The sequence below is a fragment of the Triticum urartu genome, chromosome 5A (genome assembly GCF_056163025.1).
Source record: "Triticum urartu cultivar PI428250 chromosome 5A, HENAU_Tu73, whole genome shotgun sequence".
Classification (NCBI taxonomy): Eukaryota; Viridiplantae; Streptophyta; class Magnoliopsida; order Poales; family Poaceae; genus Triticum; species Triticum urartu.
The window spans coordinates 657554923-657627011 of NC_141877.1; the positions used below are offsets into that span (position 1 = coordinate 657554923).

Sequence of the window (72089 nt, forward strand, 5' to 3'; positions counted from 1 at the left end):
ATTTTACCATGTAATTTCTTCTCTTTTATCGATGGAGGAGGTGGTCAGAAGATTCAATTATTCTTAAACTCCTCCACTTCTTCTGCAAAAGTTTGGTGATTTTTCCAAGGGGGCCGATCAGAGGATCTACTCAACTGAGGTATATCTCACAATCTTAATGTGAAGTTTAATGTGTTTTATAGCTATCCAAAATATGTTGATGAACTGGTTCTTATTATCTTACCTAAATAGCTTGAGCTCGAGCTAAGACGTATTTGTTCTTGCTTGCTTTTTCTGTTGCTGATATTCAGGCCTAACCTCACCGAACTTTGCCACATCTTACATTGTGAGAAATAGCAAAATAAGTATTGTATTAAACATTAGTAAGTCAGTCTACAATGGTTGTGTAACATCCCATCATTCAGTTTGCCAGATACTAAATTTATGTTTTTGCAATCAAAAGTATTCTTCTGATTCCCCATAAGCCTCAACTCATCACGGAAGCATGTTCAGAGTTCGTTTGCGATTCACTTCACCACTTCTTTATGCAACTCTATCCAGCGGTGACGTGTTGGTGGTTGGCCCCTTTCGCCGCCGTACCCATCTTGTCGTTCATGTCACTTGATGATGTAAACCTGGTGTCTTTTAATCCTTTTCCATAAACCAGGCCCTCGGGAGTTTATTGCAAGCCTAGTTCCACCATACTATAATGCAAGGCTGGTTTTTATTTCTTCATTTATTCTTTTTGGTGAGCAGGCGAGCTAATTTGACCATTCCTCTATCTGTTTCATCAACTAGATGCTTTAAAGGATTTGAATGGAGTTTATTGTGCGAACCCTGCTGCCATGTCCCCAACTTCATGCAGTGGGCTTGACTGGATCTTGTGGTTTTCTTGCCAGAGACTCCCTGCGCCACCATGGTTTTATGTGTACTACCTCTGCAGTGGAAACTTCTGCTACAATGTGCATCGACACCAAAGCCATGTTCCCTATCACGCTATGGTGCTTAGCATCATCATGTATTTCCATTCGGTGTAGTTGAGGGCTCCCAAAGTTTGTGTTTCCAAATGGTACGTCATTTTTCTCTTATTTGTATTGTTTCACATAGTTTTCAACTACAGGGATAAAGAGCTATAGAAATTTATGTAATTTAGCTCCGGTAAATGATGCTAAACTGTAATGTCTTAAAAATATGCTTCCTAGCCAGGGCCGGCCCTGAGGGGGGGCGAGAGGGGCGGCCGCCCCGGGCCCCTGACTACGAAGGGGCCCCCAATACGTACTGCTATGTAGAAGCTTAACCTGCACGCGCGCTAGAAAAAAGATGATGCTGTCGGGACTGGCCCAAGTGGTAATACGAGCAACTATCATCGTAACGAAGAAGCCGAGTAACTAGCGATGATTCTGTTTCCGAAAAAAAAAACGATGATTCTGTTTCTGAAAATTTAGCGATCTTTTGGTTTGATAGGACTCTAGGCAGCCAGGCAGGTGCAACGCATTCCCTCAGAAAATGTAGGTGCGACGCATGATGCATCAGATCAGGCTTCTTTTCATCTTTCTTTGCTCCTCTATCGTGGCAGCGCCTTGGCTGATCGGTGATCGGTCTGGTCGCCGCTACCTCGAAATCCTCTCTGAACGTGTGACAACGGTAGCAGCGGCAAGGCCAAGCCTACGATCTAGCTCCGCTTTCTATGCGTGGCATAAGCAGCAACAGCGACGTTCGTGATCGACCGCGAAGCAAACTAGGGTTTTGTGACAACCAGGTATACAAATTTGCAGCTTCAAAAAAAAGGTATACAAATTTACAATGCTTATCTGCTTGGTCTTCGGCATTCTCTGCAGATTGCACGATAGGTTTGGAAAAAAAATACTCTCTCCGTTTTAAATATAATTAAGTCTTTTTAGGTATTTCAATAGGGACTATATACGAACTAGAAAACACGTAAGATATCACAACATGTTTTTTTACATGAATTTTTATCACTGGCTACTATCGTTATCTAATACCATCGGTGAGGCTACATGGTTGATCTGGTTGCATTGTGAGATCTATACCTCATAGATATTATTTGGAAAGGCTCTATCAAGTATTTATGATTTTTTTACAGTTTGCCCATTCAGTTAGAGTACTCCCGATTACCATTTATAACAGGAGCACTTCAAAACCATTGATATCACCATCATAGTTTTAAATAGCAGACTATGCCAAATAGTGTCGGGTTCTCCAAATCAGCTAGAGCGAGGCTATAACCGGCTATTTAATAACTTCACCGAACAACAATTACATGAACACCATTTGACAGCACCCTTCTCAAACCGCTATAGCAAAGCTATAACTGGTTATTTAAAACTCTAATCTTGGTTGATAACTCTTCACGGATGCCATACTCTACATACTAAGGGCCCCTAGTTCTAGTTTCGCCCCGGGCCCCCAAAATCTCAGGACCGGCCCTGTTCCTAGCCACTCACATGACTACGTGGTATTTACTTTCAGGAATCTGGATAGACTAAGACTGATGGTAAGATTTGATGGTTATCCAAGTAGTTACCTAATACTCCCTCCGTTCCGAATTACTTGTCGCAGATATGGATGTATCTAGATGTATTTTAGTTCTAGATACATCCATTTCTGCGACGAGTAATTTGGAACGGAGGGAGTAGTACTTAGTATTAGCTCTTCCCCGATCATATCATATACAGGTAGTCTATAGTTCTATATCCAAGATGGTTGCTGCACCCTTTTGGCCAGTATGGTATGTAAGGTCAGGTTGCATTAGTCTATGTTAGGATAAACTGGCTAACATATCAGTGATGTAAAGTCGCTTCATGTGTACTTTATGTAACCTCGGACACGTGTACAACCTATCACATGTCCATGTTGTTCTTTCCACCTGAGAGCTCTCTCAAGTACAAATAAACAGGAAACTATATGCTGAAAAGTGTGGTGATATATTCAGTTACTAAATTTACTGAATTTGTGATCCCAATATTGCCAGCAGAATAGTGAAATGACAGGGATTGCTCTATAGCAAATTTGCAGTGTCCTTGAACTTTGTGATGTTTCCTAGGGCAACTGGTCTGGTCCAAACTAATAAATGCATGGGTTTTCATGTTATGTTCCATGTAAGAAGTTGATCTATGTTTCTTATGTATTTGCCTTTATCTCTCTTGTTCATTGCATTGTTGCTTGCTGATGTTCTTACATTATTTTCTGATCGCTTTATTACCGGGTTGAGAATGACCGCACCCGCAGGGGTGCGGCAAGCCGCACTTCTTACCTGTTGTACAGTCAACAGAGGAGCGCCGGAGAGAGAATCCATTGAATGCAGAAGCCTGAAGGAGTCCATATAGTGCAAGCTGGTCAAGCGTGAGGTTAGTAGCATGCAAACTACTAACTAGCTATTGTGATTAGGGATACCTGTCAGTTAACTCCTTGTTCGTGCAAGCTAACCTAATTGATTACTTAGTAGCTACACAATGGTATGTTTTAACTTTAGAATGAGAGTAATCACTAGAGGATTGGATTCATGGTTGCAATATTTAATTTTTATTAATTTGCTTTTATATATTATGAACTTCGTTTCTTTATATGCCAAAACAAAATCGCCAATTTGGAAACCTCTGTCAGTGTTAAATAATTAGGCATATAATAAGGTGAAAAGAGTGGTAACAATAAGATTACTGCTTGATGTACAGAGTTCAGGTTATCACACCATATGATGTGAAATCGCCGTTGGGACTGTTCGCGGTGCATAGAACTTCCATGGCAGCACGGGCGATTCCAAGGCCCACTTGAGCTCCTCCTGCTGATGTCAGACGGTGAGGTTTCTCAACCTGCACTCTATTAGCCATGTAAGATTGCTTTGCTAGAGATCATTTATTTCTTGCCATCCATTCGTTATAAACTTGATTCTTCATCACGAATGGATCCTTAATTATGTGTGTCATGTTGTTTCCCTGAAAACGGACGATCGAGTCACATTTCTTATTTTCTGTTGTGAGTTGAGGAGCTTGCGGTTTTAAAAGTATGTCTCAGTTGTAAGAATGTGGAAATGATGGACAGGTAGCAATTTTTTTATATTTTCTGTTTATATCCAATATTAAGTAGTTATTAACTCCATGGCACAGGACTGTACTTTTTGTAGATGCAGTAGCTTTTGATTTCCATTTAGTTATGGCTTTATCTCCGCTTTTACATACTGATTAGGATTTCCATTTAGTCAGGGTCACAAAGTCTTTGTGCCAGGATTCTTCCCTTTGTAAATGTGAAAGCGGCTTGTACGATCTATTCACAGACTTGCTCTGCTGCTTTGTAGCCCAACTGATTATGTACTCTTGATCGTCCTTATGGCATATGTCAACTCCATTGTGAATCGTCTCTTTATCTTAAGGCTGTACTCGCTATGCTAGAATGATAGATGATATAGTAAATACATCTTTTCTTTTTACAAGGCTCATATCGTAAGGAATGTCGTGTACTGTAAACCAAGTTCAGTACGTTGTCTATTAAATATATTCTTGTTTCTTCTTCAAAATGTGATGCTCCAGTTCAGATAATCAGTAGTGCATATTTTGGCTGATATTTCTACTACAAAGCACTTGGTGGTGATGGATAAGTGTCGGACGGGTTGGGTTTCTTGTTTGAAGAGACTTGCATTGTTGACTATTATAGCTTTTTTTGTGTAACTTAACAAGTGGTAACATATTTTTAAAATATTACTATAATTTTGAAATTTGTTCACATGTTTCAAAAATGTTCGTTCACTTTTAGAAGTGTCCGCACATCTATGTCCCGCTCCTATCATATTCTTCACTGCATGTTATCCATTATGATTGCAGATAGTATTAAACTTGGGTTAATACTGACTTAGCATTACCTGTTTTGAAAACGTTGGGACCAACACCCTCACGCCAGGGCGCGGACCCGATCTAGTGTTATCATAATAGGGCGTAGCTCAGCTGGCTGGCGTGCATCGGATTTTTGAGCGAGGAGTTGGTTTCGAACCTCCACCCACGCCAGGTCGGACCCACAGGACAGAAAGAAATGCACGGTGATGAAGCTGCGCTAGGGTGCGTGCATGCTTTTTTATATACTAGTGGCAGGGGCGCGCCCGTGGCGCGCCTCCTTTGCGGTTTTGTGCGCACCAATCTAGCTAATGCATTTGTGAACGTGTGTATGCAGTCCAGAAAAAAAGCCAGTTGTTTAAAAAGAGTATACTTAATGAAGTGCAGAAGCAAAGTGTTCAGTCGTCAAAGCATATAGCATGCTAATATATCTATATTAACCGAGAGGTGACATCTTACAAGGTTGATGCCAGAGCACAGCATCGATTGAAATCAAAGTCTAATATGCTCCAAAAGGCGGGTGACCTCCAAAACAGACACATACCTTGTTGAGCATCACACATCTTGGGCTCACATAGCTAGAAAAAAAATCCTCTTCTATTGAACATTGCCTAAAATTATCTCAACTTCTCTACTCTAATCTCCCTGATTCATCTCCATAGCATCAGTTAGTTCAACACTTCCTTGCCCACCTCTCTATTCTTCACACAGCCACCCTGACCATAGTTGCTCGACCTGCCACCCACCTCCCTTCACCTGTAGTTCTGTACCCAGGGCTCCTCTGCATCTCGCCGCCCTAGCCTAAGAGCATTTAAAAATGTTGTTTGGGTTAAAAAAATTGTAATGATATGGCGAAAATGATCCAATGATTGTAAGTAGTGCCTTATATCATCATTGTTATAAGATAAGCATTCCAGTACTATATACCATTCTTATTAAATATTGCAAGAGGATCATTATAACTCAAACTCAGGTTCCGATTTGATGTAATAATCAGATTTCAGAAAAGTGAGTAGGAAAACGTACATCAATTTGTAACTCGGCCAAGCCGATATGGTACTTTGGGATATTGCTGCAATGATAGATGGCGAGTAGATAAGCATTGTGTAATGAACCAACATGAGCTCAGCATAAAAGAAGGACATGTTCTCCACCTGCATTGCATTAAACAGAACCAAATAAGATTTCATCGAGTGATGGTAATCCAGATATCCGACAATAGGACATTTTAGTAGCTAGCCAGCTCATATTTATTACAACGAAATATGTATCTGACATCTGTGTGGCAGATTGCAAAACTGCCACACGCATCGAAAGGCGTTCAATCCAAATCCAATGAGGCGTTCCCTTCCCCACCTTCTTCTCCGGTGGCCAACGCGCCTCCCCGCCACACGCCTCAAACCTCGACCCCGCCGCTCGCCTCACACCCCCGGCTCCGGCGCAGCACGCCTTCCCTTCCCTTCTCACCTAGCCGGCTAGCCCCTGGCACCTCCACCTCCTTTCCCAGCCGCAAGGGCCTCCAGGTTCCGGATTCCGGCGAGATCCGCAGCCACCTAAAGCCATCAGTCGTTGCCTTGCTTCCTGGTCAAAAGGAGAAGGGAGCCGAGATCCGCTACCCCCGCTGCTTGTTGTGGATGGCCCCGACCCTGCTTCTTGTCGTAGATGGATCCTGCTGCAACCTCACCGGCCGTCATCGCAGAGATGTCGTGGCAGACGATGCCACCACGCATCAGCCACACTTCCGGCCGCTCAGCAGAGGAGCTCCATCCCTCCCGTCTACATCTCCTCCACCTACGTTGTTGGTTGCCAATCGGCCGAGGTAACGTCCCCGTCTTCGGCTCCATTCCCATCCATGGCCGGAGCTTGCTGTGCCTCCTACGAGCAGATGCGCATGAGCCTGACAGCAGGGTAGTTGTACAGTTTCGATGTTGTTTACTACTGCTGGCAACCTTGCTGTGCTACTCTCCGTAGATTTTGTTGCCACTTTTTTGTATAATCATGTGACTCCAGGCCTCTTTTTCGAGTTTACAGTTTGCTCTGCTCTGATAGTACTACAACACGAGATTGTTGTTTGTTGCAAGAATTGTTGGATGGTGCCATGGCATTTGGGATTGGAAGAACTTTGTGCTTTTTTTTGTTTAGAAAAGGAAGCAACTTTGTGTGTTGGGCGGTGCAAAGTTCAGTATCTAGAGCATATAAACCGAGAGCCGGTCTTCTGCACTTTTACCTTGATTCAGATGCTAAGTGGCCTGAAGATTAGTTTAGAGCTAGGATGGCAATACAGACATGAGCGTAATACGTGGTTCATCAAAACTACCCAATAACTTACGTATAAACATCACAATAACTTTGACAAAGGAGGAAAAGTAGTTAAAAAACACACCTGGTAACTCATGTGAAAATAACACGATAATACACAAATCACATATCCGATAACTTACACACAAACATCCACGGTAACTTTGAGCAAAGGAAAAAATGTTGAAAAATATACCCCAATAAGTTATGTGAAAATAATACGGTAATGTATGAACCACATATCCGATATTTTGCGTACAAACACCGTGATGACTTTGACCTAAGGAAAAAAATATTGAAAAATATACTCCGATAACTTATATGAAAATAGCACGATAATATACGAACCTCATACCCGATAACTTGCGTACAAACACCGTGATAACTTTGACCAAAGGAAAAAAGTTGTTGAAAAATATACCCCGATAACTTATGTGAAAATAGCATGATAATATACGAACCTCGTACTCAATAACTTACGTACAAACACCGCGGTGAGTTTGACAAAAGGAAAAAACTTTTTTTTTGTGAGTGGGAAAAAACTTGTTGAAAAACATACCCCCAACACCTTATATTATCTGAAAATAACATGGCAATTTACAAACCGCATATTCGATATCTTACATACAAACACCACGGCGACTAAGACCAAAGGGGAAAAGGTTGTTGAAATACATAACCACTGGTAACTTATGTGAAAATAGCACGATAATATACAAAACGCATACCCGATAACTTACATACAAACACCGCGATACCTTTGAATAAGTAGGGAAAAAGGTGTCAAAAACATACCACCATTAACTTATGTGAAAAATAGCACGATAATATATGAACCACATACACGATAACTTATGTACAAATACCATGATAACTTTGACCAACAAAAAAATGTTGTTAAAATACATAACCTCGATAACTTATGTGAAAATAATACGGTAATATACAAACTGCATAGCCGATAACTTATGTACAAACACTACGATAACTTTTGACCAAGAGGAGAAAACGTTATTGAAAAACATAACCCCGGTAACTTATATGGAAATACCAGGATAACTTGCATACCACATACGTGGTAACTTATATATCACAAGAGGGAAAAAATTGTTGAAATTCATACTCGACAACTACTATGTAAATAATATGATAATATACGGACCTCATATCTGATAACTTAAGTACAAACATTATGGTGGTTTGCATCTAAAAAAGGACGGAAGGGGACGCCCGAGTTTGCGAACTATCTGAACCTGTGTAAAACGTCCAGGAATTAGTTCCAAATCCCAGACAAGTGAATCCGTCGGTTTGAATTTTCAATTTCATTCGATCTGATCTCAGGAATGTACAAGTAGTCTGCAAGCTGAAAGAAATCAATGACGTGGCGCAGCCCAGGCAGTTGTTGTTGCTAAATTAATTGTTGGAGGTTGTTGGTTCGATTCCCCTCCCATCACATTTTTCGCGTTTTTCAAACTGCAAACGTGTGTGTGTAGAATCAGGACGGGCCCGCTCCAGCGGGGGATCCGGATGGCCCACAAAATTGGGAGAAGCGAGGGGTTCGTGTGGGGGGATCGGGATGGCCTAGAAAATCGGGAGAAGGGGATGGGTTTCGTGCGGAATGAGGGGGTATGCTGGTTTTTGCAATCTGGCACACGGTTGCCAGTTATCACAGTCCTTATTACAAATATCTTAAAAAATTAATACTCCCTTATGTGAATTTAATTCAACATATTTAGAATCAGGACGGGCCCGCTCCAGCGGGGGATCCGGATGGCCCACAAAATTGGGAGAAGCGAGGGGTTCGTGCGGGGGGATCGGGATGGCCTAGAAAATCGGGAGAAGGGGATGGGTTTTGTGCGGAATGAGGGGGTATGGTGGTTTTTGCAATCTGGCACACGGTTGCCAGTTATCACAGTCCTTATTACAAATATCTTAAAAAATTAATACTCCCTTATGTGAATTTAATTCAACATATTTATACAGCGTGTATTCAAATCGAGAAAGATAAATATGAATATGAGGCATGCCCACTTGATGAATATCTCGATCATCAGAAGTATTCCCACCTAAATGTCAATGCACTGGTCCACTATCTAAAGCACTGGTCCACTCCCGACAAGCATATGTAGGAAGATGAATATAATTGTTTTCTCGTATGACATTGATGTGTATTAAATGACAAACGTCATATTAGCTTAACTTTTCTAGTCAACATATAGTTCCGCAATTAGCAAATGATAAAAATTATTAGGAGTCCAGACCAGCAAAATCCAATTGATCTCTTCAGCAACTACTCTTTTCTGCCAAACAAATTTTTTGACAGATCATGTGATTACTCCACAATCTAAAATAAAGAAACACCTGAAGGTGATAACTACAAAGTAGATGAACCAAGAGTCACCACTTGCTCACGAAGAAAATTATTCAAGGGTATAAACTTGAACTACTAATGCAGGCTGCAAAATAGACGGGAAATCACATTTTCCTTGGAAGCGGCAAGTCGGCATCAGTTCAGATACAAAAAGACCCGATCCATCCATTGAAACATCTACTTCTTCAGTACGTGGGGCACTTATAAGAGCTTTTTTACAATACCCTGGTACTCCCTACGGAGAGAAAGGAGTATCACTTAAATCTAACCCTTCATTCGAAAGGGTACTTTAGACTTTTTGTCTCGCTGATATAAGTATAATAATTACAATTTTTATTTATCTCTATCTAATTCCCTCCTGAAGTCTCGCTCAAGCATCCGTCCAGCCTCCGTGATCAAGGAACGGCAATGGCTGCCTCCTTCCGCAGGCCCCGCTGCTGCGCTGCATGCATCTACCCCCGCCAACACGCATAGATGGAAACTTTTAATTGCAACCTTGGTTGCCGCTCGCCGGCAAGGTCTTTCGAATGATCGCTTGTTCTGAGTATTCCGCCAGATCGTACATATCTTTTCAGATCTAGTCGAGCGAGCAGTTGCATGTTTAAAATCAATTATTTATTAGTGTTCACCGCATTGCTTTTCTGTCGGTTGCAAAGGATGCCAAGAAGAACAGATGCATCGTGTGCTTCTGGCCGGAATCCCCGGGTAATCCGCGCAATGGATATCTATCCCTTCCCGTAATTAATGGAGATTACATATCATCCTCTCACGTACCCATAATTAGCGGTAAGTAAATAACAGCCTCACGTAATACAACATTAATTGTCAGTCTTGATTACCAATTTACCCTTCAGATCAGGGTACTCCCGAACTTTTGGTTGTAGTACTCCCAGGTATCATATTGGCGTACCAAATGCTCATGTCCGTCCGATTAAAGAAAATGGATGGCTCATATTGATTTGTGGGTACTGTAAAACAACTCACTTATAAATCTGTAGACCATAGCTGCTTCAACTTCAGAACATCAACTACCAACAGGGTAAAAAATTCAGTAGAAAAAGTTCATCTATAGGATGTGAAAATTTCAGAGAAAACATCAAGAGGATGTAAATCATTAGGATGCAACTACTCTCAGAAATTGAGGTGACACTTCCAATTATAATCATTTCAAAATTTCAAATAAATCAACATGAAGACTCCGGACTATAACTTAACATAAGCTGTGCTCACTTTCTGGTATATTTCATAATCAGCCAGACTACATATCTTAAAGTTGCCTTGGATCAACCAAAAGCCTTTTGGCATTCTGGATGTATGATGTTAGTCCACCAGTGCTACTTGAATTAAGTAGGCAAACCTGCACAATGAAAACTTTCACAGGAAAAGAACAATCTTATATTTACTTTCTTACTGACTTCGAACAGAATGCTACTAACAGACATGCTCGTGTGTGCCTTTGATATAAAAACTTGTGACAATAAAGAGCTATATATTTTTGGTAGCTCGTTAGTAAATATCCCTTGCAAATATGAGATTAATCCTCCATCCAACATGAGTAGTGAAATATTTCAAGGATACAGCCGAAGACACACCTGGTCACCCGAGAGTGCTCCTATGTCCTCATCGGTCAAAAACCCATTTGGTAGAAGACATCCCTAATAAGGTGTGAAGTACCTGGTCACATGATAACAAATTATTATTTACTTGTCACAACTGAACTATCATTAGCTGAAAAGAGTAAAAAGAAACGTGTATCTACTATCTCTATAAAAGAAAAAGAGGGCGGAGAACCAAGTCATCCTATCCATCCAAACCAGCAATCTGAAGGCTTACATTCCTTCAAAACATTAAACACGTTTTATATTTTAATTACCCACCAATGTCATTGGGTTACAATCCTCATCTACTACCACTATAAAAGGAAGAGAGAGGCAGATCCAAACAATCACATCCATCCATCGTCAAAATCTAATAGCTCTTAATTCTTCTGTGTTTAACGCTATCAACCACGGGTTAAGCCACGATCGATCGATGGCTAATCTGCCTCACGGTAAAAAAAAGAGAAAACCGTCCGCACGACCTCCTCCTTCTCCTCCCGCACGACCTCCTCCTCCTCCCGCAGCCGCGCCCTTCGCAGCAGCCTCGCGCCGAGCCACAGGAAGCCGCGCCCGTCACCGCCGCCTCGCGCCGCCGGAGCCACGGGAAGCCGCCGCGGATCGCCGGGAGCCTCCCCAGCCGCGGGAACCCGCCCCCGCCGCGGGAGCCGCCCGCCGCAGGTCGCCGCCCCGCCGGCGCGCCGTTCGCCGCCGCCATTCACCGCCCGTCGCGCCCCGCAGGAGCCGCCGCAGGTCGCCGTCGCGCCGTTCGCCGCCCGCCGCCCATACAAGATCCAGGCATCCAACCCTTTCTCCACGAACCCACTCCAGATTGCTCCATTCATTCCGTAAGGAGAAAAAATCGCCACTGATCGTCCCTTCCTTCTGGTTCAGCCGTCACCAGGTGTGTGTTAAGGGAGGATCGGACACGCGTGTGCCAGGGAGGATGCTGCCACCACGCTCTTCGAAGATGTGCGGAGTCGTCGTGCCTGTACGGTTGACACCTCTACCACCGTCGCTGCCTTCGAGGAGGATTCGTGCCTGCATCTTAATGTTCGCCAAGCCCATTACATCGCTGGTTCAGGACACACAACAAAACAAATCTGAACCTCAGCGACATATTTGCTGGTAAAGTCCTCTCCCTCTTATATCTCGGTAGGATGCATTCTTTAACGATTTATTTGCTGGGGTTTGTTAAGAAATTCCAAAGATTTCAAATTCTGTTTGGTTGTGTCATTCAATATCCCTGGGTGAACAAACTTGTGACTTTGGTTGTTGGTAGCTTAATTATTTGGTCTTCTATCTAATAGACAGATGTCGAGTATAAAATTTGAATCCAACTCTGATTGATAAGACTTGATTTTTTAATCCTGCTGATGAATGGCCTACTATTTCAACCTCTGATATATTGCTGAATTTATAACCTGTCAGATCAGGGTAGTTACAACCTATGAAATCTTCCTGAACGTTTGAACCTATGGGATTGGGGTAGCCAATTTTGTATCGTTGATACGATGGCTACATAAACAATTCAGCAAGCTACATCTGCTTCATCGGGTTGATGCTTCATGCATTCTCAGCATGTTTCCTTTCCCTTGAGTCGTCTTGCCACGGGTCGGTTTGTTCTTGCGCAGACAGATGTGTAGACCACATCTTGTAGATGGCTGATATGGATTATGCTCCACCCCTCCATGACTTCACTCGAGTTAATTCCCCGTGATGCGACTGACACAAAACTATCCTCGGTATCCACAAAGATCACCCTGGGTGATGGCCTTCCTAATATTTAGTTATTTTCATTTTTCTGATGCTTATGGCTATAAGTTAACTCCAAATAAGTTTTTTTTAAATATGGCACAAAATTGAAAATTCTGATTACATCATGGTGATATTTTTTCTTGTAGGGAGAGAAGGAGGATAAAAAGTGCTGGTCCTCTTCACAGGATAGGTACAGACTTGGCTAAGCGATTACTGCTGCTGCGGTTCATCTACAATGATTTTGGACATTGATTCTTGTTTTACCCTTATTATTACCATTTGCTAACTTAACCATTTCCATCTCTCATGTTAATTCTGAAGACCTTTTATGTATCATGTATCCAAGCAGGCTGCATGTGAGGTGAATCAAGGTAACTATATGATGTAGTGAAGTATAAACTCCTCTCCCTATAATATGCAGCCTTCAAACCATAGATTTGTGAATTTTATGCCAGCTGGGCCTCTTTCATTTTAATGCTTGAGTCCTAATATTTCATTTCTCCAAGCTTTTGAGTTCTAATATTGTTCTGTATTATGAGCTCTTGAACATTTGCCTGCACAACAATGATCTATAATAATTCCCTTCTAAGCCTAGAGATAGTTGTACACATCATTTATTCAATCCTAAATTACTCTATGCTCTGAATTACTCCCGTGGTGCATTTTATGTCCCCCTTACATCTATATCTATGTCTTCTTACTCATATACATGCTTTCCCATGTAATCATCCTTAACAATTGGCATGTTCAATCTGTAACTACTTATCAGGGTATTTTCTGATTTTTTTATGTTGCCGCTTACTGATCTTACGACATGGAGAGGAGAGGCCAAGTAGCAGCAAGCATGCAGCTGTGTCATGCAAACAAACTGATACTGCAGAAAGTCACTGATTGTACAAAACCAGAAAAACAAATTGCAGCGCAAGCATGCAAAGAGACAATTGCGCGAATCAAACACATATTCAAATAATAAGGCAGTGAGAGGCTTTATATTAGGCAGTGTACTGCAACAAGGTGCCTCCCTCCATCATCATTCCATTCTTCTCCTGTTTCCTATCTGTCAGCCGCACCTACAACCGGTGCCCAAATCTAGCTCGACAATTGACGGCGGCTACATCTGTTGTGGCCGGCAGCAAGGCAAGCCCTCCTTCTAAACCATGTATGTTGATTTCAAATAGTAGAACTAATTCATACTTTGGAGTTGTTTGTTAATCAGGCTTCCATGGACGTTGATTTCCATTAAACAATATTTTGCGAACTTCTTGTTCTCTGCAAATTTTGGATGCCGCCGGTCAGTGTGACGCCCAAATCCTGGTGGCAAGTCTTTTTCTAATTGAGAGAATTATTTAGGTGCTAATTCAAACAGCATGTCTATAGGTTCGTTGAAATTCCCTAGACAAGTTACTTTCTGAATTCTGACTCTGAGTAGCCGACTCATACTTATTTTTGCGCCTTCAGTTGATTTGCTTCAGTGTGTTTGGTCTTTCTATTCAGGATCCCGGTCTGGAAAACTAGATGGTGTATGGATTCAGAGATGAACACGACGAACGATAGAAGGTCGATTTGGATTATTCTTGGTCCATAACTTTCAATTATTCCACTGCCACACAACTGGTATTCCACTTATCCTTCCTTCCAATTTTTATTTGCAAATTTGTGATGTTTATGGTACCGTTTCAGTGGTTGATTGAAGTAGTGAGGATATTCTGACTATGATGAATTAACAAAAAATGTTTTTATGCTGAACCAATCAATTTTTTTATTAAAATCCTTGCAGTGCTTGTGCTGGCAGGGAGAGGAGGAGAAGTAAGGCGTTGTGGGCAGGGACTGGCTGTGGGTACAAGAAGGCCAGATATGAGATGGTGGAAAGGATGCACGCAGGAGAAGAGAACAGACTGCAACGGAAGGCAGTTTGAGATGTAGTAGTGGACGCCTCTTCCATGATATTCAGGTTGGTGTAAGACTGCTCGCCTTAGATGCAATTGACTGGACATTCGGAGCTAGCTCTAGACAGGATAATTTAGACTGATGAACTATTTTGTGGTAGCAATCTGCGTGTTCAGTGATGCCGCACACGTCCTCTCATCTCGTCACGAACGGCCTGGATGTGGCAGCTGCCGTCAACATCCCAACCGTCACCAGCACGACGTGTTGAATGACATTGGCATCGTCTCACTGGGGCAGCAGCTCAACACCGGCATTATTCTGGTAATGCAAGTCCCGCTCCATCTCCTCTGTTTGCAGTCATTGTTCCAATATTACTGGAGATAAAATCCATTCTAGCTATCGTTGCTGAAGATCATTTGGTGGTGTTCGATCCAGACTAAAAAATTATTTCATGTTGTTTTCAGTAATTATGATCAGCTCAGCCGTAAGATATAGAGAGATCAATCACATCCGATCTTCGATTTAATGTAAATTAGGTGATTTACTGAACCGCGGGTTGCCTGTTTCATGAACAGTACTGCCATTTTAAACAATCTAGGACCTACACTTGATGACGGCATTATTATTTATACAGCTGTACTGGGCCATTTGTTAGCAGCAGCCAATTATATGCCAATCTTTATAAAGTTGAAAGATTAAATTCCAGTGACAAAAAGCCTTGTCATACTGGCAGTTATTTTCCAATGAATGTCTGCATATCATTCACTTGTCTTGATGCCTGTCTATAATAAAGTTGGCATGTACCATTTGTTCAAAATAAAGCATGCTTGGTTTTTGGAGTTGCATCCATCAGCTAACCTTAGAGGAATTCATATATCCACCACGCCGGTGCTTGTTTTGCACAATCTTATACATTAGGACTTTATACTCCTTCACAAAAAACACCCTGGCAAAATATTCGTATGCTACTTTGCCTCATTTCATGAGTGTAGTTTTGGTCACGTATGTTGGAAATATATGCTTGTTCTGTGGTGATGAATCAGAATGGCAAATCTGAAAGGAAGTGATTATTTGTTCATGTGTGGATATAGTGATTCTGTTTGAACTTGAAGGATAAATATGATGGAGCCTTTTTTTTATTAAAGCTTGTTTTCCCTTGGAATTATTGTTGTAAATACTATATTTGCGGGTGTGCAGTTTGTGAGTCTCTATTCATGATATTTAGATAGATCGGATTCGTTCCTTTATAGCATACACGGACTTGAATTATTTTGTCATTGATGAATATGCATAATGTACTTTAATTTGTTGAGATTTCAAATGAGGTCGTAGGAATCAAAATGGAACTCTCATGTGGCTGATATCGGTTTTATATTATATTTTTAGATGAAATTTCTATATTTACTTATCTCAAGATATATTTGATTTCATTTTTGTCTCTTGAGATAAGGAGCGAGCAAACTGTTGATTTTGCAGAGAACAATTGTCACTGAATTGCTTTCAAGGCGGATGTTCCATAGACAAACAAGCATGCAATCAACACTGCATGATTTCAATTGGTTTCCAATGTATGTAGCATGTCTATCTGATTATTTTGCTTTTTGGTTTGTGCACTCATGGAACGAGAAAGAATTGAACCAACCAATTTGCAGGGTGAATATTTAATATTTCATTTTTTTATTCTACCTCATGAAAACTCTAAAGATAATGACCTGTGGTTCTCCTAAAGTATAGTTGTGAGATAAGAATTTTGGTGCATCTAATCAACTACACTGAGAATGAAGCCGCATACAACATGCACCCCTTATGTTGTACACGAATTGGTTAGTGTATTAAGACATACTAAGGTAATCAGGTGTCTTCACTCCATGCATATGATACTAAATTGTAGAGTTGCTTGAAAATCATTTAAATTATAGGTTGGTTGTCATAATTTTTAGTGTAATCATAATATCTTTAGAATTTGCATATCTGGTTGTAACATCAGTCGAGGCGTGCATTGCTTGTGCACGCTTACTATATTCCTTGTGTATGAAGCTGCAATTGAAATATGTATGCTATAGCATGTATGTGAGCTTACATTATTTGTTTTATAATTTCTGATTATGATTAGAAATAACATGTAGCCTGGAAAGAAGGAACGATATGAGCTAAAAGATGCAGAAAGAGAGGATTAGGCCAGCAGATTGTTATCAAGGAGAACATTGAGCTATGAGGGTGTTTTTTCGGGCAACACCGGCGATGGTCTCAGCAGCTATATGATGGTGAACTGTAGCTGTCGTAATATTCTGAGAAATATATTATGATTAATTTTTACTTACCTATCCGATTTTTTTCATTGCGATGATCTGATAGGCCCCGTATAGGTGTCTCGATTGTAATAGGTATTTTTCTGGGTTAAGAAGGAAGAATGTTTCGGGTGTTCATTAAGATTATTCTTGATTGGTGAACTGCGATGGCGGATTTAATTTCAATATGCTTTAGGAAAATCTGTTAAGTACATATTACATCAAGATTTAAATTCATAGCGTATGTGAGATGTATGGTAAACCATTGCTCATGTAAGATATTGCTATATGTAAACTAAAAATGTAAGTTTCATATATTTAAATATTATTTTCTAATGAATTTCTATCAAAACGTGCATTGCACATGCAAGCTTACTAGTACTGAAAAAGCATATACCTCAGTTCCAGTTTAAGCTAAACGTTCTTCTCTAGGCTCCTTTTCTCCATCAGGTGATAGGGTGTACTGCTGCAATCTATCTCATCCCCAGAATTTTCAAATATGCTAGGAACAAGTTCTAAACAAAACATTCAGAAAAAAAGATAGTTAGACAGGGACATGGCATCGTCCTTTCTAGTTTCTATAGACTCCAGTTTCAACAAACAAGCTGAGTAGCTTATAAAATTGCTATCTTTACATAGAATAATCACTGTCATACCAATAAAATAGGACAAACTATTAATTAAAAACAATAAGCGTCAGTACATCCTATCAGGAGGTGTACAGCCTACTTACTCGTCTGCTACTTCAGTACATACACCTTCTTCTGCAACAGCAGCTACATATTCTGACTCTTGTTTCTCAGATGGAGCAGCTTTGGTTGTTCTTGCCATGCATTGCCTACAAGCCGTTAAAAACAATTAGCCCAATGCAAACGAGCAGTAATATATGGATAAATGTGGGAGAACCCCTGTGTTCTTCCACATAAAAATTAAAGGAGAAACTTAATCGATCTATTCAACCAGAGAGAAATGCATGGAAAACTACATCTATTCATGAAACAAAAAGGCACCGTTACAGTAATGTTGTTGCTGTACATACTACTACACAGCAGTGAACAAAATCGACAGAGCAATTCATCCGATCCCAATCTCAGCCCTAACACCCCTCCATCTATTAGTTCCAGGAAACCTGGAAAGTAAAAGAAAAAAAATATCAGAGACATTTGACTCAACATGGAAAAGAAGGACTTGTATGAAAAAACAACAAAATTGAGTAAATACAAGTGCTATTACGGTCCATCTATCTCACTCCAAAAATGAGAAATAAAAGAGAACTTAGTTAATTAGTCCATCAAATTACAACTTCTTTCTTTTGAGTACTTTGGAGAACCGGATCTACCAGCAGCTAGTTAATTAGTATGTTGCTGATTGTTCCTTCCTAAGAAAGAACTGAAACTGTATGTACAGTATGTTTTTCTAGCATGGGGTCTTCTACCTTTTAGTATGATCTTATGATCTGTTTAGGGAGAGTGGTGTTGATCGCCTTCTTGTCAAACATGCATGGTCATCGAATTTGCTGTTCTGTGTGGATCAAGTTAACTGTGTGCTAATCTCTCAGCAAACCAAACCATGCATTTAATAAACTCACTGTGTTTCTTATTCTGAAATTATATTCAAGCTCATTATTCAGACAAATTGATGCTGGATTGCTGATAACAACATGCATGTACACGCATGTCAGCTGCTAGCTTATAATAGTTAATCCAGAGGACATGCATGCATACTTGCACAGATTTGTATGAGCGAGCATAAGTTCAAAACTTACAGTTTTGTAGAGAATCTATGAAAAATTATGTGACTATGAACACCTATTTTAAGTAGAAGCTAGCCCCGCGTTGCTGATTAATTATGGAGAAAATAGAAGAACAAGAAACACACATCGTAGTGGTGGGAGTTCCTTGTCCGGCAGCTGGGTGATGAAATGGTTGGCCTTCACCAGGCACCTAGTGCCGAAGCTGCCATTGCCCAGCAAGAGGGGAAACCGGATCGCCTTGCTTGATGCCGGAATCGTAGCCAGGCCCGTGGGAGACTTGGCTTGCGCGGGCACTAGCTCAGCCGGCAGTGGCTCCGAAGGGCTTGTCTGCGTTGGCTGCGGCGACGAGGGATGCATAAGCTCTTCCATCGCTTGGCGCAGCTCGGAAGCCATACGGCCCAACTTTGTAGATCACTGTATTTTAAATGGCACTAACAACTTCAGTTAAGTTCATCTCGTTTTAAAGTGCACAGCACAGCAGAATTTATTTCAAATTCATCTTCATACTGCCACATATAACAATCTTGCTCAAAATCTGTAAGAAGAAAAAGAAGAACCAACCGAACAATCTTGCTTGGGACCGCATACAAGAAAAAGCACAATAAACTGAAGTGGCAACAAAAACCGCTGCAAATCGTACCTAAAGACAGAGACAACCCACTGAGCAGATGAAACAGCGAACCAAATCTGACGATGAACCGATCATCGCGATTTCTAAAATAAGAAAAGAAAATTGAACGTACCACAGCGAGGAGACATAAGATCAAACACCTCATGAGCGTGAACAAACTGACACTGACAGGAATTGAAAATCAACACAGAAACATCCATGGATATGCATGAGCAGACCATGAAGCGCACCTTGACGACGATGAGAAGCGAAGAATAGAAAGCAGAGGAGGGGCCGGTTCCGCGCATCAAGAAATACAGAGATGATTGGGAACTCACCTCGGCCTGATGTCCTCTCCACGTCTCCCTCTGCTGTGGTTTGCGGCGGTTCACGTTCGCCAAGTTGAGCGCCAACAAGGAGGGAAGGATGGAGCGCAGGCCGCGGGTGGAGGAGATGGAGATCGGGGCGGGAGATGGAGGGCACGAGCACGGGGGAGGGCGGCGGCGGCAACCCTAACTGGAGGAGGCGCTGGCAGTCTGTTTGGTAAACACTTGGGCAAGGGCATGGGAGTTTGCACAAGGGTGTTTATGAAGGGATTAGGCATGGGACGTAGATTTTTACTCCCATTCCCTTGTTTGGCATATGATGGGAATTGACGTGGGATAAAACTCTCCTCACGAATTAACAGGGTACCCCCTGGAAAGAAATCGGTGGGAATTGGCTTCACCAACTCCCAGTCCCCTTCCCACTTAAACTCCCATTCCCTCTAATCAAACAGTGGATTTTTAATCTCTTTACCCCTCAACTCCCATTCCCCATCTCTAATTCCCCTGAACCAAACACGCTGTGGGTGGAAACGGAGAACAAGTGCTCGAGAAGTTTGCGTTTTGTTTTTCTTTTCTTTCTTGGATATACAGTGCGCCCCTCACGTCATTGGCTGCATTACACAGTACGCCTCCGCCCACGTGGCACGCTCCAGCAGACCCCTTTGATACACACCTTATTGTTTTGGATAGGTGAGCGCCTAAGCGAAAATAAACCGTTTCGACGGGTGCACAGGCTACCACGCGCGCGCCTGGTGCACGAATGCTCGAGGGATCAGGTTCGAATCCGCTGCCTTTCACAGCTCTCCACGTACTGTTTTGTTTGTTTCCAGTTTATTTCTTTGACCCACTGACAGACAGGGCCCACTGCAATATTAGCCACATCAGTCTTTGACTGGTCAACAGAGCTAGACTATTTGACTGGTCAACAGATTTCAATACGATGCTATATGGCGAGTCGGTGACCATATAATCACCGCTTCGCGTATACAGTGACCGTAATGAGCGTATTTCAAAGTTTAATGACTGTAATGTGCTTTCGCTTCAAATACAATGACCATGAGTGTATTTATATATAGATTGTTCTCTGCCTAGCTGCGAGTCGAGTGCCCATAATCTGGCATGTGTCGCAGTAATCAACACCGGACAAACATTCTCGCCTGCATTTATATTATTTCTGCGATCCAAACAGGCCCTTACATATATGGACGCACGCTACAAGATATAGTCACATCCACTTGCAGATATAGTCACAACTCAACAATAACCACACAAACTCATACTAGTAGGAGTACATGAATCTCTTCACGCTACAAGAGTGCTAAACACCATGTACTCGGCAACGGCAGATGCCATGATCAGGGGTGGAGCCAGGATAAAAAATGAGAGGGGGCAAAGAGGTATATAATTTATTTTTTCTACAAACATGTATACGTAACTAATGGCTAGATCATTTATAAAACCAACCACACAAATCATACATATAGTGTGTAAGAAGCAAAATCATATAGTTCCTTACAAGATAATGTCATCACACATGACTATGACAAGTTCATTGCCAAGATAAAAGTGAACTAACCACTTGAGGCACAATAACTTGATAAATATGAATATGTCGTTCCTTTTAGCTGGCACCTCCTAATTTCTTGCCTTCAAGCTGAGAACAAAAATCATGTTTAAATATAGAGTGAATGTAAACATTGACAGATAAAAATATAAGCTTGAACACATTCCCATTTCATCCCACGACACTTTTCGCATGGAAGAGTTTAACAAATAGCAACACGAGCAATATGCCTCGTCCTCTACCTCGATGTAGTCTAGCAAATTACGATGCAGATCATGCCATTTAGGATTGAAATACCGCTTACTCTTACCAATCCACCAGGGCATAAAGTTGGACGGACAAGATTGATAAAGCTTTCTGCTAATCTCCTCATTTTGATTGCTATTAAAACATGTAAGTCTCTTCCTTTTAGATGGATCCCAAGTAAGCTTGTTCAGATCGACTATTTTAAGCATACTTCCAGTTGTGGATTTTGCAAAGAAAATCTCAACTAGCTTTCCTGCCAATGTGAAGTAGTTGAATGTTAAATCAGTAGACGTACATGAAGGCAGAATATTACAACATTCCAGAGATTTTGTTCTACTCCCACGTGCTCAAACTTATTCATACGGAGTTGTTACATGAAGCTAGATTCAGTCAACCCAATTACCAATTTGTACGTTCTAAACATGGAATCAGAATAGACTAATAATATAGAAATTAGAAAGGAAAATATGACAACTTAACCTAGGGCTTGATGAGTGGCGGGCGTCTTTTTTTCCCTTAGGCACGGCGGCCTGGCCGGCCGGCCGGCGTGTGCGGTGCAGATAGAGGCTGTTCATCGGAGGGGCGGCGTGTTGGGCGTCAGGCGTCGGCGGCTTCAAGTCGTCACGGCGGCAGTCGCGCGAGATGCAGATTAGTCAGGAGCCACGGCAGCCGCCAGGGGACACACGAAGTCACGAACACGTACGTTTCTAGCGATTTGAGAAGTTTTTTCTTTAGCGGCTAGCTGTATTCTCTCTAGATGGGCTGCTCTGCTGCTGCCTTTCTCACGCATGGGCAGATGGGCTTTAGATGACAGAATAATAAAAAAGTGAGCGGGGGCAAATATCCTGGGCTGAGCGGGGGCAAGGCTCTATATCCTAGGCTGGGTACAAGTGGGCCAAAAAAACGAGTGGGGGCATTCGCGCCCACACCCTTCTACGTGGATTCGCCCCTGGCCCATGATTCCTATCATCACCCTCACTGCAACCCCTGCAGTTGCATCACCTTCCGCGGCCGTGGCCCCCGTGGTGATGAGACCCATCAGGAGAGAACCAACAACAAGCACGGCCACCGTGCCGCCAATGGCGGGCAGCACGGCTACGCCGACAATGATGCAGCCGACACTGAGGAATATCACCATCTCTACTTCTCTAGTAGGAATGAGAGGCCGCGGTTTATGGATGATTCGGCACGTTCCGTCCCCACTATCTCACCCAGGACCACCTGTATCACGCCGTTGATGACTGCAGCGAGTGCGGTGAGGAAGAGCCGGCGTGTGTTGGGTGTTCCAGAAGCCACGAGAAGGAGGCTGACTACGGCGCCGGTTGTCAAGCCGCGGGCGGCAGCAGAGAACTGACGTAGTCGTGTTTGAAGAAGCTTCCTCTGCTGCTCAAGGGATGCGTCCGCCCCAGCTTCCATTGAGCTGCATGCACCGACTTTGGAGCAGTTTAATAAACACCGATGCAACAAGAACAAGCAATATATCGAAAACACACCTGAGAGAATTGGGAAAGGCGGCCGCGCGCACAGGGAGGCAGGCAGAGAGCAGCGCGAGAACTCACTTCAGCAAATGGCCCCCTCTTGGATTATGCTCAAGCTCCGCCACTGGGGGTGGTGCTTCGGTACAAGAAATGTGATTGTCCTGCGAAATGCCGTGTTGCCGTCAAGACATGTGCACCTGTTACGGGATGAGTTAGAGATGGTTCAAACCACATGTGTAAGAAGCATTGTCCTTTAGAAGTTACACAAGTTCAGAAACCAGCACGTTCGGCAAACCTAACAATTGATCTATCCCTAAAACTTTCAGAGCTAACAATCCAGTCGGACCAGTCTATCATGCGAAACTCACAACAAGCCTTGTGTCTTCATTCAATACCTACTCACATGCGCCAATGATGTATCAAGTTGATTGCGTGAGTCGTGCACTTTGTCATTTCTATTGTCCATGCAGCTACGCCTGAATTCTCTGAAGGCATGCAATGAAACAACAGAACCCAGTTTTTTTTATCAACATTAATTAGTTCTTACGAAAAATGAAATTGAGGAAAACTGCACTCATGCTTCTATATTGGCTAAGCTCTTGTTTTGCCTCCCTGTATGAGAATAAGACAGCCTTAAATATATAGACTTTCTGTTACGGGTGCTCGATCGAACATTGGTGACGAATTGTCCATTTGAGCAAAAAATGTTAACAACTGATATGCTTTGCATTACCTTTTGGTTGACCAATGGCATGTGACTGATCACATCGATTGTGAACGCATTGCAGGCCATGACGATTTTCATGTTCTCGGGATTCTGTGCCTCTGCCAGCGTGACGATTTTATTCATGAAGGATATGAACTTCTGCGTGGAATACTCGCGGCTGGACTGCAGTCAGTTCACACTTTCAGTCACTCTGGCGTTCTTTACATGGTTGTTGCAAGCTTGCGTCTTCTTTCTCCGGGTTCCGGCTACTGGTTTCGTTCTTCTAGTGATCTCTCTCACGCTCTCATAAGCACCATCATGTCGTGCTGAATGTCCTCGGGCACGCATCATACATCACTTGTTACATAGGTTGTCTGTTTGATTGATAGCTCATCTTCAGTTTAGGTGTTGGTTATGAGCGCCTTGAGATGGAACAATTACGATTTACACGATGTGGGACCATTAATATGAAGTGTAATATATAGAGGTAAGTCACGATCAACCGTACCTGAAAAATTGCTCTGGTCATTATTATTTTACTGGTATTTCTCTGGTTATTGATACTGTGACTTGTCATGTGACTGCGCCATGGATTTTATATCTCTTCAAGAAAAATGTGTTAAATACATTTTCGGAAGGGAGTTCAGTTAGTCCTTGCCCTGCTCTGTTGCTTCAACCTTGATAGGCTAATAGCAAGCCACACAATTACATCGGTCACCATGCATAATCATAAATAGAAACTAGATATAATGAGACATACAAAGATAACTTGCGTAATAAGTAATGAGACGGCCGCAATGCACTCATATCGAAGTTCATGATTTAGGATTTTTCTTGAGAATCTTGCAAAAATATTATGCGTGAGCCAAACCTTGGCTCGACCGCTGTGTCATCTTACGGTACATATTTCCGCTACGTATGCAGCGTGCCAAGTACCAAATATTAACATCGGTCGGGCAAAATTTCATTCTCTTGGACAAAAAAGATGCACAAACACAGGAACTACTCTCCTCATCAGCTCCTCTTCGATGCGGCTCCATCTTATGATGATCTTCGGGTGTCTCTATTACTCTAGCACCGCGTTCACCACTCCTCACAAACTCGCTCCCCGGTCGACTCCTCACTTGATTAGATCTGACGGCAGACAAAGTGAATGAGACCAAACAATTTCTCAGCTGAATGAGTTTTAGCAAAACCAATTAAATATGACCGACCGACAAAATATTAATAGAGATACAAAAACTAAGAGCATCTCCACCCGTCCCCCCGCCGTGCCCCCCAGGACCACTTTCTTCACCCCGGCGCTAAAAAAATGAGCCAGTCGGACTCCCAAGATCTCGTTTTGCGCCAGATTTAGTCAAAAACACAGCCGGCGATCGCGGGCGAGACCCAGGAACCTGGGGGGCTGCTGGGAGGCACCGACACTATTCTTTTTCCTTGTCGGCCACTCTCCCCTCTTTCTCTCTCTCCTCTCTCCTCTTTTTCCACCGAACACAGCACATCGTGGAGATGGGTGAAGCGGGAGCGGCAGCCAGCCACCGCCGACGTGCTCGCCGCGGCCAGCCTCCTCCGCTCCGTCCCCCGCCCGCTCCTCGCGTTCAACGCTGGCGAGAAGACCTAGGCGCGCTGTCGTGCCGCCGCGAGCATGACCAGGACGGGCTGGACACGGCGATCCTGACGAGGCACGGGAAGGCGACGCGGGGACTTGAAGTGGCGGGGCACTGGGCATGGACGACTGGCGGAGACGACGAAATTCGAGGCAGAGGAGGCGCGGACGGCGTTGAAGGCTGGCAGGAGGGGAGTCCAGGCGGGGTCGGGGCAGAGGCGGCGTCCTCTGCCCGAACTGCTGCTGCTCGATGCAGCGGAAGCAGAGGAGCGGCGACGGCGAACTTGGCGTGGGCTCCCGGCGACTCCAGGCGACGAAGGACGATGAGGAGGAGGGCTTGAGGCAGGGGTTCGAGCTCCTGGTGCCATGGGAGCTGCAGCTCGCGGACATCATGGGTGGCCTCCTTGAAAGTGCGTTATATCGACTAGAGGGGGATGAATAGGCGATTTTTATGAAAGTCTTCAAAACGTGAAAGTTTCAAAGACAAACGATAGAAATAGACCTATTACCATGCAGCGGAAGGTAGACTACACTAGGCAAACCATAGTCAAGTATTCAATGAAGTGAAAGCACAATGACCTATAGCAGCTAGGTAGTAAGGATCAGGTAGGAAGATATTATGAAGCCAATCAGAACAAGCAGTCACTCAGTGAAGACAAAAGATAGTGCAATCATACAATGACTTCACAAGGACCAACAGTAAGTAAAGGGAAGGGAAGAATGAAACCAGTGACTCGTTGAAGTAAATGATTTGTTAGACCAGTTCTAGTTGCTGTGACAACTGTACGTCTGGTTAGGGCGGCTAGGTATTTAAATCTGAGGACACACAGTCCCGGACACTTAGTCCTGAACACGCAGCTTAGGACACCCAGTCCTCACCGTATTCCCCTTGAGCTAAGGTCACACAGACCTCGCCCAATCACTCTGGTAAGTCTTCAAGATAGACTCCCAAACCTTCACAGACTTCGTTCACCGGCGATCCACAATGACTCTTGGATGCTCAGAACGCGACGCCTAATCGGCTGGAGGATTCACAGTCCTCAAGTGTAATAAGTCTTCAGATCACACAGACAGGAAGACTTAAGTGATGCCTAACACTCTTTGGCTCTGGATGGTTAGGGCTTTATCCTCGCAAGGAATTCTTTCTCAAAGGCTTCGAGGTGGGTTGCTCTCAAACGACAAAAGCCGTACTCTAACTCTGAGCAGCCAACCGTTTATGGTTGTAGGGGGTGGGCTATTTATAGCCACTAGGCAACCCGACCTGATTTGTCCGAAATGACCCTGGGTCACTAAGGAACTGACACGTGTTCCAACGGTCAGATTTCAAACACACACGGCAACTTTACTTGGGCTACAAGCAAAGCTGACTTGTCCGACTCTGGACAAGATTCGCTCTCATAGTCTTCACTCGAAGACATAGGTTTTGGTTAAGCATCACTTCAGTCATTCTGACTGGTTCTTTTGGATCTCACTTAACAGTACGGTGGTTCCTATGACTCAACAAAGAATAAAAAGAACTACGGAAGATCTAAGTCTTCGAGCTCCATAGGCTTCATGCGATGTCTTTTCTTGTCATAGTCTTTAATGTGAATATCTTCACATACCACCTTTGACTTCAATGTCTTCATATATTTTTAGGGGTCATCTCTGGTAGAAAAACCAAATCAATGAGGGACTTCTACCTGTGTTATCCTGCAATTCTCACAAACACATTAGTCCCTCAACTAGGTTTGTCGTCAATACTCCAAAACCAACTAGGGGTGGCACTAGATGCACTTACAATCTCCCCCTTTTTGATGATTGATGGCAAACTAGTTGAAGTTTTCAACGGGGAATATAATATGTGAAATTGTAAAGGATAAGGAATTGTCTTCATAAGTTGCAAGGGCTCCCCCTGAAGATGTGCATATGAGTAATTTGCTTTTGGAATGCAAATGCTCATGGCAGGTTGTACTTGTGGAGATCCTCTTTAACTTATGATGACAATTCATTATGCATGTGAAGGTATGTGAAGATAATGACATGCATAATGGAAAATGGACGTCTGCAAAATGATCTAAGTGCGTAATTTATCGTCGCACATGCGGAATTTATCATCGCATCACAAAGTAGCAAATAAGTAGCAGACGACCATCGAGTTTAAGTGTTACGACTCAAAGAACCAAATGTATCAAAACAAGAGTTGTAAACACACTACTAGGAAAAGGGCTAAAGATAGGATTGACACTAATGGTGCACTAGAGAAGTGGTGCGCCACTACTATATACTAATGGCGCACCTGTTGGAGATACGCCATTAGTGTGGAATACACTAATGGCGCACCAGGCAGAAGGTGCGCCACTAGTAAAACAATTTTTTTTTCATTTTTTCAAACATTCTAATGGCGCATCAATGCAAAGTGCGCCATTAGTAGTTAACTACTAATGGCGCACTGGCGACAGAGTGCGCCAGTAAATTTTTTTTTTTACTTTTTGGCAAAAAAACTTTCTAATGGCGCACCGCCGCTCGGTGCGCCATTAGTACGCTTCCCCCCACTCCACCTATTCCCCTCCCTCCCTTCCTCCCCACTCAGTACGCCCCCTCCGCCCCAACCGTACGCCGCCGCCGCGCCTGCACGCCCCCTCCGTCCCCTCCGTCCCCTGCCGCCGCCGCCCCGACCCCCGCCCCCATGCCCCCACGCCCCCTCCGTCCCCTGCCGCCGCCGCCCCGACCCCCGCCCCCGCGTCCCCACGCCCCCTCCGTCCCCTGCCGCCGCCGCCCCGACCAGGAGGATGACGAGGAGAAGGAGGAGGAGACGACGACCGCCTCTACCTCAGCTCAGCCAGGCCACGCGACGCCGAGCGCCGCCTCCCTCGCCGTCCACCCTCCGCCCACGCCCGCGCCCTCGACGTCCTCCCGCCCAAGCCGAGACGCAGAGACAGGCGAGTGGAGGATCCCGCCGCGTGTCACTGGAGCTTCAACGCCCAGCCGCTGCCGGAGCTTCAACGTCGGCGTCTTCCTCCATTCCTCCATCCCCTCCCCAGGTGATTCCTCCCTTCTCCTCCACCCCCTCCCCTGCAAACCCTAGGGCCATGGCGGCATGTTATAATTTCTCTCCTGCATGCTTGTACTCACTAGCAACGGCTTACAAGTCTAATTACTTCTCTCTGTACAGTTTAGTATTATTGACTGATGCATAATTAGTGTGGATTAATCGAACAAATTCCTCTTGATTCCTGCTGGTCCTCACAACACAGAACATTAATATTGTCACTCTGCAAATTATCAGCTGAGCTTTTCTTTCTTCTGAATCATTGTGCCTAGTTTTTTTACATATAATAATTCATTCAGAACAGCCTCCGCTGTTCTTTCCAGATCAAATTTTTTGAGGTTGTTTGGTTTGAAAAATTGTCTTAACAATATGCTTGCTAATTTGAGGACAGTGTGAGGCTTCTGTTCTTTTTCTTGTTTAGTTATGACAACTGTAGTGTTGCTGAACATCTTTGATCAAATGAAGGTGATTGAATCCAAATTGTCAACAGTGAGAATTTAATATGGTATTGGTCACTGTTTGTAATGTGCAGCTGTGAAGTGGCTACCAGAAGGAAACACTTTCAGACCAAATAGTTAGGCAAAAGTTTTGTTTTAAGCATCTTTATTCCATTACCAGTTTAGTATAATATATCCAAGGCACAACATTACCAGTTTATAGTCATATTCTAGCAACTTACCGTTGTCCAAGCCATCAAAACCAAATAATGGGGTTGTTTGATCTGAAGAATTGTCAACAATAGGCTTGTAGTGTATTTGTTTATTTTGGGGTAGTTGTGTTTAGTGAACAAAACAGACTACATTCAGTGACCAAACTGAAAGCATGCACTGATTGTTGCAAGTATGTTTTCATGTTACCAGATTTTTCCGGTTGATGGTTGTGTTATTTCAATAGTCACAGTAGGATGATGTGATGATTGACTCATTTTACTTCTAACATTGCATATTTCATAGTCTACTTAGTCTGCTGCATCAGTGCCTAGTCTCACCTTGCTGTTAATGTGCCCTGATAATGATGTATTTTGTCATAAAAATATATAGTGGACTGCCATGATAATGACATGGTCCTGTGTTTGCAAGCTATCATAATCTTCAGTTTACTTGACTTTTGAGCCTGCTAGTAGTTTACTTCCACGAGTTGTTTTATTGACATGGCACATTTGCAATGGAGTTTTATATATCTTTAGCCACTGTTCATTAACAACAAGTCAGTTTTGTTTATAGTTGTGATCTTCTGAAATGACCCATTGGCGACTTCATTACGCGGGGATAATGATTTTGCAGGTACCCGAGAGGCCCTTGAGTTTGCCGGAATGTCGATTAACTTCCATTCCGGCAAATTCGGGTACTCCATATGTTTTATGATCTGTTGTAAGGGTACTAATTGGTCTCTTCTGCTGCTTATCAGAGATGGCGGGAAGCAGCCACCGCCGCTCTGCGACACCGCAGTACGAGTTGGATGCTTCCGAGTTCTTCACTATCATACTTGGGACTTCAGTATCATCCATGACGCAGGTATATAAAACGAGAGATCTCCCCTTCACCCATCTCATTATGATATCTGTTGTTTGCTACATCACTCATTGTCCCAAACTGCAAAGGCTGCCTGACAGTTTTACGAACATGCTGATGGGTGAAGATCCGCCAAATAATGTGAAGCTGCGACAGGCCGGCAACGGGTTTCACAGGCTGTGGGATGTGGAGTTGCTGATCAAGGAGGGCCACATGTACTTGTCTCGTGGGTGGGAGAAGTTCTACCATGCCTACGACCTGCGGCTGGGGTACTTCCTTCTCTTCAGGTACGACGACGACGCCACCATGCTCATCGTGAAGGTGTTCAACGCGACTATGTGTCGCATGCGCTACGCTGAAGATTATGATGCCGGTACGTTCTGCCTCTTCTTATTCCTCTACATTTGGCTTTGTCTCACATCGATTGTTAATAGTCATTGTTGCATTTGGACAGGTAATGGGAGCAGCAGCAGCGACAATGGCTACAGCCAAAGCAGCAACGACTATGGCTGTAGCGAAAGCAGCAGCGATTCTGGCTGTAGCGAAAACAGCAGCGATTCTGGCAGCAGTATAGACAACAAGAAGGATGATCCGGACTGGAGTGCGGGAGAAGAGGAGCAGAGTAGGGATGAGGAGCTGCAGGATGATGATGGGCATCAGGCTGAGGATGACCTAGCGCTGGTGGTGGCTGACCAAGGGCAAGAGATGGTGGTGGCTGACCATGGGAAAGAGATGGTGGTGGCTGACCATGGGAAAGAGATGGAGGTGGCTAAGGATGACCTAGCGATGGTCGTGCCTGAAGGTGGCCTCGCGATGGTGGTGGTGCCTGACAATGACCACGCACCGGTGGTGGCGCCGGCGATCCCACAGCTGGGCGACATGATCACGCCAATTGAGGTAGAAGACTACATCCCACTGCCTCCACCGCCTCGCCGCTCTTGGCGCATCAGGCTGAGGAAGGAGAAGGAGAAGAACAATGCATGAGAACTGAACTTTGTCAGGTATGTCAGATCTCCAAAATGATATATATGTACTTAGTTACCTATGTTATCTCTAATATGCTTAGTTTCCTATAGGTTAGCTTCATTTTACCTAAGTTGGCTCTAATATGCTAACTTAGAGCTTATATGCTTAGTTTCCTATAGGTTAGCTCCAAAATAACTTATGTTAGCACAAAATGATCAAGTTTACATAATAAGCTTATAGTCTTTTTCTTATTCTTCTTCTTTTCCAAAATGACATAGGTTAGCTTCATTTTACCTAAGTTGGCTCTAATATACTAACTTAGAGCTTATATGCTTAGTTTCCTATAGGTTAGCTCCAAAATAACTTATGTTAGCACAAAATGATCAAGTTTACATAATAAGCTTATAGTCTTCTTATTTCTTTTCCAAAATTCTTCTTATTCTTCTTCTAGTGTTCTTCTTCTTCTAGTATTCTTCTAGTCTTCTTCTTTTTCTTCTTCTAACTTCTTGTTTATCATTTTGCAGATTTGATTTAATTCACGGAAGCTTGCATGGATGGAGTGCTTCTTTTCCATTTGTGTTTTTATTTTGTATCAATGTGAAACTTTTGTGAATTGATGGATAACGGTGTTGGATGAACAATGTGAAACTTTTGTAATATGTAACGATGGAACTATGTGTTGGCTATGTATGTATATATGATGGAACTTGTGTGTTGGCTATGATTGTTATATGGATGCTTGTTGTATATATATGTGTTGGATATCTCATAGGTGAAATAGTGACCTGAGATTAAGAAAAAAAATTAAAAAAATTGTTACTAATGGCGCATTACCGTGTGGTGCGCCATTAGTATAGCAGACACTAGTGGCGCACCGTGGGCAAAACTAATGGCCCACTGCCTGGTGCGCCATTAGTATACCAGATACTAATGGCGCACCAGTGGTGCGCCATTAGTAAAAAATTCTAGTGGCGTGATACTAATGGCGCACCAGTGATGCGCCATTAGTAGGCAAAACTGGTGCGCCATTAGTAGCCCTTTTCCTAGTAGTGACACTAGGCAAAATATAAAGCAACCACCCATATGGACCCGCTTGAAGACTATCAAACTCATATGCTTCTCCCCCTTTTTTCAGTAAGGACCAAAAAGGTTTGAAGACATAGAGCATCTACTCGTTCCCATGAGGAGTAGGTGAAGCAGCAGGGTCGTCGGTGGTGTTCAGCGGTGCAGAAGAACTTGGAGCAGTGTCGAAGCGTGCTGAAGGAGGGGGCGGTGAAGTAGCATCATCTTTGTCCTCGATCACTCGGGCATTCACAGTTGCCGCAGAGGAAGAGAACTCAGAGTTTTCAAGAGATGGAGTTCGTCGCAGCACTGCCCGTCGGGGAGGTGTGGAGTCAAACTTGAAGCGTTCAGAGAAGCCATCCTCTTGAAGATCATCTTCAGAGCACATAAGCATCAGCCCTTTCCATGTGCGTCGAGAGGTTTCATGGGCAACAAAGGCATTCTTGGTGGGAAGATTGCGAATGCGGTTGACATCCACCAAGAGGCTTTGCATTTGGCGCTTCAGCCAGTCATGATGCCTATCCTGTTTCTGATGAAGAGCCACCAGAAGCTCTCGGTCATTGAGAACACGAGATCGCTTCTTGGGTCATTGGGCAATAATGCTTTCGGTGGCTTCAGTAAGGGCATGATGAGGTGCACGTGTAGTTCCAGCCAGAGGATAAACACGGGTGACTGCTTCAACTCCTTCAATGTTCTGAGAGAAACTTTGATGCTCCGCATTCTGAAGACTAAGAGGCTCCTTGGCAGGCTCAGGATAAATGGCTTCAACGGACATATCCACATCAGGCAGAAAGATCCGATGATTGCGAGCAGATGGCTGATATGAGATAGCGGAGTGGAGTTTAATCAACCGCATTATCCATGGAGCGTAGAACTTCAAGCCAAAAAGATCAGAGCCTGATGCAGCAAGTTGGCGGATGAAGAAGTCTTGTGCATTGAAGCATTTGCCATGAAGAATATAGAAGACCAAAGTCTTCATTGCACCTTCCAGCTTGGCATGTGGAGAATGTCCTTTGATGGGCCAGAGAGTTCGCCTTATGATGTGATAGACAGTCCTTGGCAGATACTCAAGGTCTTCAACAAAGAACTCCTTAGGATATGCAGCATCTTGTGGCAAGGGCTTCATCATACTGAGCATCTGACTCATGTTCGGTTCAGGCTTCTGAAAGATGTTCTCCATAGCTTCACTGTGAAGCTGACAGCCAGGTTCATAGAGATCGCCAGGAGTGGGCAGACCAGTGAGCTCAATGATATCAAAGGCTTTGGCTTCATGATGAACATTTCCTGTCATCCACTCCAGGACCCAAGTCTTCGGATCTCTGTTGTACCCACGGATGTGAAGTGTGGCATAGAATTGGAGCAGCAACTCTTCATTCCAGTGCTCTTGGTCGGTGACAAACGGCAACAATCCAACCTCTTTGAAGCAATCCAGAGCTTCTTCCAGACAGGGCAGACCAGCTATTGCTTCGGTGTCAAGACGCTTATGTGGGAAGATGCGACCTTGATTATACAGAATGCAGGAGTAATAGCTTCGCTGCGGATAGCTCCAGAACCGATCAGAACATATTCTTTCCCTTGAGTAGGGGTTCTTGGAGCTATTGAAGAAAGTGTTGTCTGCTTTGAATCCGTTGACATTGAAGGATTCAGGTGCTGATGCAGGACCTGGAAACCTGGGCAACATTGGAATTGGCTTCTGTACCTGAGGCCTATGCTCAACATGGTAGTCAAACTGAAGACCAGCAGTAGGCGCAGGAACAGGAGCAGTAGCATCATTTGCTTCACTGACTTCTGGTTCTTGGGTTGGTGGAGGCTCCAGTTGGAAATATGCCCTAGAGGCAATAATAAAATGATTATTATATTTCCTTGTTCATGATAATTGTCTATTATTCATGCTATAATTGTATTATCCGGAAATCGTAATACATATGTGAATACATAGACCACAATGTGTCCCTAGTGAGCCTCTAGTTGACTAGCTCGTTGATCAACAGATAGTCATGGTTTCCTGGCTATGGACATGGGGATGTCATTGATAACGGGATCACATCATTAGGAGAATGATGTGATGGACAAGACCCAAACCTAAGCATAGCACAAAGATCGTGTAGTTCGTTTGCTGTAGCTTTTCTCGATGTCAAATATCATTTCCTTAGACCATGAGATTGTGCAACTCCCGGATACCATAGGAGTACCTTGGGTGTGCCAAACGTCACAACGTAACTGGGTGACTATAAAGATACATTACAGGTATCTCCGAAAGTGTCTGATGGGTTGGCACGAATCGAGACTGGGATTTGTCACTCCGTATGACGAAGAGGTATCTCTGGGCCCACTCGGTAATGCATCATCATAATGAGCTCAATGTGATCAAGTGGTTGATCACAGGATCATGCATTACGGTACGAGTAAAGTGACTTGCCGGTAACGAGACTGAACAAGGTATTGGAATACCGACGATCGGGTCTCGGGCAAGTAACGTACCGATTGACAAAGGGAATTGAGTACGGGATTAATTAGGTCCTCGACATCGTGGTTCATTCGATGAGATCATCGAGGAGCATGTGGGAGCCAACATGGGTATCCAGATCCCGCTGTTGGTTATTGACCAGAGAGTCGTCTCGGTCATGTCTGCTTGTCTCCCGAACCCGTAGGGTCTACACACTTAAGGTTTGGTGACGCTAGGGTTGTATAGATATGAGTATGCAGTAATCCGAAAGTTGTTCAGAGTCCCGGATGAGATCCTGGACGTCACGAGGAGTTTCGGAATTGTCCGGAGGTGAAGAATTATATATAGGAAGTGTAGTTTCTGCCATCAGGAAAGTTTCGGGGTCACCGGTATTGTACCGGGACCACCGGATGGGTCCCGGGGGTCCACCGGGTGGGGCCACCCATCCCGGAGGGCCCCATGGGCTGAAGTGGGGAGGGGAACCAGCCCATAGTGGGCTGGTGCGCCCCCCCTTTGGCCCCCCATGTGCCTAGGGTTGGGAACCCTAGGGGAGGGGGCGCCTCCACTTGCCTGGGGGGGTATCCACCCCTTGGCCGCCGCCCCCTAGGAGATCCCATCTCCTAGGGCCGGCGTAGCCCCCTAGGGGGCCTATATAAAGGAGGGGGAGGGAGGGCAACAACACCTCAAGCCTTGGCGCCTCCCTCTCCCCTGCTACACCTCTCCCTCTCGCAGAAGCTCAGCGAAGCCCTGCTACGTTCACTTCTGCATCCACCACCACGCTGTCGTGCTGCTGGATCTTCATCAACCTCTCCTACCCCCTTGCCAGATCAAGAAGGAGGAGACGTCATCCGCTCCGTACGTGTGTGTTGGGGAACGTAGCAGAAATTCAAAAATTTTCCTACGTGTCACCAAGATCTATCTATGGAGAGACTAGCAACGAGGGGAAGGAGAGTGCATCTACATACCCTTGTAGATCGCTAAGCGGAAGCATTCAAGTGAACGGGGTTGATGGAGTCGTACTCGTCGTGATTCAAATCACCGATGACCAAGTGCCGAACGCACGGCACCTCCGCGTTCAACACACGTACAGCCCGGTGACGTCTCCCACGCCTTGATCCAGCAAGGAGAGAGGGAGAGGTTGAGGAAGACTCCACGCAGCAGTAGCACAACGGCGTGGTGGTGATGGAGGAGCGTGGCAATCCTGCAGGGCTTCGCCAAGCACCACATAAGAGGAGGGAGAGAGAGATATGCAGGGCTGCACCAACAGGATCAAATCACCTCTGTTTTGGGCAGCCCCCTAGGCCTCATATATATAGGGGAAGGGGTGGAGGCTGCGCCCCCTCTAGGGTTCCCACCCCTAGGGGGGGGGGGCGGCAGCCCTAGATGGCCAAGGGGTGGCGGCCACAAGGGGGAGGAGAGGGAGGCGCAGGGTATATGGGCCTTAGGGCCCATCTGCCCTTAGGGTTTGCCCCCTCTCCCCTTCTAGGCGCATGGGCCTTAGTGGGGCTGGCCCATGTGCCCCCCCCAGACAGGTGGCCCCACTTGGTGGACCCCCGGGACCCTCCCGGTGGTCCTGGTACGTTACTGATAAACCCCGAAACTCTTCCGGTGACCAAAACAGGACTTCCCATATATAAATCTTTACCTCCGGACCATTCCGGAACTCCTCGTGACGTCCGGGATCTCATCTGGGACTCCGAACAACATTCGGTAACCACATACAAACTTCCTTTACGACCCTAGCGTCATCGAACCTTAAGTGTGTAGACCCTAGGGGTTCGGGAGACATGCAGACATGACCGAGACGTTCTCCGGTCAATAACCAACAGCGGGATCTGGATACCCATGTTGGCTCCCACATGTTCCACGATGATCTCATCGGATGAACCACGATGTCAAGGACTTAATCAATCCCGTATACAATTCCCTTTGTCCATCGGTACGATACTTGCCCGAGATTCGATCGTCGGTATCCCGATACCTTGTTCAATCTCGTTACCGGCAAGTCTCTTTACTCGTTCCGTAACACATCATCCCATGATCAACTCCTTGATCACATTGTGCACATTATGATGATGTCCTACCGAGTGGGCCCAGAGATACCTCTCCGTTTACACGGAGTGACAAATCCCAGTCTCGATTCGTGCCAACCCAACAGACACTTTCGGAGATACCTGTAGTGTACCTTTATAGTCACCCAGTTATGTTGTGACGTTTGGTACACCCAAAGCATTCCTACGGTATACGGGAGTTGCACAATCTCATGGTCTAAGGAAATGATACTTGACATTAGAAAAGCTTTAGCATACGAACTACATGATCTTGTGCTAGGCTTAGGATTGGGTCTTGTCCATCACATCATTCTCCTAATGATGTGATCCCATTATCAACGACATCCAATGTCCATGGTCAGGAAACCGTAACCATCTATTGATCAACGAGCTAGTCAACTAGAGGCTTACTAGGGACATGGTGTTGTCTATGTATCCACACATGTATCTGAGTTTCCTATCAATACAATTCTAGCATGGATAATAAACGATTATCATGAACAAGGAAATATAGTAATAACTAATTTATTATTGCCTCTAGGGCATATTTCCAACAGTCTCCCACTTGCACTAGAGTCAATAATCTAGTTCACATCGCCATGTGATTAACACTCACAGGTCACATCTCCATGTAACCAACATCCAAAGAGTTTACTAGAGTCAATAATCTAGTTCACATCACTATGTGATTAACACTCAATGAGTTCTGGATTTGATCATGTTGCTTGTGAGAGATGTTATAGTCAACGGGTCTGAATCTTTCAGATCCGTGTGTACTTCGCAAATTTCTATGTCATCTCCTAGATGCAGCTACCACGTTCTATTTGGAGCTATTCCAAATAACTGTTCTACTATACGAATCCAGTTTACTACTCAGAATAATCTGGATTAGTGTCAAAGTTTGCATCAGCGTAACCCTTTACGACGAACTCTTTTACCACCTCCATAATCGAGAAAATTCCTTAGTCCACTAGTTACTAAGGATAACTTTGACCGCTGTCCTGTGATCCATTCTTGGATCACTCTTGTACCCCTTGACTGACTCATGGCAAGGCACATTTCAGGTGCGGTACACAGCATAGCATACTGTAGAGCCTATGTCTTAAGCATAGGGGACGACCTTCGTCCTTTCTCTCTATTCTGCCATGGTCGAGCTTTAAGTCTTAACTTCATACCTTACAACTCAGGCAAGAACTCCTTCTTTGACTGATCCATCTTGAACAACTTCAAGATCATGTCAAGGTATGTGCTCATTTGAAAGTACCATTAAGCGTTTTGATCTATCCTTATAGATCTTGATGCTCAATGCTCAAGTAGCTTAATCCAGGTTTTCCATTGAAAACACTTTCCAAATAACCCTATATGCTTTCCAGAAATTCTACGTCATTTCCGATCAACAATATGTTAAAACATATACTCATCAGAAATTCTATAGTGCTCCCTCTCACTTCTTTGGAAATACAAGTTTCTCATAAACTTTGTATAAACCCAAAATCTTTGATCATCTCATCAAAGTGTAAATTCCAACTCCGAGATGCTCACTCCAGTCCTCAGAAGGATTGCTGGAGCTTTGCATCCTTATTAGCATCTTTTCAGGATTGACAAAACCTTTCGGTTGTATCACATACAACCTTTCCTCAATAAAATCGTCGAGGAAACAATGTTTTGACATCCTATCTGCAAGATTTCATAAATAATGCAGTGACTGCTAATATAATTCCAACAGACTCTTAGCATCGCTACGAGTGAGAAAATCTCACCGTAGTTAACTCCTTGAACTTGTCAGAAAACATCTTAACGACAAGTCGAGCTTTATTAATGGTGACATTTACCATCATTGTCCGTCTTCCTTTTAAAATCCATCTACACTCAACAGCCTTACGACCATCAAGTAGTTCTTCCAAAGTCTACACTTTGTTTTCATACATGGATCCTCTCTCGGATTTTATGGTCTTGAGCCATTTATCGGAATCCAGGCCCACCACCGCTTCTCCATAGCTCGTAGGTTCATTGTTGTATAGCAACATGACTTCCAAGACAGGGTTACATACCACTTTGAAGTAGTACGCATCCTTGTCGACCTACGAGGTTTGGTAGTGACTTGATCTGAAGTTTCATGATCAATATCATAAGCTTCCACTTCAATTGGTGTAGGTGCCACAGGAACAACTCTTTGTGCCCTGCTATACACTAGTTGAAGTGACGGTTCAATAACCTCATCAAGTCTCCACCATCCTCCCACTCAATTCTTTCGAGAGAAACTTTTCCTCGTGAAAGGACCCGATTCTAGAAACAATCCCTTATTGCTTTCGAATCTGAGACAGGAGGTATACCCAACTGTTTTGGGTGTCCTATGAAGATGCATTTATCCGCTTTGGGTTCGAGCTTATCAGCCTGAAACTTTTCACACAAGCGTCGCGGCCCCAAACTTTTAAGAAATGACAGCTTAGGTTTCTCTAAACCATAGTTCATACGGTGTCATCTCATCGGAATTACGTGGTGCCCTATTTAAAGTGAATGTGGTTGTCTCTAATGCCTAACCTATAAACTATCGTGGTAATTCGATAAGAGACATCATGGTATGCATCATATCCAATAGGGTGCAGTTATGATGTTCGGACACACCATCACACTATGGTGCTCCAGGCTGTATTAGTTGTGAAACAATTTCCACAAAATGTCTTAATTCTGTGCCAAACTCGTAATTCAGATATTCATCTCTATGATCATATCATAGATATTTTATCCTCTTGTCACGACGATCTTTCAACTTCACCCTGAAATTATTTGAACCTTTCAATAATTCAGACTCGTGATCCATCAAGTAAATATACTCAACATCCACTCAAATCATCTGTGAAGTAAGAACATAACGATATCCACTACATGCCTCAGCACTCATTGGACTGCACACATCAAAATGTATTACTTCCAACAAGTTGCTTTCTAGTTCCATTTTACTGAAAAACGAGGCTTTCAGTCATCTTGCCCATGTGGTATGATTTGCATGTCTCAAGTGATTCAAAACCAAGTGAGTCCAAACGGTCCATTTGCATGGAGTTTCTTCATGCATATATACTAATAGGCATGGTTTGCATGTCTCAAGTGATTCAAAATAAAGTGAGTCCAAAGATCCATCAACATGGAGCTTCTTCATGCGTTTTACACCGATATGACTTACGTGGCAGTGCCACAAGTAGGTGGTACTATCATTACTATCTTATATCTTTTGGCATGAACATGTGTATCACTACGATCGAGATTCAATAAACCATTCATTTCAGGTGTAAGACCATTGAAGGTATTATTCAAATAAACAGAGTAACCATTATTCTCCTTAAATAAATAACCGTATTGCGATAGACATAATCCAATCATGTCTATGCTCAATACAAACACCAATCTCGATGGTAGAAGGAGCGTACGATATTTGATTATATCAACATTGGAAACACTTCCAACACATATCATCAGCTCACCTTTAGCTAGTCTCCGTTTATTCCGTAGCTTTTATTTCGAGTTACTAACACTTAGCAACCGAACCGGTATCTAATACCCTGGTGCTACTAGGAGTACTAGTAAAGTACACATCAACACAATGTATATCCAATATACTTCTATCGACCTTGCCAGCCTTCTAATCTACCAAGTATCTAGGGTAATTCTGCTCCAGTGGTTGTTCCCCTTATTACAGAAGCACTTAGTCTCGGGTTTGGGTTCAACCTTGGGTTTCTTCACTAGAGCAGCAGCTGAATTGCCGTTTCATGAAGTATCCCTTTGTTCCCTTGCCCTTCTTGAAACTAGTGGTTTCACCAACCATCAACAATTGATGCTCCTTCTTGATTTCTACTTTTGCGGTGTCAAACATCGCAAATATCTCAAGGATCATCATATATATCCCTGATATATTATAGTTCATCACGAAGCTCTAGCAGCTTGGTGGTAATGACTTTGGAGAACCATCACTATTTCATCTGGAAGATCAACTCCCACTCGATTCAAGCGATTGTTGTACTCAGACAATCTGAGCACAAGCACAACAATTGAGTTTTTCTCCTTAGTTTGCAGGCTAAGAAGATCGTCGGAGGCCTTATACCTCTTGACGTGGGCACGAGCCTGAAATCCTAATTTCAGCCCTCGAAACATCTCATATGTTTCGCGACGTTTCAAAAACATCTTTGGTGCCTCAATTCTAAACCATTTAACTGAACTATCACGTAGTTATCAAAACGTGTATGTCAGATGTTTGCAACATCCACAGACGACGTTCGAGGTTCAACACACTGAGCGGTGCATTAAGGACATAAGCCTTCTATGAAGCAATGAGGACAATCCTCAGTTTACGGACCTAGTCCGCATAATTGCTACTATCAACTTTCAACTAATTTTTCTCTAAGAACATATCTAAACAGTAGAACTATAGCGTGAGCTACGACATAATTTGCAAAATCCTTTTGACTATGTTCAGAATAATTAAGTTCATCTTATGAACTCCCACTTAGATAGACATCCCTCTAGTCATCTAAGTGATTACATGATCCGAGTCAACTAGGCCGTGTCCGATCATCACGTGAGACGGACTAGCCAACGTCGGTGAACATCTTCATGTTGATCGTATCTACCATACGACTCATGCTCGACCTTTTGGTCTTCTGTGTTCCGAGGCCATGTCTGTACATGCTAGGCTCGTCAAGTTAACCCTAAGTGTTTTGCATGTGTTCCGAGGCCATGTCTGTACATGCTAGGCTCGTCAACACCCGTTGTATGTGAACGTAAGGATCCATCACACCCGATCATCACGGCGTGCTTAGAAACGACGAACTTTAGGAACGGTGCACAGTTAGGGGAGAACACTTCTTGAAATTTTAATGAGGGATCATCTTATTTACTACCGTCGTTCTAAGCAAATAAGATGTATAAACATGATAAACATCACATGCAATCAAATAGTGACATGATATGGCCAATATTATGTTGCTCCTTTTGATCTCCATCTTCGGGGCTCCATGATCATCATCGTCACCGGCAAGACACCATGATCTCCATCATCATGATCTCCATCATCGTGTCTCCATGAAGTTGTCACGTCATCTATTACTTCTACTACTACAACTAACGGTTAGCAATAAAGTAAAGTAATTACATGACGTTTATGTTGACACGCAGGTCATAAATAAATTAAGACAACTCCTATGGCTCCTGCCGGTTGTCATACTCATCGACATGCAAGTCGTGATTCCTATTACAAGAACATGATCAATCTCATACATCACATATATCATTCATCACATCCTTTGGCCATATCACATCACATAGCATACCCTGCAAAAACAAGTTAGACATCCTCTAATTGTTGTTTGCATGTTTTACGTGGCTGCTATGGGTTTCTAGCAAGAACGTTTCTTACCTACGCAAAGACCACAACGTGATATGCCAATTGCTATTTACCCTTCATAAGGACCCTGTTCATCGAATCCGATCCGACTAAAGTAGGAGAGACAGACACCCGCTAGCCACCTTATGCAACTAGTGCATGTCAGTCGGTGGAACCAGTCTCACGTAAGAGTACGTGTAAGGTCGGTCCGGGCCGCTTCATCCCACGATGCCGCCGAATCAAGATAAGACTAGTAACGGCAAGCATATTGAACAAAATCAACGCCCACAACTACTTTGTGTTCTACTCATGCATAGAATCTACGCAATAGACCTAGCTCATGATGCCACTGTTGGGGAACGTAGCAGAAATTCAAAATTTTTCCTACGTGTCACCAAGATCTATCTATGGAGAGACTAGCAACGAGGGGAAGGAGAGTGCATCTACATACCCTTGTAGATCGCTAAGCGGAAGCGTTCAAGTGAACGGGGTTGATGGAGTCATACTCGTCGTGATTCAAATCACCGATGACCAAGTGCCGAACGCACGGCACCTCCGCGTTCAACACACGTACAGCCCGGTGACGTCTCCCACGCCTTGATCCAGCAAGGAGAGAGGGAGAGGTTGAGGAAGACTCCACCCAGCAGCAGCACAACGGCGTGATGGTGATGGAGGAGCGTGGCAATCCTGCAGGGCTTCGCCAAGCACCACATAAGAGGAGGGAGAGAGAGATATGCAGGGCTGCACCAACGGGATCAAATCACCTATGTTTTGGGCAGCCCCCTAGGCCTCATATATATAGGGGAAGGGGTGGAGGCTGCGCCCCCTCTAGGGTTCCCACCCCTAGGGGGGGCGGCAGCCCTAGATGGCCAAGGGGTGGCGGCCACAAGGGGGAGGAGAGGGAGGCGCAGGGTATATGGGCCTTAGGGCCCATCTGCCCTTAGGGTTTGCCCCCTCTCCCCTTCTAGGCGCATGGGCCTTAGTGGGGCTGGTGCCCTTGGCCCATGTAGGCCAAGGAACACTCCCTACAGCCCATGTGCCCCCCCGGACAGGTGGCCCCACTTGGTGGACCCCCGGGACCCTCCCGGTGGTCCCGGTACGTTACCGATAAACCCCGAAACTCTTCCGGTGACCAAAACAGGACTTCCCATATATAAATCTTTACCTCCGGACCATTCCGAAACTCCTCGTGACGTCCGGGATCTCATCCGGGACTCCGAACAACATTCGTTAACCACATACAAACTTCCTTTACGACCCTAGCATCATCGAACCTTAAGTGTGTAGACCCTACGGGTTCGGGAGACATGCAGACATGACCGAGACGTTCTCCGGTCAATAACCAACAGCGGGATCTGGATACCCATGTTGGCTCCCACATGTTCCACGATGATCTCATCGGATGAACCACGATGTCAAGGACTTAATCAATCCCGTATACAATTCCCTTTGTCCATCGGTACGATACTTGCCCGAGATTCGATCGTCGGTATCCCGATACCTTGTTCAATCTCGTTACCGGCAAGTCTCTTTACTCGTTCCGTAACACATCATCCCGTGATCAACTCCTTGATCACATTGTGCACATTATGATGATGTCCTACCGAGTGGGCCCAGAGATACCTCTCCGTTTACACGAAGTGACAAATCCCAGTCTCGATTCGTGCCAACCCAACAGACACTTTCGGAGATACCTGTAGTGTACCTTTATAGTCACCCAGTTACGTTGTGACGTTTGGTACACCCAAAGCATTCCTACGGTATCCGGGAGTTGCACAATCTCATGGTCTAAGGAAATGATACTTGACATTAGAAAAGCTTTAGCATACGAACTACATGATCTTGTGCTAGGCTTAGGATTGGGTCTTGTCCATCACATCATTCTCCTAATGATGTGATCCCGTTATCAATGACATCCAATGTCCATGGTCAGGAAACCATAACCATCTATTGATCAACGAGCTAGTCAACTAGAGGCTTACTAGGGACATGGTGTTGTCTATGTATCCACACATGTATCTGAGTTTCCTATCAATACAATTCTAGCATGGATAATAAACGATTATCATGAACAAGGAAATATAATAATAACTAATTTATTATTGCCTCTAGGGCATATTTCCAACAGTGTGTTGAACGCGGAGGTGCCGTCCGTTCGGCACTTGGTCATCGGTGATTTGGATCACGGCGAGTACGACTCCATCATCCCCGTTCTCTTGAACGCTTCCGCTCGCGATCTACAAGGGTATGTAGATGCACTCTCCTCTCGTTGCTAGTTGACTCCATAGATTGATCTTGGTGAAACGTAGGAATTTTTTTTTGTTTTCTGCTATGTTCCCCAACAGTGGCATCATGAGCTAGGTCTATGCGTAGTTACTATGCACGAGTAGAACACAAAGTAGTTGTGGGCGTCGATATTGTCAATTTGCTTGTCGTTACTAGTCTTATCTTGATTCGGCAGCATCGTGGGATGAAGCGGCCCGGACCAACCTTACACGTACGCTTACGTGAGACCGGTTCCACCGATTGACATGCACTAGTTGCATAAGGTGGCTGGCGGGTGTCTGTCTCTCCCACTTTAGTCGGATCGGATTCGATGAACAGGGCCCTTATGAAGGGTAAATAGAAATTGGCAATTCACGTTGTGATTTTGGCGTAGGTAAGAAACGTTCTTGCTAGAGACCTATAGCAGCCACGTAAAAACTTGCAACAACAATTAGAGGACGTCTAACTTGTTTTTGCAGCAAGTGTTTTGTGATGTGATATGGCCAAAAGTTGTGATGAATGATGAATGACATATGTGATGTATGAGATTGATCATGTTCTTGTAATAGGGATCACGACTTGCATGTCGATGAGTATGACAACCGGCAGGAGCCATAGGAGTTGTCTTTATTTATTTATGACCTGCGTGTCAACATAAACGTCATGTAATTACTTTACTTTATTGCTAAAGCGTTAGCCATAGTAGTAGAAGTAATAGTTGGCGAGCAACTTCATGGAGACACGATGATGGAGATCATGATGATGGAGATCATGGTGTCATGCCGGTGACAAGATGATCATGGATCCCCAAGATGGAGATCAAAGGAGCTACATGATATTGGCCATATCATGTCACTATTATTTGATTGCATGTGATGTTTATCATGTTTTTGCATCTTGTTTACTTAGAACGACGGTAGTAAATACGATGATCCCTCATAATAATTTCAAGAAAGTGTTCCCCCTAACTGTGCGCTGTTGCGACAGTTCGTTGTTTCGAAGCACCACGTGATGATCGGGTGTGATAGATTCCAACGTTCACATACAACGGGTGTAAGACAGATTTACACACGCAATACACTTAGGTTGACTTGACGAGCCTAGCATGTACAGACATGGCCTCGAAACACAGAAGACCGAAAGGTCGAGCATGAGTCGTATAGAAGATACGATCAACATGAAGATGTTCACCGATGTTGACTAGTCCGTCTCACGTGATGATCGGACACGGCCTAGTCAACTCGGATCATGTTATACTTAGATGACTGGAGGGATGTCTATCTAAGTGGGAGTTCATTGAATAATTTGATTAGATGAACTTAATTATCATGAACTTAGTCTAAAATCTTTACAATATGTCTTGTAGATCAAATGGACAACGTTGTCCTCAGCTTCAACGCGTTCCTAGAGAAAACCAAGCTGAAAGACGATGGCAACAACTATACAGACTGGGTCCGGAACCTGAGGATCATCCTCATAGCTGCCAAGAAAGATTATGTCCTAGAAGCACCGCTAGGTGACGCACCCGTCCCACAGAACCAAGACGTTATGAACGCTTGGCAGACACGTGCTGATGATTACTCCCTCGTTCAGTGCGGCATGCTTTACAGCTTATAACCGGGGCTCCAAAAGCGTTTTGAGCGACACGGAGCATATGAGATGTTCGAAGAGCTGAAAATGGTTTTCCAAGCTCATGCCCGGGTCGAGAGGTATGAAGTCTCTGACAAGTTCTTTAGCTGTAAGATGGAGGAAAATAGTTCTGTCACTGAGCACATACTCAAAATGTCTGGGTTGCATAACCGCTTGACTCAGCTGGGAGTTAATCTCCCGGATGACGCGGTCATTGACAGAATCCTTCAGTCGCTTCCACCAAGCTACAAGAGCTTTGTGATGAACTTCAATATGCAGGGGATGGAAAAGACCATTCCTGAAGTATTTGCAATGCTGAAATCAGCAGAGGTAGAAGTCAAAAAGAAACATCAAGTGTTGATGGTGAATAAAACCACTAAGTTCAAGAAAGGCAAGGGTAAGAAGAACTTCAAGAAGGACGGCAAGGGAGTTGCCGCGCCCGATAAGCAAGCTGCCGGGAAGAAGCCAAAGAATGGACCCAAGCCCGAGACTGAGTGCTTTTATTGCAAGGGAAGTGGTTACTGGAAGCGAAACTGCCCCAAATACTTAGCAGACAAGAAGGCCGGCATCACAAAAGGTATATGTGATATACATGTAATTGATGTGTACCTTACCAGTACTCGTAGTAGCTCCAGGGTACTTGATACCGGTGCGGTTGCTCACATTTGTAACTCAAAGCAGGAGCTGTGGAATAAGTGGAGACTGGCGAAGGACGAGGTGACGATGCGCGTCGGGAATGGTTCCAAGGTCGATGTGATCGCCGTCGGCACGCTACCTCTACATTTACCTACGGGATTAGTTTTAAACCTCAATAATTGTTATTTAGTGCCAGCTTTGAGCATGAACATTGTATCCGGATCTCGTTTAATACAAGATGGCTACTCATTTAAATCCGAGAATAATGGTTGTTCTATTTATATGAGAGATATGTTTTATGGTCATGCTCCGATGGTGAATGGTTTATTCTTAATAAATCTCGAGCGTAATGCTACACATATTCATAGTGTGAATACCAAAAGATGTAAGGTTGATAATGATAGTCCCACATACTTGTGGCACTGTCGCCTTGGTCACATAGGTGTCAAACGCATGAAGAAGCTCCATGCAGATGGACTTTTAGAGTCTCTTGATTACGAATCATTTGACACGTGCGAACCATGCCTCATGGGTAAAATGACCAAGACTCCGTTCTCAGGAACAATGGAGCGAGCAACCAACTTATTGGAAATCATACATACTGATGTGTGCGGTCCAATGAGTGTTGAGGCTCGCGGTGGCTATCGTTATGTTCTCACCCTCACTGATGATTTCAGTAGATATGGATATGTCTACTTAATGAAACACAAGTCTGAGACCTTTGAAAAGTTCAAGGAATTTCAGAGTGAGGTTGAGAATCAAAGTGACAGGAAAATCAAGTTCTAGTGATCAGATCATGGGGGAGAATACTTGAGTCACGAATTTGGCACACACTTAAGAAAATATGGAATAGTTTCACAACTCACGTTGCCTGGAACACCTCAGCGTAATGGTGTGTCCGAACGTCGTAATCGCACTCTATTAGATATGGTGCGATCTATGATGTCTCTTACCGATTTACCGCTATCATTTTGGGGCTATGCTTTAGAGACTGCCGCATTCACTTTAAATAGGGCTCCGTCGAAATCCGTTGAGACAACACCATATGAATTATGGTTTGGGAAGAAACCTAAGCTGTCGTTTCTAAAATTTTGGGGATGCGATGCTTATGTCAAGAAACTTCAACCTGAAAAGCTCGAACCCAAGTCGGAAAAATGCGTCTTCATAGGATACCCTAAAGAAACTGTTGGGTATACCTTCTACCTCAGATCCGAAGGCAAGATCTTTGTTGCCAAGAATGGGTCCTTTCTAGAGAAAGAGTTTCTATCGAAAGAAATAAGTGGGAGGAAGGTAGAACTTGATGAAGTATTACCTCTTGAACCGGTAAGTGGCGCAGCTCAAGAAAATGTTCCTGAGGTGCCGGCACCGACTAGAGAGGAAGTTGTTGATGATGATCATGAAACTTCAGATCAAGTTGCTACTGAACTTCGTAGGTCCACAAGGACACGTTCCACACCAGAGTGGTACGGCAACCCTGTCTTGGAAATCATGTTGTTAGACAATGGTGAACCTTCGAACTATGAAGAAGCGATGGCGGGCCCGGATTCCGACAAATGGCTGGAAGCCATGATATCCGAGATAGGATCCATGTATGAAAAGAAAGTATGGACTTTGACTGACTTGCCCGTTGATCGGCGAGCCATAAAAAATAAATGGATCTTTAAGAAGAAGACAGACGTGGATGGTAATGTGACCATCTATAAAGCTCGGCTTGTCACTAAGGGTTATCGACAAGTTCAAGGGGTTGACTACGATGAGACTTTCTCACCCATAGCGAAGCTGAAGTCTGTCCGAATCATGTTAGCAATTGCCGCATTCTATGATTATGAAATATGGCAAATGGACGTCAAAATGGCATTCCTTAATGGTTTCCTTAAGGAGGAATTGTATATGATGCAGCCGGAAGGTTTTGTCGATCCTAAGAATGCTGACAAGGTGTGCAAGCTCCAACGCCCGATTTATGGGCTGGTGCAAGCATCTCGGAGTTGGAACATTCGCTTTGATGAGATGATCAAAGCGTTTGGGTTTATGCAGACTTATGGAGAAGCCTGCATTTACAAGAAAGTGAGTGGGAGCTCTGTAGCATTTCTCATATTGTATGTGGATGACATACTGTTGATGGGAAATGATATAGAATTGTTGGAAAGCATAAAGGCCTATTTGAACAAGTGTTTTTCAATGAAGGACCTTGGAGAAGCTGCTTATATATTAGGCATCAAGATCTATAGAGATAGACCAAGACGCCTCATTGGTCTTTCACAGAGTACGTACCTTGACAAGATTTTGAAGAATTTCAAAATGGATCAGTCAAAGAAAGGGTTCTTGCCTATATTGCAAGGTACGAGATTGAGCTTGGCTCAATGCCCGACCATGGCAGAAGATAGAGAAAAGATGAGTGTCGTCCCCTATGCCTCGGCCATAGGGTCTATCATGTATGCTATGCTGTGTACCAGACCTGATGTAAACCTTGCCGTGAGTTTGGTAGGAAGGTACCAAAGTAATCCCGGCATGGAACACTGGACAGCGGTCAAAAATATCCTGAAGTACCTGAAAAGGACTAAGGAAATGTTTCTCGTTTATGGAGGTGACGAAGAGCTCGTCGTAAAGGGTTACGTCGATGCTAGCTTCGACACAGATCTGGATGACTCTAAGTCACAAACCGGATACGTGTATATTTTGAATGGTGGGGCAGTAAGCTGGTGCAGATGCAAGCAAAGCATTGTGGCGGGATCTACATGGGAAGCGGAGTACATGGCAGCCTCGGAGGCAGCACACGAAGTAGTCTGGGTGAAGGAGTTCATTACCGACCTAGGAGTCATACCCAATGCGTCGGGCCCGATGACTCTCTTCTGTGACAACACTGGAGCTATTGCCCTTGCCAACGAGCCCAGGTTTCACAGGAAGACCAGGCATATCAAGCATCGCTTCAACTCCATTCGTGAAAGTGTTCAAAATGGAGACATAGAGATTTGTAAAGTACATACGGACCTGAATGTAGCAGATCCGTTGACTAAACCTCTCCCTAGAGCAAAACATGATCAACACCAGAATTCCATGGGTGTTCGATTCATCACAATGTAACTAGATTATTGACTCTAGTGCAAGTGGGAGACTGTTGGAAATATGCCCTAGAGGCAATAATAAAATGATTATTATATTTCCTTGTTCATGATAATTGTCTATTATTCATGCTATAATTGTATTATCCAGAAATCATAATACATGTGTGAATACATAGACCACAATGTGTCCCTAGTGAGCCTCTAGTTGACTAGCTCGTTGATCAACAGATAGTCATGGTTTCCTGGCTATGGACATGGGGATGTCATTGATAACGGGATCACATCATTAGGAGAATGATGTGATGGACAAGACCCAAACCTAAGCATAGCACAAAGATCATGTAGTTCGTTTGCTGTAGCTTTTCTCGATGTCAAGTATCATTTCCTTAGACCATGAGATTGTGCAACTCCCGGATACCGTAGGAGTACCTTGGGTGTGCCAAATGTCACAACGTAGCTGGGTGACTATAAAGGTACACTACAGGTATCTTCGAAAGTGTATGTTGGGTTGGCACGAACCGAGACTGGGATTTGTCACTCCGTATGACGGAGAGGTATCTCTGGGCCCACTCGGTAATGCATCATCATAATGAGCTCAATGTGATCAAGTGGTTGATCACAGGATCATGCATTACGGTACGAGTAAAGTGACTTGCCGGTAACGAGACTGAACAAGGTATTGGGATACCAACGATCGGGTCTCGAGCAAGTAATGTACCGATTGACAAAGGGAATTGAGTACGGGATTAATTAGGTCCTCGACATCGTGGTTCATCCGATGAGATCATCGAGGAGCATGTGGGAGCCAACATGGGTATCCAGATCCCGCTGTTGGTTATTGACCAGAGAGTCGTCTTGGTCATGTCTGCTTGTCTCCCGAACCCGTAGGGTCTACACACTTAAGGTTCGGTGATGCTAGGGTTGTATAGATATGAGTATGCAGTAATCCGAAAGTTGTTCGGAGTCCCGGATGAGATCCTGGACGTCACGAGGAGTTCCGGAATTGTCCGGAGGTGAAGAATTATATATAGGAAGTGTAGTTTCGGCCATCGGGAAAGTTTCGGGGTCACCGGTATTGTACCGGGACCACCGGATGGGTCCCGGGGGTCCACCGGGAGGGGCCACCCATCCCGGAGGGGCCCATGGGCTGAAGTGGGGAGGGGAATGAGCCCATAGTGGGCTGGTGCGCCCCCCTTGGGCCCCCCATGCGCCTAGGGTTGGGAACCCTAAGGGAGGGGGCGCCTCCACTTGCCTTGGGGGGTACTCCACCCCTTGGCCGCCGCCCCCCTAGGAGATCCCATCTCCTAGGGGCGGCGCACCCCCCTAGGGGGCCTATATAAAGGAGGGGGGAGGGAGGGCAGCAACACCTCAAGCCTTGGCGCCTCCCTCTCTCCTGCTACACCTCTCCCTCTCGCAGAAGCTCGGCGAAGCCCTGCAGCGTTCACTGCTGCATCCACCACCACACTGTCGTGCTGCTAGATCTTCATCAACCTCTCCTTCCCCCTTGCTGGATCAAGAAGGAGGAGACGTCATCCGCTCCGTACGTGTGTTGAACGCGGAGGTGCCGTCCGTTCGGCACTTGGTCATCTGTGATTTGGATCACGGCGAGTACGACTCCATCATCCCCGTTCTCTTGAACGCTTCCGCTCGCGATCTACAAGGGTATGTAGATGCACTCTCCTCCTGTTGCTAGTTGACTCCATAGATTGATCTTGGTGAAACGTAGGAATTTTTTTTGTTTTCTGCTACGTTCCCCAACAGCTCCACATTTGCTTCTGCCATGACTGCGTCAGTGGCTTCATTGGTGTTGGTGGTGGCAGCCTCAAGATTTTCTACCTCCACTTGACGAGCTGGAGGGTCGGGCACAGACACGTTCTCCGCGAGAACAGCTTCGTCAGTAGTTGGGGGAGTGGGGACATGTTCTTCTTCTTGGGTGTCATCGGCTGATGCAGCCGGAATGTCTTCAGCAGCTTTAGCTTCAGACTCGGAGACTGGAGGCCTTGGTCCTTTGCGAAGCCTGCGTAACGCTGGCGACGCCTGTGGAGTTGGAGTTGGCTAGGCCTCAAAGTCATCTTCCTCTTGTGCTTGTGGGTGATCAGCCCATGATGCATCCTAAGCAATTGGCATCAGAGGACGACCAATGCTGATGAGTTCGCTGTGTGTAAGCACAGACGATGATACCTGTTGGTGCTCGATCTGAGGAAGAACTGCATCATCTTCAACATGGTCATGGTGACCAATGTCTTCAACAGTAGTGGGATCAGCTGCTGGAAAGTCTTTAGTTGCGTGAGCCTCTGTGAAAGCAGGCTCATGGACAGTTAGTTGGCGCTCTTGAAGTTCAGTGGCAGGGCGAACCATGGAGATGGGTTCAACAATTAAGGGCTCTGTGGGAGCAGCCCGTTCCTTCTTGGTCTTCCGCTTCTTCTTGGAGGGAGCAGCATCAGAGGCTTCAGAATGTTTCCTCTTTCTGGCTTCAGCCTCTGCAGTCCTCGTCTTCTTCAGTTCTGAAGCGGTTGACCTGGCCTTTGGCTTCGAGCCAGTCATGCTAGTTGGGAAGACAATGGGATCTACTTCCTGCCTTGGTGCGTTGGGTTCGGCCACAGTGGGCTTCTTCTTCTTCTTAGCAGCCATCCTGGGATCAATGCCCGGACGCCCAATGGCCTTGCGCTTCTCAGCCTCATTGTAGCCTTGCACACACTTGTCAGCCAGGCTCTTCATGCGCTCACGAGAACCCTGAGCTTCTGCACGTTTCTTGAGAAAGGCTTCTTTGAGCTCGTGCAGCATAATCTTGAAGTTCTTCACCTCTTGCACGCTGAGCATGGCCATATGCTTCTTGAACTGAGTTTTCTCAAAGTCAATCTTCTGCTTCAGTTCAACAATGCGCTGGCCGATAGCTAATTCTGAAGCAATGGCGCCATGGAAGGCGACACTGAGGCCAATTAGAAGTTGCAGATCTTCGAAGATGAGGTTGGGCGTGTCAAACCACTCATCAATGAAGTTGTGGATGATTGCCACGTCAAAGAGAGGCAGATCATTGAAGATTTCTGCTTCTTCTTTGCTCTTGATTAGTTGCTCAAGAGCGTCATCTGCAAGATCTTCATCACTGGACAGATCGATGGCATCGTTGCGCAGAATAGCAGCAGCTGTCAGTTCTTGGCCGGTGTGTGGCAGAGGCATCTTGACTTTCTGGGGCTTGGAGATGCGTGACAAATCTTCAGACTGCACACTGTCTTCAGGAGGTGCAGTAGCCAGTGGCTTCGCCCGTGAGATTTTTGGTGTAGAGGCAGGCTTTGAAGCTTTAGGCTGCTTCAACTTCTTTGGTTTCGCCGCTGCAGGCGCTTCATCTGATTCAGCGTCATCTGCAGGCTCATTCACGGCTGTCCCTTGAACCACGATATGAGTGATGAGACCTTCCAAGTTGTAGAAGGGCCCACGAAGATTGGGTTCAGCTTCGCGAGTTCCATCGGCACGGGGAGCAGAGGGACCAGGGTTGAAGTCTAATCCCAAAGACTTCTTGTTCTGCTTCGCTGAGTTCTTGGCAAACTGGAAGTTGCGCTTGAACAGATTGTCTTCACGACACCATAGTAGTGACGATGGGTGTGCATCTGCAGGCTGTGGCCCACGGACCATGCAGGGATAGAAGCCTTGTTCAATGGCTTCTTCTCTGGACCTGGGTTGAAGATTCTTGTATAGGATGTCTCCCCACGGTCGCTTGATGGCATTTTTCTCAGCATATTCCTGGGTCACAAACCGGTATTTGAACCATTGTTCTGCCCAATATCTTCGAATCCATTGGATTCGGGTCTTGCGCTGATTGTAATCCTCTTCAGGATCTGTCTTGTAAAGCCCTGAGAGGTCATCAAGAAAATCTCTTGATGTTCCCCCACGACGCTATCTGCCACCCTTCCTTACTGATTTCTCTGCAGCCAAGAACTTCAAACTAAATGGCTTCAAAATGTTCAAAGGCTTCAAAGGCTTTCGCTTGCTGGACAAACAGGAACTGGCTTCAGGAGAATTTATGTGATGTTTTAAGAATTCTGCAAATGAATGCAGACTATGAGAACCAAGGGATTCTCCCACGGACATGTACCTGTGACAGCATTAAGGTGTGAGGGAAGGGGAAGAGGTCATATGCATTCTCAGAAGATTTTGAAGATAAATCAGTTTAGAAGACATTGACCTCATCGTGCGAAGACATTCACTCATAGATAAGGAGTTGGTTCCAGATTTGTACGAATCCACGGATCAGTACAAGTGAGGAATCTAACTACTTTGTGAAGCATAAGTGAATATACTAGGCATATTATGAGATGCAGTATGAACTAGATCCAACTTGTGTGAACAGAAACTGCTTGTGGTAGAAAGTGACGAATCTATAGGATCAAAGGGGCCGTAAAAAAGAAGTTTTATTTACCACACGTAGAACTGCTAGACGGAGTGGAAGAGGAGTCCGAGCAGTTCGATCGTCTGTGCCCTAACTTGGCGACAGAGGACACCTATGGCGACGACGGAGAAGACGATGTCCGCGGTCGGCATGGAGACGGCGTCGGAGAGGTTGCGGCAGCTAAGCGCTTCGTCGCTGGCGTTGTCGAGGGCTAGCGGTGGCGCTAGGGTTCGTGCAAGAGTGGAAGAAGAGATAATGACTGTGGTGAGGTGTGTATTTATAGGGACAGGGGCGGCTCAGTGTTATTACACAGGTGCCCCTGGCGATTCACATCTGAGGAACACGTGGCTATCATGCAGCATATCAGAGGTTGTTCCACGTCCCACTCACGCCTGGATTGTCGGGTGGTCGTTCCCACTTCTCTGGGTTTCAGGTGAAGGAATTAACGTTGAAAGCGGACTTAATGTTTGTCTCTATATCTTCTGCTGACAAGGACGCAGAGAAGACATTTAACAGTTTCAAGAGAATGCATATGATCTGGAGAGATAGAGTTTGATATAGAAAGCATAGAGAGGTTAGGGTCTGATCACATTCACTTAGTTCAAAAGATTCAACAAGAAGACATAGCTATAAGTGAATGCTATAGAGGACAGAACACTAGTATATATAATCAACATAGTGAAGATAATCATGAAGACATGTTGAGATTGAAGCCAAACCAAATGCAAAGACATAGCAAATGTAACGCCATGAGTGAAACACTTCAAACAGAACATTTGGTGGTGGCGTTACCCACCGTATAGGAAGTATTAGACCCAGACACGGCGCACAATTATCGTGGCGCTCCGAAGTCAAATTCCTCATTAATGTATTCACACTTAGAATGCATGTCTTCATTGATTGAAGATATACTTTAATTCGTGTGTTGCACATCTAAGTCATCAATACGCATAAGTGTTAGGATGTGTGCCTTATCACAGGACATTTGAGGATTCCAAGATATTTAGCTCACACTGTAACTTGAAAAATCTCTTCTCATCCAAGGGCTTGGTGAAGATATCTGCCAATTGCTCTTCAGTGTTGACGTGTATGATATCAATATCTTCCTTCACAACATGATCTCTGAGAAAGTGATGACGAATCTCAATGTGCTTTGTCTTCGAGTGCTGAACTGGGTTGTTGGCAATCTTGATGGCGCTTTCGTTGTCGCAGTAGAGTGGCACTTGCTTCAGATGAATGCCATAGTCTTTGAGTGTTTGTTTCATCCACAGAAGCTGAGCGCAGCAAGATCCAGCAGCAATGTATTCAGATTCAGCAGTGGAGAGAGATACACAGTTCTGCTTCTTTGAAGACCAACATACAAGTGATTGTCCCAGAAAATGACATGTGCCTGATGTAGACTTGCAATCCACCTTGTCACCAGCATAATCAGCATCCGAGAATCCAACCAGATCAAACTCTGAGCCCTTAGGATACCATAATCCTAGAGTTGGGGTGTAAGCCAAATATCGAAGATTCGCTTCACAGCTAAGTGATGCGATTCCTTTGGTGCCGCTTGGAATCGAGCACACATGCAAACACTAAGCATAATATCTGGCCTAGATGCACATAAATAAAGTAAAGAACCAATCATGGAGCGGTATACCTTTTGATCAAACTCTTTACCATTGTCGTCGGGACCCAGATGATGTTTGGCTGGCATTGGCGTCGCGAAGCCTTTGCAGTCTTGCATACCGAACTTCTTCAGGCAATCTTTGAGATACTTCTCTTGAGATATAAAGATGATGTTGCGTTGCTGTCATATTTGAAGACCAAGGAAGAACTTCAGCTCTCCCATCATGGACATCTGATATTGCTCTTGCATCATATATCCAAACTCTTCACTGTATTTTTGATTGGTGCAGCCGAAGATAATGTCATCCACATATATTTGGCACACAAACAGTTCACCATCATATGTCTTCGTGACGAGAGTGGGGTCGAGGGAACCAGGTGTGAAGCCTTTGCTCTTCAGGAAGTATTTGAGTGTGTCATACCAAGCCCGAGGGGCTTGTTTGAGGCCATACAGTGCCTTGTTGAGCTTGTATACCATGTCAGGATGTTTTGGATCTTCAAAGCCAGGCGGTTGTGCAACATACACTTCTTCTTCAATCTTGCCATTGATAAAAGCGCTCTTCACATCCATTTGATATAGAAGTATGTTATGATGATTTGCATAGGCCAGCAGTATGCGTATGGCTTCAAGTCGAGCCACAGGAGCAAATGTTTCATCGAAGTCAATCCCTTCAACTTGAGTATATCCTTGAGCAAAGAGACGAGCTTTGTTTCTGACAACTTGACCATGCTCATCTTGCTTGTTGTGATATATCCATTTGGTGCCTATTATATTGTGCTTCCGAGGATTAGGACGCTTAACCAGTTCCCATACATTATTCAGCTCAAACTGTTGAAGCTCTTCTTGCATAGCTTGAATCCATTCAGATTCCATGAAGGCTTCTTCAACTTTCTTGGGTTCTGTTATTGAGACGAATGCGAAGTGCCCACAGAAATTTGCTAGCTGTGTTGCCCTTGAACAAGAGAGCGGACCGGGTGCATTGACGCTATCAATTATTCTCTCAATCTGCACTTCATTGGCAACACAAGGATGTACAGGGCGAAGATTTTGCTCTTGCTGATCATTGTCATTGTTAGAGGGATTGCCTTCAGGCTGAGCATTGTCTTCAGGTTGATCAGGTGCGGAGATGATAAGTTCCTCTTCGGGTTGAGCTTCAGAGGGTATGATTTCTCCAGTTCCCATAAGTTTGATTGATTCACTGGATGGAACTTCATCTAGCACATTTGGCAGGTGCTCTCTTTGTGAGCCGTTAGTTTCATCGAACCGCACATCCACTGTTTCAACCACTTTATAATGAAAGATATTGAAGACTCTGTAAGAGTGCGAATCCTTTCCATATCCAAGCATAAAACCCTCATGTGCTTTTGGTGCAAATTTTGAGGTGTGATGTGGATCCTTGATCCAGCACCTGACGCCAAATACTCTGAAGTAACTGACATTTGGCTTCTTGCCAGTAAGGAGCTCATAAGATGTCTTGTTTAGAAGCTTGTGGAGATAAACACGGTTGATTGTATGGCATGCAGTATCAATGGCTTCAGGCCAGAATTTCTTGGAGTCTTGTATTCATCAAGCATCGTTCCGGCCATCTCAATGAGTGTTCTTTTCTTGCGTTCGACGACGCCATTCTGCTATGGCGTGTACGGAGCTGAGAATTCATGTGTGATGCCCAAAGTATCAAGATATGTATCAAGGCCAGTGTTCTTGAATTCAGTGCCATTGTCACTTCTGATGTGCTTTATCTTGGTGCCATAGTTCTTCATTGCTCGATTGGCGAAGCGTCTGAAGACATCCTGCACTTCAGTCTTGTAGAGGATTATATGCACCCAAGTATATCTAGAATAATCATCAACAATTACAAAGCCATAGAGACAAGCAGTAGTAGTAAGAGTTGAGTAATGAGTGGGACCGAAAAGATCCATGTGGAGCAGTTCGAAGGGTCGAGTCGTTGTCATGATCGTCTTCGAGGGATGCTTGGCCCTCGTCATCTTTCCTGCTTCACAGGCACCGCATAAGTGATCTTTCTTAAACTTGACGCCCTCGATGCCTATGACATGCTTCTTCTTTGCAAGGGTGTGGAGATTCCTCATGCCAGCATGCCCTAGCCTCTGATGCCAGAGCCAGCATTCTGAAGCTTTTGCTAGAAGACATACGGCAAGCTGTGGTCCTGCTGAGAAATCTACCACGTACAAATCATCTTTTTGATACCCTTCAAACACTAGAGACTTGTCAGATTCCATTAGAACAAGGCAACGATATTTTCCAAACATCACAATCATGTTTAAATCGCAAAGCATTGAGACAGACATTAAGTTGAAGCCAAGGGATTCAACAAGCATGACGTTATCCATGTGTTGATCCTTTGAGATTGCAACTCTACCTAGACCCAATACCTTGCTTTTACCAGTGTGAGCAAATGTGATGTGACTTTTGTCAGATGGACGTAAAGTTGAGTCCATGAGAAGGCTTCGCTTGCCAGTCATGTGATTGGTACATCCACTATCAATAATCCATTCTGAAGCTGCTGGTGTCGTACCCTACAATGCAGTTAGGGGGATAGGCTTCACGAAGAGAATTGTGAAGCAAAAACATTTGACGAACCAGTGGATTATTAAAGCATAGATCGAGATTAGGACTGATAGGGCAGGTTGCAAGCGACTCAGGAACAAAGTACATAATAAGACCATTTGGGCATTTGATCTTGCGCCCTACAAGATGTTTAAGGTCCCCAGCAATAGCGTCAAACGATTTTGGTTTTCGTCTGGAGACCTTTCCCTGCAAAAGAGAGTTAAGCTTTCTTAGCCACCCACATCTTCAAGGGTGGCTTCGAAGCAATGAGTCTAAGTGCAGCATCTGAGAACTTTGGCTTTGCAGCCCTAGCGAAAAGTCTTGCAGGAGGACAATAGTATTCATAAGAATAAGCAGAATAGTTCTTGGTCTTATGAACATGGCGGTTTGATGAACCGCGCTCATATTCATAGGCCTGAGTATGGCTTCCCTGCAAAACATTTGCGTTAGTTTGACTCCGGTGAGTCCTCTGTCTATATGAAGCCTTTGGACCGTATGAAGCCTGTGGTCTGGGGTTTGTCTTCTTCACCTATGGTGTCATGATGACATTCACAGGAAGATTCTCCAAACACTTTTTGGGCACCCAGATCTTCTTCATAGGCGGTCCATTCCTGTAGTTAGTACCAATATACCTGGCAAACACTTCACCATTCTGATTCTTAAACAGTTTATAGTTTGCATCAAAGGATTCATCAATGACAATGGGGTTAGCACAAGTGAAGCCAGATAGAGTGGATGGATCTGCTGAAGATTCCTTTGCAGCAACCCATGTGGTTTTGGGGTACTGCTCAGGTTTCCAGTAAGAGCCATCAGCATTCATTTTCCTTACGAACCCAACACCCTCTTTCCTAGGGTTTCGGTTCAGGATCTGCCTTTTGAGGACATCACATAGTGTCTGATGCCCTTTGAGACTTTTGTACATCCCTGTTTCAAGCAATGTCTTCAACCTAGCATTTTCATCAGCAATAGCAGTGGTATCCTCAGCAGAGGGGTTAGTTCCCACATCAACAATTGAAGATATTGCAACAGTAGCAGCAGTAGAACATTCAGCAACAGAAGTAGCATTATCACGCTCAATGCATTTAAGACATGGTGGTTCAAACCCTTCCTGAGCTGAACTGATCTGTTCGGCGTGAAGCGACTCGTTTTCTTTTTGAAGATCTTCATGAGCCGCTCTCAATTTCTCAAGATCTTGCTTCCTTTGAAGATAATCATAGGAAAGCCTTTCATGAGCTGTTGAGAGCGTTTCATGACGACTTTCAAGTTCCTCATACTTAACGTGAAGATTTTTTATGTCTTTAATTAAGGACTGAGATCGAGTCATTTCAGCGTCTAACAGATCATCGCTTTTGTCTAACAGTTTTTGAATGTGTTCCATGGTTTTCTGTTGTTCAGTTGCAATTTTAGCGAGTGTTTTGTAGCTGGGTTTGGAACCACAATCAGAGTCATCGTCACTAGATGTTTGATAGTGAGTAGTGCGTGTGTTTACCTTGGCACCGCGTGCCATGAAGCAGTAGGTAGGAGCGGAATAGTCCTTGTCATTTGCATTGGTGTCGGTGATGGAGTCATTGTCTTCAGTGTTGAAGATGGACTTGGCAACGTATGCTGTAGCCAGACTCGCAACGCCAGAATTGGACTCCTCCTCAGACTCCACCTCCGCCTCCTCAGAAGCGGACTCCTCCTCTGAATCCATTTCCTTGCCAACAAACGCACGTGCCTTGCCAGATGAGCACTTCTTGTGTGATGAAGACTTTGAGGAGGACTTGGAAGAAGACTTTGAGTATTTCTTCTTCTTCTTGTCATCAGAATCATACTCCTTGCTCTTCTTTTTCTTCTTGTTCTCAATGTCCCACTGCGGACACTCAGAGATGTAGTGGCCAGGTTTCTTGCACTTGTGGCATGTTTTCTTCTTGTAGTCATGAGCAGAAGCTTCATCATTCCTTGAGCTTGATCGTGAAGACTTTCTGAAGCCTTTCTTCTTGGTGAATTTTTGGAACTTCTTCACAAGCATAGCAAGCTCCTTTCCAATGTCTTCAGGATCATCAGAACTGCTGTCAGATTCTTCTTCAGATGAGGAGACAACTTTTGCCTTCAAGGCACAAGTTCGCCCATAGTTGGGACCGTAGATATCTCTTTTCTCAGAAAGCTGAAACTCATGTGTGTTGAGCCTCTCAAGTATGTCAGACGGATCGAGTGTCTTGAAATCAGGACGTTCTTGAATCATCAGGGCTAGGGTGTCAAACGAACTGTCAAGTGATCTCAGGAGTGTCTTGACGACTTCATGCTTGGTGATTTCTGTAGCGCCGAGGGCTTGAAGCTCATTTGTGATGTCAGTGAGTCGATCAAACGTGAGCTGGACATTCTCATTTTCATTTATCTTGAAGCGGTTGAAGAGGTTGCGAAGGACACTGATTCTCTGATCTCTCTGGGTTGAGACGCCTTCGTTGACCTTGGAGAGCCAGTCCCAGACTAGCTTAGATGTTTCCAAAGCACTCACGTGGCCATACTGTCCTTTGGTCAGATGACCACAGATGATATTCTTGGTAGTAGAGTCCAGTTGAATGAACTTCTTGATGTCAGCAGCAGTGACACCTTCTCTAGCCTTGGGAACACCGTTCTTGACGACATGCCATAGGTCGACGTCAATGGCTTCAAGATGCATGCGCATCTTATTCTTCCAGTAGGGATATTCGGTTCCACCGAAGACGGGGCACACAGCGGAGACTTTAATTATCCCTGCAGTCGACATAGCTAAAACTCCAGGTGGTTAAGCCGAATCGCACAGAACAAGGGAGTACCTTGCTCTGATACCAATTGAAAGTGCGTTATATCGACTAGAGGGGGGTGAATAGGCGATTTTTATGAAGTCTTCAAAACGTGGAAGTTTCGAAGACAAATGATAGAAATAGACCTATTACCATGCAGCAGAAGGTAGACTACACTAGGCAAACCATAGTCAAGTATTCAATGAAGTGAAAGCACAATGACCTATAGCAGCTAGGTAGTAAGGATCAGGTAGGAAGATATTATGAAGCCAATCAGAACAAGCAGTCACTCAGTGAAGACAAAAGATAGTGCAACCATACAATGACTTCACAAGGACCAACAGTAAGTAAACGGAAGGGAAGAATGAAAACAGTGACTCGTTGAAGACAATGATTTGTTAGAGCAGTTCCAGTTGCTGTGACAACTGTACGTCTGGTTAGGGCGGCTAGGTATTTAAACCTGAGGACACACAGTCCCGGACACCCAGTCCTGAACACGCAGCTCAGGACACCCAGTCCTTACCGTATTCCCCTTGAGCTAAGGTCACACAGACCTCGCCCAATCACTCTGGTAAGTCTTCAAGGTAGACTCCCAAACCTTCACAGACTTCGTTCACCAGCGATCCACAATGACTCTTGGATGCTCACAACGCGACGCCTAACCGGCTGGAGGATTCACAGTCCTCAAGTGTAATAAGTCTTCAGATCACACAGATAGGAAGACCTAAGTGATGCCTAACACTCTTTGGCTCTGGGTGGTTAGGGCTTTATCCTCGCAAGGAATTCTCTCTCAAAGGCTTCGAGGTGGGTTGCTCTCAAATGACAAAAGCCGTACTCTAACTCTGAGCAGCCAACCGTTTATGGTTGTAGGGGGTGGGCTATTTATAGCCACTAGGCAACCCGACCTGATTTGTCCGAAATGACCCTGGGTCACTAAGGAACTGACACGTGTTCCAACGGTCAGATTTCAAACACACACGACAACTTTACTTGGGCTACAAGCAAAGTTGACTTGTCCGACTCTGGACAAGATTCGCTCTCATAGTCTTCACTTGAAGACATAGGTTTTGGTTAAGCATCACTTCAGTCATTCTGACTGGTTCTCTTGGACCCCACTTAACAGTACGGCAATTCCTATGACTCAACAAAGAAGAAAAAGAACTACGGAAGATCTAAGTCTTCGAGCTCCATAGGCTTCATGCGATGTCTTCTCTTGTCATAGTCTTTAATGTGAATATCTTCACATACCACCTTTGACTTCAATGTCTTCATATATTTTTAGGGGTCATCTCTGGTAGGAAAACCGAATCAATGAGGGACTTCTACCTGTGTTATCCTGCAATTCTCACAAACACATTAGTCCCTCAACTAGGTTTGTCATCAATACTCCAAAACCAACTAGGGGTGGCACTAGATGCACTTACACTCCTGCTCTGGACGATGCTCGTCGCCCTGGCCCTCCACCACCGCCACCACCTCCCGCCGCGATAGATGAGCTCCTCGAGGCGGCGCGCCGCGCCGACGCTGGGGACCCCTGCAGCGCCTCCTCCCGCCCGCGCCAGGTGGAGCAGTTCATCATGCGGCCGAGGGTGGAGCGCCTGGTCGCCAGCGAAGGGGATGGACTCCGCGCTGCTGTCCGCGGCGGCGAGCGGCACCGTGGCGAGGGCAGCGAGCAACAGGAGGGCCGAGGGTGGAGGGCGGCGAGCAGTGAGCAGCAGGAGGGCCGAGGGCAGAGGGCGGCGCGCAGTAGGCGAGCGGCACCGAGGGCGAGGCGAAGGCGTGCGGTGACGAGTGGATAAGTGCATGGGGGGCCAACGAGTGGATGATTTTTCATCCCAAGACTTAATATTTCGCCGGCAGCCCCCTAAGCGGCGAAAAAAATGCCTCCTGGGGGCTCAACAGCTGGAGATGCTCTAACACAGCAAGTAACAACCTTTGAGAGAGACCCGTGGTGCCTTTGCAGCATGGATAGATGCATGACATATGCTTACATGGTTGAGGCAAAAGCGAGTAGTACATCACTCCATCTCTTTGGCGTGTTCTTCCCCATTTAGTGGCCAGTGCTGCATCCCGGCCTAACTAGAGTATGCTAGAATTTTGTCTATTTTGGGCCTAGCCCAATAGCAGTTTCAGAAATTCCTAATAAATCCTAGAGGCCCACGCAGCCCGTTCGTGCAAGGCAAGAGGTGGAACAAAAGTTTAGTCCCACATTGCTAGTTTAGAGGGAGTTGGACCTCTTTATAAGGGAGGCTCTTTCTCCACTTGTATAAGCATGAGAACAAAAGGGACATCCACGCGCGCTCCTCCTCTACTGCCTGCCTCGCCACGAGGCGGTGCGGAATGAGCCGAGCCGATGTCTAAATTTTTGATTCCTCTCGCCTCCTTCTCTTGCGCCTATAAAAGGGAGGTCACTCCTCTTAGAGAGGCGCACCAGAACTACTCCTTCCTCTCGCCATCGGTTCCATCTCTGAGTTGCTGCTATCTTCCTCATCCCGGCTTGCGGCGTGCACCGCACGTCGGGACAGTAGGCCTCCGAAACCGCACCTTTTGAGTCCTGTACGGGAGAAGGGTGATAAGGTTTTTGGGGAGCGCTCAGCGCGACTACTGGCTACTTCATCACGGATGATCCGGTCGCTGACGACTTCTTCCCCAACGTCCACGACCTCCTCGATGACATGGCAGGCGAGGACACCAACCCCAAGTCCAGCGCTTCTGCTGCTGTTGTCCCGTACGTGTTCTTCCCCTCTCTATTAGAGGTCCTGATACAGTTCATTGTTCTAGTATTTGCCCTCCAGATGTTAGACTCTATGTCATATAAGAAACTTGCTATACTGTCTGCTCTAGATATGTTTAGTAACAGTTCATATATGAAGATGTTGTTTACCTTCTCTTTGTCAAATCGCATGGCTTGTTTTATCACTACTATACTGGTCATGCTTTATCTAGTATTTCTGTTAATAAAATCATTCGATAAATTGCTCATATTTCCAATAGAGTAATCACACTGTGTTGGTTGGTTCATGGATCCTTCCTGATCAACCTAAATGGAAAAAAGGACTCGGGAGGTATTGAAGGAAATATGCCCTAGAGGCAATAATAAAGTTATTATTTATTTCCTTATATCATGATAAATGTTTATTATTCATGCTAGAATTATATTAACCGGAAACTTGATACATGTGTGAATACATAGACAAACAGAGTGTCACTAGTATGCCTCTACTTGACTAGCTCGTTGATCAAAGATGGTTATGTTTCCTAACCATTGACATGAGTTGTCATTTGATTAATGGGATCACATCATTAGTAGAATGATGTGATTGACTTGACCCATTCCGTTAGCTCAGCACTCGATCGAATAGGACAAGGAGAGGGGGCGGCGCCCCCCCCCCTTTCCTTCTTCTCCTCCACTTCTTCCCCCTTCTCCTATTCCAACAAGGAAGGAAGGGAGTCCTACTCCCGGTAGGAGTAGGACTCCTCCTGGCGCGCCTCCTCCTGGCCGGCCGCACCTCCCCCCTTGCTCCTTTATATACGGGGGCAGGGGGCACCCTAGAGACACAACAATTGATCGTTTGATCTTTTAGCCGTGTGCGGTGCCCCCTCCACCATAGTCCACCTCGATAATACTTAGCGGTGCTTAGGCGAAGCCCTGAATCGGTAGAACATCATCATTGCCACCATGCCGTCGTGCTGACGAAACTCTCCCTCAACACTCGGCTGGATCGGAGTTCGAGGGACGTCATCGGGCTGAACGTGTGCTGAACTCGGAGGTGCCGTGCGTTCGGTACTTGATCGGTCGGATCATGAAGACATACAACTACATCAACCGTGTTGTGCTAACGCTTCCGCTTTCGGTCTACGAGGGTACATGGACAACACTCTCCCCTCTCGTTGCTATGCATCACCATGATCTTGCGTGTGCGTAGGATTTTTTTTGAAATTACTATGTTCCCCAATAGTGGCATCAGAGCCAGGTTTTATGCGTAGATGTGATATGCACGAGTAGAACACAAGTGAGTTGTGGGCGATATAAGTCATACTGCTTACCAGCATGTCATACTTTGGTTTGGCGGTATTGTTGGATGAAGCGGCCCGGACCGACATTACGCGTACGCCTACGCGATACTGGTTCTACCAACGTGCTTTGCACACAGGTGGCTGGCGGTTGTCAGTTTCTCCAACTTTAGTTGAACCGAGTGTGGCTACGCACGGTCCTTGAGAAGGTTAAAACAACACTAACTTGACAAACTATCATTGTGGTTTTGATGCGTAGGTAAGAACGGTTCTTGCTCAGCCCGTAGCAGCCACGTATAACTTGCAACAACAAAGTAGAGGACGTCTAACTTGTTTTTGCAGGGCATGTTGTGATGTGATATGGTCAAGGCATGATGCTATATTTTACTGTATGAGATGATCATGTTTTGTAACCAAGTTATCGGCAACTGGCAGGAGCCATATGGTTGTCGCTTTATTGTATGCAATGCAATCGCCCTGTAATTGCTTTACTTTATCACTAAGCGGTAGCGATAGTCGTAGAAGCAATAGTTGGCGAGACGAAAACGATGCTACGATGGAGATCAAGGTGTCGCGTCGGTGACGAAGGAGATCATGACGGTGCTTCGGAGATGGAGATCACAAGCACAAGATGATGATGGCCATATCATATCACTTATATTGATTGCATGTGATGTTTATCTTTTATACATCTTATCTTGCTTTGATTGACGGTAGCATTATAAGATGATCCCTCACTAAATTATCAAAATATAAGTGTTCTCCTTGAGTATGCACCGTTGCGAAATTTCTTCGTGCTGAGACACCACGTGATGATCAGGTGTGATAGGCTCTACGATCAAATACAACGGGTGCAAAACAGTTGCACGCGCGGAATACTCAGGTTAAACTTGACGAGCCTAGCATATAACAGATATGGCCTCGGAACACTGAGACCGAAAGGTCGAGCGTGAATCATATAGTAGATATGATCAACATAGTTATGTTCACCATTGAAACTACTCCATCTCACGTGATGATCGGACATGGTTTAGTTGATATGGATCACGTAATCACTTAGAGGATTAGATGGATGTCTATCTAAGAGGGAGTTCTTAAGTAATATGATTAATTGAACTTTAATTTATCATGAACTTAGTCCTGGTAGTATTAGCATATCTATGTTGTAGATCAATAGCTCGCGTTTAGCTCCCCTGTTTAATTTTTGATATGTTCCTAGAGAAAACTATGTTGAAAAATGTTAGTAGCAATGATGCGGACTAGCTCCGTAATATGATGTTTATCCTCATTGCTGCATAGAAGAATTATGTCCTTAATGCACCGCTAGGTGAAAGACCGATTGCAGGAGCAAAAACAAACGTTATGAACATTTGACAAAGCTCGGTATGATGACTACTTGATAGTTTAGTGCACCATGCTTTACAGCTTAGAACCGGGACTTCAAAAATGTTTTGAACGCCATGGAGCATATAAGATGTTCCAAGAGTTGAAATTGGTATTTCATACTCAAGCCCGTGTCGAGAGGTATGGGACCTCTGACAGTACTTGTAAGTGCATGTAGTGCCCCTTAGTGATTTTGGTGTATTGAAGACTTATAGGTTAAGGGACTAATGTGTTTATGAGTGTACACAGGTCTATAAGTCTATGAGGAGTTTGATATTTACAGAGAAAGTCGAACCCTAAAAATGAAGTTCTTCGTCTGAAGACTTTGGTATTCTGAAGACTTTCTGAAGACTTTGAAAGTGAAGAAAATGGTGTGACCTTGAAGCCTTGGTATTCATTCGAGGAACATAAAGCGTGAAGACTTTTGTTTTCATAGTTTCATTTTCTCTTTCTTGAGTCATAGGAAACACCGTACTGTTAAAGGGGGTCGAGGAAATACTAAGGAAAAATCTCCATGTGATGCTCAACTCAAAATCCTACATCTACCAATCCCTTCGAGTGAAGCCATTGGAAATCTCATACAGTCCAGTCATATTCTTCAGTGACAGAGACGAAGTTCTTCTGGTCCCTGAGGAATTTGTTCTGACTGAGGAGTTAGTAATTCGCCAGTGCGGATTTCCTACACAGTGAGGAACATGATAGCCCTAAGGATTTTGCTACTCAAAATTCCGACCATTGTTGTGCTATGCGCCAGCTGTCCCAAAATATCTATCCACCTAACGGTCATATCATTGAAGGGCATTTATGTCTTATCATGTTGGGCTGCTCCCTGGGCTATAAATAGTCGCCCCCTACAACCACTAGCTGGTTGGCTGCTCCGAGAGAAACTGCCACTTGTCATTTGAGAGCAACCCATCCTCCAAGGACTTTGAGCGAAAATCATCAAGTGAGGAAAAACCAAAAACCCAATGATGGAGTCCTGGATTAGGGGGTGTTCAGATAGCCGGACTATACCTTCAGCCGGACTCCTAGACTATGAAGATACAAGATTGAAGACTCCGTCCCGTGCCGGAAGGGACTTTCCTTGGCGTGGAAGGCAAGCTTGGCGATACCGATATGAAGATCTCCTACCATTGTAACCGACTTTGTGTAACCCTAACCCTCTCTGGTGTCTATATAAACCGGAGGGTTTTAGTCCATAGGACAACATACACATCAACAATCATACCATAGGCTAGCTTCTAGGGTTTAACCTCCTCGATCTCGTGGTAGATCTACTCTTGTACTACCCATATCATCAATATTAATCAAGCAGGACGTAGGGTCTTACCTCCATCGAGAGGGCCCGAACCTGGGTAAAACTTCGTGTCCCTTGTCTCCTGTTACCATCCGGCCTAGACGCACAGTTCGGGACCCCCTACCCGAGATCCGCCGGTTTTGACACCGACATTGGTGCTTTCCTTGAGAGTTCCTCTGTGTCGTCGCCGTCAGGCTCGATGGCTCCTACGATCATCAATAGCGATGCAGTCCAGGGTGAGACCTTCCTCCCCGGACAGATCTTCGTCTTCGGCGGCTTCGCACTGCGGGCCGATTCGCTTGGCCATCTGGAGCAGATTGAAAGCTACGCCCCTGGCCGTCAGGTCAGATTTGGAAGTTTAAACTACACGGCTGACATCCGCGGGGACTTGATCTTCGACGGATTCGAGCCACTGCCGAGCGCGCCGCACTGTCACGACGAGCATGATCTAGCTCTGCCGCCGAACAGTGCCCTGGAGGCCGCACCCGCATCGGCTCCGACCCTTAATTCGGAGCCAACTGCGCCGATCGAGGATGGGCGGTTGAACGCCACCCCGGGGGCTACGACCCTAACGGCGATTGAGCCGAACACCAGCCCCGTACTCTGCGAGACTCGTGACTCCAAGGAGCCGGACTCCTCTCCGGACTCCGAACCCTCCACGCCCCTGCCAATCGAATCCGATTGGGCGCCGATTATGGAGTTCACTGCCGCGGACATCTTTCAGCACTCGCCTTTCGGCGATATCCTGAAGTCACTGAAGTCTCTCTCTTTATCAGGAGAGCCCTGGCCGGACTATGGTCAGCGAGATTGGGATGCGGACGATGAAGAAATTCAAAGCCCACCCACCACCCACTTTGTAGCCACTGTCGACGATTTAACCGACACGCTCGACTTCGAATCCAGAGACATCGACGGTATGGACGCCGATGAAGAAGACGATGAAGAACCAGCGCCTATTGGGCCCTGGAACGCCACCTTGTCATATGACGTATACATGGTGCACGCACCAAAAGATGACAACGAGGAGCGGAAGGACGCACCGAAGGCTTGTTCCCTCGAAAAGCAGTCAAAGCGGCGACGCAAGCGCCGCCCTAAATCCCGCCTCGACAGAAATAGCGATCACACAGACCCAGCGCTGGAGGAGGGCGAACCGCTGCCGGACAATGGCAATCCGGATAATCAAACCGAACAAACAAATCCTATCGAGGATAATGGTCCGGACAACATAACGTCGGACAGACACCCAGAGCAACAGACTGCCTGTAAAAGGCTTGTTGCCACTGTGAGGAGCCTGAAAAAGCAGAAGCAAAGGCTCAAGGCCGCGCAAGACACACTCCAATTCAGATGGAGTAAAATACTCAGCACTGCAGCAAGGTACGGCGACAATCGCCCCTCCAAGAGCTACCCAAAGCGGAAGCTGCTACCCGAATTTGATGAGGAGGCCTCAGAACCCCCACAACCAAATATCGAAGCAGCCACCTGGTCGGATAGACGACCCCTCTACCAATACAGAGTGGCATACAATGCCGCTCACCATACAACACGCAACCAATGCGAGGGCTCGCACCCAAAGGACGGTGTAACAAGATCCATCTATGGACCACGCAAGCGCGCCCCAGCATACAATGCAACACAACAAACATCCGAACAACGCAGTATACCCAGCTACAGGGGTGCCGCACACCCCCTATGTTTCACCGATGAGGTGCTGGACCATGAATTTCCAGAAGGATTCAAGCCCGTAAACATAGAGGCATACGACGGAACAATGAGGACTACATCCTTCATATCCATATGGCTCGAGGAGATGATATCCACGCCATCAAGTACCTACCCCTGAAGCTCAAAGGGCCAGCTCGTCACTAGCTCAAAGGCCTCCCCGAAAGCTCCATCGGAAGTTGGGAAGAGCTCGAAGACACCTTTCGGGCAAATTTTCAAGGGACTTATGTCCGACCTCTGGATGCGGACGATTTGAGTCATATAACTCAACAGCCCGGAGAGTCAGCCCGAAAGCTTTGGAACAGGTTTCTTACTAAAAAGAACCAGATTGTCGACTGTCCGGACACCGAAGCCTTAGCAACTTTCAAGCATAGCATCCGTGACGAATGGCTCGCCAGACACCTCGGCCAAAATAAGCCGAGAACGATGGCCGCATTAACAAACCTCATGACCCGCTTTTGCGCGGGGGAGGACAGCTGGCTAGCCAGATGCAGCACCAGCGACCCCAGTACATCTGAAGTTAGAGATGGAAATGGGAAATCACGGCGCAACAGCAATAACAAACGCCGGAATAAAGAAGACAACACGAAGGGACCGGCAGTAAATGCCGGATTCAAAAGCTCTCGGCCAGGTCAAAAGCCGCCTAAAGGCACCAGGGATGAACTGTCCAGCCTCAACAAAATTCTGGACCAAGTATGTCAAATCCATAGTACCCCTGGTAAACCTACTAATCATACCCACAGAGAATGTTGGGTCTTCAAGCAGTCCGGCAAGCTCAACGCCGTACATAAGGGGGAGGATACACCAAGTGAAGACGAGGACGAGCCTCCCAAGAAAGACACGGCGGAACAAAAGAAATTTCCACCAGAAGTCAAAACAGTAAACGTGTTACACATAATCAAGGGAAAAAACAATACGGCACTCCCAGGAAAGTATACCCAACTGCCTATCACTACGAAGTCCTACCACTGGTCATCTCAATCGATCACTTTCAACCATCGTGATTACTCAGCAAGTATCCGACACGCAGGATGGGTTGCCCTGGTATTAGACCTAGTAATTGGCGGATATCACTTCACAAGGGTCTTGATGGACGGCAGCAGTAGCCTAAACCTAATATATCAGGATACAATCCGCGGGATGGGGTTAGACCCAACACAAATTCGCCATAGCAATACTACCTTTAAAGGAGTAACGCCAGGCCCAGGGGCTCATTGTACGGGCTCCCTCTTACTACAAGTTATATTTGGCTCCCATGATAACTTCCGTCGCGAGCATTTAACTTTCCACATCGCTCCATTTCAAAGTGGCTATCAAGCACTGCTCGGACGTGAAGCTTTCGCTCGCTTTAATGCAATACCGCACTACGCCTCCCTCACACTCAAGATGCCCGGTCCACGTGGCATCATTACAGTGCACGGAAATATCAAGCGATCTCTGCGCGCCGAAGAGAGTGAGGCTGCCTTGGCCGCCGCACACTAAAGGCGCCCAGACAAACGAAAGCATCCAATAGGTCGTCCAGACCTCAGATACAACTAATCAAGTCCGGCATCGCTATTTATACGGAAATAAGTGGTCACACCCCTATTTGTCAATACAAGGGGCTCAATGCGCGCAGACAAGGGCAATTTCTTATCATCTTGAATTACACATGGTTTCTTTAAAAACTATCTTTTTTGCACGACAACTTTTTCACTTAACTTCCTCTCTTTTAAAGACGATCATCGTGCTACACCCGTCCAGGATACGACACAACGGAGACACAGGCGTAGACGTGCAGCAGGGACCCGCTCCAAGGATTCTTTTTAGATTAAGACCCTGCGTAAACCTTTTTTACTGTCTCTTGTTGATACATATCCACTGTTGAGAAGGATGCTGACGTCTTGGCATGTGGCCACGCCAGAACAATGCACACACCTGGACACAAGGGGCTTCTTACAAAGGCCATTATTTAGGCCCGGTTTATACCACAAAGACCGAATACCTTAGGGAGTGTTCGGCGTCACGAGTTTGGCCCTATATGCATCAGCTCTGAATCATTGTCTTTGGTCAAATGTTGGGTTTGCCCGGCTCCTGTGTTTTGGTGCCTTACGTTCCGCTTTACCGGCTAAGGTAGCACCAGGAGAACTACTGTGATTGTGCCCTGGTTCATCCGGACGAGCACCTTAGTAGAGAAAGCCGAAAACTGACTGTCATGATATAGCGTGAGACTGGTCAACCACTCGATGACCTGTGGGAATGTTAGAATTCCTCCGCCTTAACGAAGGACCGTTTTCTGGCCAGGCATGTACGCACCCCGGAACCGGGAGAGTGCGGAGCCACCAGGGGCTATCTAGTAGCCCCATTGTCAAACTCCTATGGCTAAGTGAAAGTGCTAAAGCATTATAGTCCGGTTGCCTCGCTCGCTCCGCTATCACCTCCTTAATAGGACCAAGACGTTGGGTTAAGTGTGAATGCGTGATTTTGCGAGAACCTCCGCATTATATGTGTGGGGGCTGAAGCCAACGACTGCAATCTTTCAGGTTATACACATGTATACATAAACGGCCGCCCAGGAGGCATCATATTACTTTCAGGCAAAAGTATAAAAATAGCCTTATAAAAATTTATAAAAGCATTTCGCTTACAATGAGATTACATATCACTCAAACATAATATTATTTGAGCACTGGGTCTCTATCAAACGGGCACCTTCAAGAACTTCTTCAAAATAGTGCTCAGCAGCCTTTCGACCTATAGCCGAGTCCCGTGCTGCAACATTGGTAGCATCCATCTCCGCCCAGTATGCCTTAACACGGGCAAAGGCCATCCGTGCGCCCTCTATGCACGCCGACCTCTTCATCGCATTAATGCGCGACACCACGTCAAGGAACTGCTGCACCAAGCTGAAATAGCTATTCGGTTTTGACCTTTCCGGCCATAACTGATCCACAACAGACCTCATGGAGAGTCCGGACAACCTGTTTAGTTCGGCCCATTCAGCTAATTGGTCAGTCAATGAAAGTGGA

General features: G+C 45.1%; 1 long non-coding RNA gene and 1 pseudogene across 4 annotated transcripts; both read left to right on the forward strand.

Moving 5' to 3' along the window:
- The window catches only part of LOC147973820 (uncharacterized), a 3707-nt pseudogene extending 3411 nt beyond the window's left edge, over positions 1–296 (forward strand).
- Positions 297–11607: 11311 nt separating this feature from the next.
- On the forward strand, positions 11608–17240 carry LOC125511435 (uncharacterized). Of its 4 annotated transcripts, none has more exons than XR_007285000.2 (10): positions 11617–11882; positions 11979–12212; positions 12989–13032; positions 13164–13213; positions 13612–14219; positions 14337–14456; positions 14620–14793; positions 14890–15050; positions 16206–16297; positions 16856–17238. It is a non-coding gene; the product is annotated as an uncharacterized LOC125511435 (long non-coding RNA). The 4 variants fall into 4 exon arrangements; XR_007285002.2 differs by having other exon boundaries at positions 11619–11882; positions 13663–14219; XR_007284999.2 differs by having other exon boundaries at positions 11613–11882; positions 12989–13213; positions 16856–17240.
- Positions 17241–72089: the final 54849 nt, after the last annotated feature.